The 69,615-nt window shown below is 51.1% G+C and overlaps 2 protein-coding genes and 1 long non-coding RNA gene across 3 annotated transcripts in view; all 3 read left to right on the top strand.

The window, feature by feature from the left end:
• Positions 1–6,394: 6,394 nt before the first annotated feature.
• On the top strand, positions 6,395–13,691 carry LOC150062549 (uncharacterized). The gene is made up of 4 exons (XR_016535884.1): positions 6,395–6,501; positions 12,684–12,932; positions 13,232–13,329; positions 13,504–13,691. It is a non-coding gene; the product is annotated as an uncharacterized LOC150062549 (long non-coding RNA).
• Positions 13,692–28,545: 14,854 nt separating this feature from the next.
• Positions 28,546–46,271, top strand: Gpr157 (G protein-coupled receptor 157). Its single transcript, XM_090335894.1, has 4 exons — positions 28,546–28,928; positions 40,151–40,364; positions 42,192–42,389; positions 42,788–46,271. The coding sequence occupies exons 1-4, from the start codon at positions 28,546–28,548 to the stop codon at positions 42,989–42,991; spliced, it is 999 nt and encodes a 332-aa protein (XP_090192020.1). The 3' UTR covers positions 42,992–46,271.
• Positions 46,272–52,675: 6,404 nt separating this feature from the next.
• The window catches only part of LOC150062551 (solute carrier family 2, facilitated glucose transporter member 5-like), an 18,077-nt gene continuing 1,137 nt past the window's right edge, over positions 52,676–69,615 (top strand). The window contains exons 1-10 of the mRNA XM_090333926.1: positions 52,676–52,941; positions 60,223–60,321; positions 60,922–61,082; positions 62,203–62,327; positions 63,311–63,463; positions 67,238–67,363; positions 67,438–67,625; positions 67,753–67,863; positions 68,478–68,579; positions 69,403–69,478. Coding sequence (XP_090190052.1) covers positions 52,828–52,941; positions 60,223–60,321; positions 60,922–61,082; positions 62,203–62,327; positions 63,311–63,463; positions 67,238–67,363; positions 67,438–67,625; positions 67,753–67,863; positions 68,478–68,579; positions 69,403–69,478 — 1,255 coding nt within the window. The 5' untranslated portion in view covers positions 52,676–52,827. The remainder of the gene's footprint in view (positions 52,942–60,222; positions 60,322–60,921; positions 61,083–62,202; positions 62,328–63,310; positions 63,464–67,237; positions 67,364–67,437; positions 67,626–67,752; positions 67,864–68,477; positions 68,580–69,402; positions 69,479–69,615) is intronic.

The raw sequence follows: 69,615 nt of genomic DNA on the forward strand, positions 1-69,615 counted from the left end.
GATGTATTTTAAGAACTAACTGTTGTTTAAGAGCAAGCTTTGGGGGGCAGTGCCATACAGATAATTGACTTGCCTGGTGTGGCTCATTTTGTTTCCAGTCACGATTTCTCAGGGCCAGTTAAGACTTCCCTTTGGATACAAGGACCTGCCTTCCCATCTCTGTCTCTAGCTGGGTGAATTTGCAAATGTAACTTAACCTTCCTGGTTTGGGCTCCTCACATGCATATTTGGGCTATATGTTAGGAGCTACTTTATAGAGTTAGGGTATAAAATGACTAGCTGACGGTTGGGGATACTGTGTCAGGTATTAGATAGGTAGCTCAGTGATAAATCTTCGTTGATGTTTATCTGTGAAATCCAAATCATCTTTTACATTGTTAAGAATCCATCGAGGTGTGGGGAGATTTTTTTTACTTATTTGATTCTCCTCTTCCTCTTTTTCCTCCTCCTTGGAATTGGAGATTGACCAATCTTGAGCTAAGTCCCCTCTATTTGATTTTTTTTTTTAATTTTTGTTTGGCTTGAACTCAGAGCCAGGGAGCTGTCCCTGGGCTCTTTTGCTCAAAGTTAGCACTCTGCCACTTGAGCCATAGCTCCACTTCTGGTTTTCTGGTGGTTAATTGGAGATAAGAATCTTACAGGGATTTTTTTCCTTCCTGAGCTGCTTCAAACCATGATCCTCTGATCTCCGCCTCCTGAGTAGCAAGGACCACCAGCTCCTCTACTTGATTTTTACATTGCAAATATTCTTGTCTTCCTCTTCCTAAATATTGGTACTTTCATACACACACACACACACACACACACACACACACACACACACACACACACACAAAGAGTATAAATATTTAGAGTGAAATGCTTATGGGTTGATACAAAAGAAACAGAAGGATTTGTTCTTTTGTCTTACAAAGTATGATATTTATACCCCCAATCCAAGGATCTTTTCTTCTTTCTTTTGATGGACTCTCACTATGTAGGCCAGGCTGGTCTGCAACTCATGATCCTCCTGCCTCAGTCTTCTGAGTGCTGGGATTATAGGCATGAACAACCATACCTAGTCCCCAGGGACCTGTTTTAATTGATCATGCCACCATCAGAATGTACACTTCTGTCCTTGGCTGTGGGTCACCATAGGCATGATAAACAACTGATGCCTGTCTGGGAGGGAGGGAGGGAGAGAGGGAGGGAGATTCTTCACTGAGCCTCTGCAGTCCTTGGAAGAGCAGTAGAGTTTGAGAGACAGGGCTGGAAGGCAGGTCCTTGAGTGGATCAGTGGGAACATGGCAGAGGATAGGGAAGGTCCACAGGAGGTGAAAACTGGCTGACAGTGGTTGTGGGGTTGGGGGTGGGATGGGTGCTGTCCATATCAGGGCAGATGTTACTTGTCCTGTTGAGTAGAAATCATTCCTGGGTTATGATTCTCTGAGGTGGTTCCCTCCTCTCAAGCCATATTAATGACCATGGTGAAGACACAGGTCGCCGCCACCCCTTTGATATTTTAAAGTCAAAGTAAAGGGGTGAAGCAAATTCAAAATCCTGGGTGATGGAATCCACTACAGAGGGGTACAGACAGGCCAATTTGCTCCTTTCCCAGGATCCCGATGAGCAGGTGGAGAAGTACCTACCCCAAAATGCAGAGAAAATAGAAATCCCATGGGGCAGGGAGCATAGCCTAGGGTTAGAGTGCTTGTCTAGCTTGCATGAAGCCCTGGGTTCAAGTCCTTGGTACCACATACACAGAAAAAGCCAGAAAAGGTGCTGACGAACGCAGTGTCTCCTGCCTTGGGTACCCCCTCCTGCCTGGGCAGAGCCCACCCAGAAGAGAGAGCCTCACAGGTCTGGAGGACATGTGGGATGGGCTATTAGGGGGAGAAAGTGGAGTTCAAGTAAGATGGCTGACCAGGCAGCCTGTGTTTGCTTGCCCCTTCCCTTGACTGCTGGTTACTGGCCCTTTGCTCTCTCTGCCTCGTGCTGCCAGCTGCCCTGAGCATGTCTGTGCCCTCAAAAGCAGTCTACACTGGGCCTCAGTAGCTCACGCCTGAAAGACCTCGCTACTCAGAAGCTGAGATGGGAGGATTGCAGTTCGAAGCCATCCCAGGAAGAAAAGTCTGTGAGGCTCCAGTTAATCACCAAAAGCCAGGCGTGGTCGTCTGGCTCAAGTGGTAGAGCACCAGCCTAGCCTTGAACAAAAGCATGAAATAGTGCCCAGGCCCTGACTCCAAGCCCCACTGCCATCCCAGCCATAAAAGCAAACACATCTGCGGCCTCTGGAATTCTCCCTCCTTCCCTCCAGACTCGCATCTTCTCTGTGATGCTTAGGAAATGCATTGCTCATATACCCTGCTAATTATGCTCGATTATGTGGATTATTTCCACTTAAGCATAATTATTTCCATTTTAGCCTAATGATTGCACTAACACATCTACTTCTCCTTAACTGTGTGTCACATTAACTTGGTTACCAGTTGTATTTAAGGCAGTGAGAAAATAGGAAGGAGAAATATGGTTTCCTTTCTTCCTTCTTCTTCCTCCTTCTTCTTTTCCTCCTCCTCCTCCTCCTCCTCCTTCTTCTTTTGTACCAGTCCTGGAGCTTGAACTCAGGGCCTAGATGCTGTCCCTGAGCTTCTTTTCTCCAAGCTAGGTTGGCTTCATTCAGTTTCTTACCTTGGACATTGTCATTCCCATCCAGCCCTCTCCAGGTTTCTAGGAGAGTCCCAGGAAGAGGTTTCTTGCTCCCCAATACCTCTCAGTACGTATATGTTGAGGTTTCTGTGTTCTAGTTACCAAAACCAGGTAAATGGGCATCAGTAGCTCAGGCTTGTCATCCTAGCTACTCCGGAGGCGTGATCTGAGGATCAGGGTTCAAAGCTAGCCAGGGCAAGAAAAGTCTATGAGACTCTTCATCTCTAATTAACCAGCAAAAAGTTGAAGTGAAGATGTGGCTCAAGTGATAAGCACTGGCCTTGAGTGAAAAAGCTGAGGGATGGTACCCAGGCCCTGAGTTCAAGTCCCAGTATAGGCATGCATACACACAAGCATGCACGCACACTCCCTGCCTCCCCCCCCCCCCCGCCCACCACACAGAATCAGAAAGGAGGAAAATCTGTTGCTGATCTCATGGGCTTTCCAATCCAGCCAGGCTGAAGTAGGTACAGATGTAATGTACACATAATAAGCATTTGTTGAGCTCCTACAGTATACAAGGTAGTGTGCAAAAAGAACTTTTCAAACACTACCTTATTTAACCCAAGAACGACACTCTGGTTGTCCCTGTTTTCACCTTTAAGGATACCAAGGTTTAGACAGGTGATGTCACTGGGCACAGGCCCTGGCTGGACTTCGTGCAGCGTGACTCAGGCTGTGGTCCTCATTGCTGCTTCCACCGGTGGTGACAGCTCTGTGAGAGACTGAAATGAGCTACAGTGATTCTGAGGAACACAGAGCCAGTGATTGTAGAGGTTCTTATTTGGCTGTCAGACCCTATGGTTCTGGGAATACACACGCCACTGTGTATATATGATGTCCGTGGATGGGGAGCGTGGACTTGGCTCTTCTGGATTCTGCCCAAGGCTGAATGGAGGGCTTAGTCCAGGTGGAAGTCTGGTGCGGTGACCTAGCTAGGGAGGGAAGGCCCTCCCCCAGGCTCCATCACTGATTGGTGGGGTTCCGGAGAACTCAGGGTCCTGGCCTCCTCTTTGATGTGGGTCGGAGCTATGCTGAAAGCCCCCACAGCCCTTTTCCTGGGGATCCCTTTTTCAGTACTGCCCTGGCAGGACAGTTCATTTCTTTAAAGCCAGCCGGAATGCATGTTTTTCTCTCAAGTGTGGAAGTTGGATCTAAAATGTAAACACATATGAAACCATACCAGGTGATATCAGTATGTACTCAGAAAACTTGCTAAAGGATGTGCAGGGGGAGAGAATTCCGTGATGTAACTCTTCTGAACAATTGACAGTTTAACAAAATGAATACAAGGAAGCTGAGTGAAACATGGGATTTGTGGGGAGGTGGAGGAGTAGGTCAACAGGAGAGGTGACAGATAAATGGAGAAGGAAGAGCATGCAAATACAGTGATTATAGACAATGTGCATCAATGTTCATTATGTGAACTGTGAATGTGGGGGTAGGGATGGGATGGGAAAGATGGGGGAGAACAATGGAAAGGGTAACACCCATCAAGATGCATTATAGGGGCTTGGAGTGTGGCCTAGTGGTAGAATGCTTGCCTAGCATACATGAAGCCCTGGGTTTGAATCCTTAGTACCAAATACACAGAAAAAGCTGAAAGTAGTCCTGTAGCTCAAGTGGTAGAGCGCTAGCCTTGAGCAAAAGAAGCTCGGGGACAGGGCCTAGGCCCTGAGTTCAAGCCCCAGGATGGGCAAAAAAAAAGTTGCATTGTACTCATGACCTGACTTATGGAATTGAAACTCCTGTATACAACTACTTAAATATATATGTATATAATTAAGCGTATAATAATTAAATTATATATCTAATATAAATAAATTATTTAAATAATAAAAAAACATTGGGCCAGGAGCATGGCCTAGTGGTAGAGTGCTTGCCTAGCATGCATGAAGTCCTGTGTTCAATTCCTTAGTACCACATACATAGAAAAAGCTAGAAGTGGTGCTGTGGCTCAAGTAGAAGAGCAGTAGCCTTGAGAAAGCCCAAAGACAATGCCCAGATCCTGAGTTCAAGCCCCAGGACTGGCAAAAAGAAAGATTAAAAAGGGGCCGGGAGTTTGGCCTAGTGGTTAAAGTGCTTGCCTAGCATGCATGAAGACCCGGGTTCAATTCCTCGGCACCACATACATAGAAAAAAGCCGGAAGTGGTGCTGAGGCTCAAGTGGTAGAGCTCTAGCCTTGAGAAAGTTCAAGGACAGTGCTCAGGCCCCGAGCTCAAGCCCAGGACTGGCAAAAAAAAAAAAAGATTAAAAAAATGCATGTGTATATGTGTGTGTGTGTATACACATTTCTTAACATATATATATATATGCGCATGTATGCTGGGAGAAGACCTCTAGCATTAAGTCTGCTGGTAGGGTGGGGAGTTTGGTTATTGTGTTTTGTTTGAACCAGGCCCTCATCATGTAGCCCAGGCTTGCCTCACACTCATGATCCTTCTGTCTCAACCTCCCTGAGTTCTAGACTCACCAGTGTGTGCCTCTACCCAGCAAGGGGAGTCCTATAGTCTGTGACATTGGAAGGTGACATCCTGCCTTCTGTGCCATATCCTGTGGGCTAGCAGTGAATGACAAGTCTCGCCTTGCTGAAGGAGGGGACACACAAAGCCCAGCGCTCCAGGCACCTGGGAGGTGAGGGTCGTCTCTCACCTGTTCTCACTCCATTTGTGGTTATCTGTCCTTGTCCTTCTGGCTTTTTGTCATGTCCACATGCCCTCCAGAGGCATTTGTGACATTTTTCCTGCTCCCTCCGTTCCTGCCATGGTCTAGGAGTTAATAGAGCCATGGACAGGATGATGGTTAAGTGTCCTGGGGATTTTACAAATGAGAAGCAGTGCCAGGGGCCCTGGTGGCAGGACTGGCAGCAGGGAGGTGAGCCCTGGCCCCGGGCACTTGGTTCTGCGTGTCTATGTGTTCCTGATGCATTCATGCAGACAGTAGGAGGCCAGGTGTGCTGAGATGGTTTTTCCCCTTGTATATCAGGACCATGCCGGGAGCTGACACGGTCATGGTCGTGTCATCCTGCAGGGGACAGTCCCTACTGCACCCTGGGCACACTTACAGGGAAGAAGGCAGATGCCCCATCTCTTCTCTAAACTTCATTCCTGGTTGTGGGGAAACACCCTCGAGGTGGCTGGAGGGACAAGTGGGCAAAGTGTATGTGAGTGCAGAAGGAAGGACAGGGCAGACACTCGGGGTAAGCCCAGAAGTGGGTAGGGCCACTAGATAGTGAAGCAGCTGCTGCCATACCTTACTTTGCTGGGAAAATTGGGGGAGCAGAATGTTATCTCCCATGGATACCTCTAGAGGGGCCCCTCAAAATGCCAGGTAGGAAGATTTATGGGAAATCTTTGTTCTATCTGTCTGTCTCTATTTTTGTGCTGGTAATGGGGGCTTTTCTGCTCAAGACTGGTTTTCTTCCACTTGAGCCACAGCTCCATTTTCAGCTTTTGGCTGGTGAATTACAGATAAGAGTATCACAGACTTTCCTGCCCAGGCTGGCTTTGAACCTTGATCCTCAGATCTCGGCCTTTTGCATAGCTAAGATTACAGGCATGAACCACCAGTGCCTACCTCCTGAGTCTTTTGGATAGCTGAAGATTTATCCCTTCCTGTACCAAACTTTTGAATTGTGCCGTGTTTGGTTGGATATCTTTTTAGATGGTAACTGGTGCTTTCTTTGTGTCTTGACACAGAAGGGAACAATTTCACATCTTCCTGGGAGCCCTGTCACCTGAACGAGAGTTTTGAGCAACAGTGAAAAGGCCTGGCCTCAGACCATAGGGCTTGTCAAGCCATAGAAGAGGAGATTGGTAAGTAATTCCATTGTTTGTATTGATCTCTGTCTCTGCCTAGTCTTGAATATGAATCAAATTTTAGCAAGCCTCTGAGTTGCTGCTTCTGAATCACCACAGGACTAGAGCGCTATCCATAGTTAGGTTAGCACTGTGTGTAAATGGGAATTCAAGGCTGACTTATCCCCACCCCAATATCAGAATAAGGGGGTGCCCTTCAGAAGGCAGAATTGCTTTGAGAACTCACTTCCATTTTAGTGTTAGCTATAGTATTTCCTCCATACAGAATTTCAGCTGTCAGTGTCAGCTGTGGGACTAAAGGGAGTTTGTCCAGGAATTGTATTAGTGTAAACAGAATTGGAAGATTTTAACAGAACATGAAGCCAGGGAAGTGGGGAGGGGTGACAGCACATTCTATGGGAGGGCAAGAATGGGCGAATTCATTGTTCTTGTTGTTTTGGTGGTGGTGGTCGTCATGTAGTGTGTGCCAGTAGTAGAGCTTGAACTCAGGGCCTAAGCACTATCTCTTAGCATTTTCACTCAAGACTCGCACCCTACTATTTGAACCACAACAGCATTTCTAGCTTTTGGGTAACTGGAAATAAGAATCTCACGGAATATCCTGTCCAAACTGGCTTTGAATTTTGATCCTCAGATCTCATCCTCCAGAGTGGCCTGAACCATGACACTTGGTGAGGAGTTGGCATTGGGGCTCTTTCAGACCCTGGCTTTTTCCCTCAGTCCCATTTCAGTTGCTTGGTGAGTTTGTGACTCCAGGAGTTTGTTTGATCAAATGACTGCAAATTTGGCTTGAAACTTGGCTTGAAACACCAAAACTTTATTCCCTCATGGTTCTGAAGGCCAAAAATACGAAATCCAGCAGAGCTACCATCCCTTTTGATGTGCTAGGGAAATGTCCTATCTTTTTCTAGCCTGTAACAAGTCTGCCCACTTCCCTGGGCTCGTGGCCATGTCACTCCAGCCTCAGCTACACATCTGTGTGTATCTCTCAGATCTTTCTGCCTCTGTGTATAATAAGGACATGAGTCACTGATCATAGAGCCTCAGATGATCCAAGATAGCCTGAAAATCTTAACTTCATGGTCTTTTCAAAGATTCCCTGCTGGAGACTGAAGAATTGAGATGGGGAAGTGGCACTGTGGCTGAAAGTGGTAGAGTGCTAGCCTTGAGCTGAATAGCTTAGGGAGAGCACCCAGGCTCAGAGTTAAAGCCCCATGATTCACAGGCACAAAAGAACTAAGGTGGAAAACCAGCTTTTTCCTGCCTGGCCACAATATGGGCTGCAGCTAAAGGGTTCAGACCAGAGTTGGTTGCCCTGAGGCCATTGTTGAAACTGCTGTGGCTATTGGGCCTTTCCCTCCCTGAGGACCCAGCTCTCTGCCCCGCCCCCCATTATGCTGGGTCAGAGGTTCGCTGCAAACAAAGGTGAGAGAGGGAGCCATGTCTGCTCCCAGCACTGAAGTCAGGTGGCATGGACGCCCCACATTGGCTCGGTCTGTAAAGTGCCTGTCTCCTTGAAGGTGTGGTTACTTTGGAGTGTGGCCTTGCCAGCCCCAAGCAATCAACTTACAGACAAAGCTGGGGGAGTTGAGGTCACTGCTGACTTCCACATTAGATGAGCTCAGAGGCTCAGAAGACGCTGTCCCAGGAGTGGATTCCCATCTCAGAGGCGGGAGGCAGGAGTCCAGGCAGCAGAATCAAAGCCAGGGATGAGGCCTGAGGCAGTGGCAATGGTGCGAATGGTAGTTGGTACCAGAGGTAAAAGTGGGTGCAATGCTGTCTTCAAGAAGGGAGCGCCACTGGGTGGCAGGGAGGTGCTGGGGCCAGGACAGGCGAGCTGTGACTCCCCAGCTCACCACCAACTCCAGGTGAGTTGGGGTTCTGAGGGGTCCTGTCCAATACCAGCAGCCTGTGGATATGCAGCCTGTGGGTGTGCTTGGAAAGCCATTTCTCTTTCCATCCTGGTGCTTGGGCTCTTACCTGCCGGCCTGTTTGTTCAAGGTCTCCCTTGATTTGCCCAAGTTCCAAAGGAGGCTCTGTTCCTCTGCCACCAACCAGGGTTTTCCTGACACATCCTGGAGGGGAGAGATAGTAGGGCAGGCCACCTGCTTGGGGGGCACAGCAGGAGATATGGGGGTACAGAACATAGTCTCGTTTTTCTCATTTTCTGAGGTTAGCCCAAAATGGCCAGATCTCTGTCCTGCCTTATTCCCCTCCTGTGCATTGGCCTTTTCAAAGTCTCATCAGAGGCCAGTTCTCTGTGGTTTGGTGACCACAGGCTCAACCCTGGAGAGGAGTTTCCTGAGCAGGTGAACTCCCACCACAACACTGGGGTTCCCGTTTTGTGTTCTTTTTCTTTTTCTAGAATTATGAAGTACGGCATAATACTGGGAAAAGTCAAGACTTGAGTTGTAGATGAAGTTGAAGGCCTGGGCCCACTGGGCAGTGGTGACTCACACCAGTAACTGCTCCTAACTGCTCAGGAGGCTGACATCTGAAGAGCAAAGATTCAGACCAGGCCAGGCTCGGTGGCTCATACCTGTAATCCTAGCTACTCAGGAGGCTGAGATCTGAGGATTACAGTTCAAAGCCAGCCTGGGCACTAAAGTCCTTGAGACTCTTATCTCCAGTTAACCACTAGAAAACCAGAAGTGGCACTGTGGTTCAAAGGGTAGGGCGGTAGCCTTGAGCTGAAGAGCTCAGGGACAACACCCAGGGCCAGAGTTCAAGCCCCACGACCAACCCCCCTCCCCCCCAAAAAAATTCAAGCCAGCGTGGCAGGACAGTCTATGAGACACTTACCTCTAGTTAAGCACCAAAAAGCCTGAAATGAAGCTATGGCTCAAGTGGTAAAGTGCTAGCTTTGAGGGGGGTGGGGGTGAGGGGGAAGCTCAGAGACTGATCCTAGGCCCTGAGTTCAAGCCCCAGGACTGGCACAAAATAAAAGGACTTTCCGTTTTCTGTCCCTTACTCCCCTAAGTCCCTAAAGATAGCTGCCATGTATCTGTCCTGGTTGTTTTCCTCACCCTCCCATCTCTTGAGGCCTTTTCTGCCAATTACCCATGGCCCCTGTGGTAGCCAGAAAAGTCTCTGGGGGTCTGAGGGCTTCTGTACACGTCACATTTCTGCAGGGCTTGCTTGTCTCAGGGATCGAGGTCCCCCTCCCAAGGCAGGGACCTTACTTGTCCCAAGCCTCTCACAGGAACAGGCAGCTCTGTGCTCTGCCCTCTTCCATACCTTGATCCTTCTGATCCTGGGAGGGGCCTGATGGCAGTCTCAGTCAACTGTTGGCCTTCTTGATTGCACTGTCTGCCCTGCCAGGGACCCAGCTCCCCACCCCTGCCCTCCATGGTGGCCTGGTTCCACTGGTCTGGCAGCCTCCCAGGACCAGGAATGCAAAAAGTTGTTCTTAGGGGTGAGGCTTCTACTTAGGAGAGACAAAGAATGTGAGAGCTCATTGTCACCTGAAAAGCCCCTTTGGGCCTTGACCTCTGAGATCCCAGGTTGTGTGTTAAGATTGTTATAGAGACTGCAGCACCAGGAGCTCAGGCCTGACATCTTAACTTTGAGCGAGAAAGTGAACAGTGCCCAGGCCCTCTGTTCAAGCCCCAGGACGTTCACAAAATCAAAAGAAGTTTGTGACCGGGCACTAGTGGTTCGTGCCTGTAATCATAGCTAGTCAGGAGGCTGAGATTTGAGGACTGCAGTTCAGAACCAGCCCAGGCAGGGGAAGTCTGTGAGACTCTTAGCTCCAGTTAACTACACACACACACACACACACACACACACACACACACACACACACACACACACACACACACACACACTGAAAGTAGAACTGTGACTCAAGTTGATAGAGCACTAGCCTTGAGCAAATAATCCAAGAGGCAGCCCTAGACCCTAAGCTCAAGCTCCAGGACTCATACAGAAAGAAAAAGAAAGAAAGAAAGAAAGAAAGAAAGAAAGAAAGAAAGAAAGAAAGAAAGAAAGAAAGAAAGGAAGGAAGGCAGGCAGGCAGGCAGGCAGGCAGGCAGGCAGGCAGGCTGGGAGTTTGGCCTAGTGGTTAAAGTGCTTGCCTAGCATGCAGGAAGACCCGGGTTCGATTCCTTGGTACCACTTATATAGAAAAAAGCCGGAAGTGGTGCTGAGGCTCAAGTGGTAGAGCTCTAGCCTTGAGAAAGTCCAAGGACAGTGCTCAGGCCCTGAGCTCAAGCCCAGGACTGGCAAAAAGAAAGAAAGAAAGAAAGAAAGAAAGAAAGAAAGAAAGAAAGAAAGAAAGAAAGAAAGAAAGAAAGTTCGTTTGTTACCAGTCTCGATGTCATCACTGTTACCCCAATGCTCTGCTTTCCAGTGTGATCTTCAGAGCTGGAGAGCTGGGTAAGCTCTGAGGCTCCAGGTCACTTGGCTAGGGACAAGAGAGGTCTGGGTCCGCCTGGTCACCTTCTCTGGCTGAGGTTAGGATCCCAGAGGCCCCTTGAGAGTCCCCAAAGCCTAGCTATTGGGAGGAGCTGTCACCACAGTGTCCTTCTGGGCTACCATGACATCAGTGAATTCAGATGGCCAGTTCCCCAGGACTAGCCACAGACAGAGGTTGTTCTCAGGGTGTGGAGAAACTTCTGGATCACAAAGCTTAGTGACCTTTAGGCCTCATCCCCAGCCACACCTAGCATATCTCTAGGCACTGGCAAAGGCCAGGAGGACAAAACTGTCCTTCTGTGATGAGGGAGGGAGGGGGCACCTCTCTCTCCAGCCCTGCTGGCTGTGGGTGGGTGGGGAGGGGTAGTCTCTTTTGTTCCTTTCCCAAAAGGCTGACCTCATGGGTTCATTGGGGCTTTGGTTGACTCACCCAACTGTAACCGCAAGCAGCCTTCCTACTTTGGGGGATCCCAGATGACTTGTCATGGGACTTGGTATGTAAATTCAGTAGATTTCACTTTTGCTAAATGGGAGCCAGAACTTCTCCACTTTCATGGCATGGCTTGGTGAGCCCTCCCTGAAGGTGTTTGAAAACACCAAGAGTTTTCTTTTTGGCTGGTTTAGGCCTTGGCCCAGAGTTAGGGGATGATCTCAGAGATGGAGTGGTCTGATGGTGATGGGGGGATTTTCTTAAGGTCTCTGACCTGGGGACTCGTGTGCGAGGCAAGCAGAGGCCTGGCTATGCTGGAGCGGAGGGGTAGGTCTCCAGATGGAAAGCTTAGGGACAGCGCCCAGGCAAAGTTAAAGCCTCAAGACCCACCACACAGACACACACACACACACACACACACACACACACACACACACACACACACACACAAAAGTGGGTTCTACTTTTCCTAAGGGGAGGCCTTAAGGGTGTAGTACTCACATTGCACCCTCAAGCCCTCAGCGTGCCCACACTTCTCTTCTTAGGCCCTCTTTTCCATTCTGCAGTCGCTCCCAGTGGCTCTGCTGCTTGCGCCTGCGCAGAGCAGTGGTTGGGACTCCAGAGCTGGCTAGGCCCCGGCAGGACCGTGCCCATGACCTTCCACCCAGACAGGGCTGTGCTCCCTGCTCAGCACTGACGTCTGCTGCGGGCATGCGAGGCACTGGGTAAAGGGAAGAGAAGTGTAATCTGCCTGCTCAGGGTTCTTGGTCCTGTGTAGCAAGAAAATAAACCAGTGCACGGTGGTGCTGGCAGGCCTGCTTCCTCAGCCTCGCTGTGCCTGATGGATGCACTGAGCCGTCTTCCTCTCACCGCAATGGCACCCAGGTGCTTGGACTGGAGGGCAGGAAGAAGAGGGACGAGTGGCTCTGTGTATGTTCAGACTGGGGGTGTGTGACAAAAAGTATTTGCTGAATGGGCTGCTCCCCCTGGGTCGTGTGTGTGTGTGTGTGTGTGTGTGTGTGTGTGTGTGTGTGTGTGTGTGTGTGTGTGTGTGTGCATGTGCTTGCAGTGTGTGCATCCAGGTACTGGGTGGGGCTTGAACTCAGGGCACTGTCCCCTGGCTTTTTCTTTCAAGGCTAGCTGTCTACTGCTTGAGCCACAGTCCCATTTCCAGCTTTTTGTTAGTTTATTGGAGATAAGAGCCTCATGGACTTTCCTGCCCAGCCTGATTTCAGATTTTGATCCTCAGGTCTTGGGCTTCTGAGTAGCTAGGATGACAGATGTGAGCCACCAGTACCCAGCTACAGCTCTTCTTGTCTTTACCTGTCCATAGCCTTGAAGAATTTTGAGTCTTCTGCGTGGCAAGAGAGGGAAGGAGGAGACATCCAGAGAGAAAGAGCTGCAGGGATTCAGCCTGGCCATCACTGCACAGCCTGGGCTCCTGGCCCCACCCAGCTTCACTGCCCAAGGGCGCAGTCGCTTTAGGCGTTTCCTCTCTCCCTTCCCTTCTTCCTCACCCTTTGTTCTTTCTGTCCAGCTACTTTAGGTTCAGAACACCATGACTCAGAAGAGGGGGAGACAGGTGAGTGCACACCTTTGCTGGCGGGGAGCCCAGCTTCTAACAGCTATGCCAGGCCCAAGAAGGCAGGAAGCAGAGCAGGTCATACAGGTGGGGCCAGCCCGCCCAGATGCCAGCCCACAGGCTACCAGCCTATCTCTCTGCTGGGCCTCAGTTTCCTGGCACTTCCAAGGACATTCACAGCATGAGAGAAAATAAATGCTTTTAGGATTCTGTAGGAGAGGGAGGACCATGAATTGGCTTGGAGACAAATTTGTTGTTTGTGCGGCTTTGGCCTTAAAAAAGGTATTTCTGGCTTCCAGGTTCTTTCTGAGAGGCATCTTTCTCTAGGAGCCGTGCTGCTTCCTGGCAGCTTGGGGATTGCCGATAGTGAGCCTTACCTGAGAGGACTCAAGGAGGGGTGAGTGGAGATGGAGGGCGGGGGCCACTTCAGCTCAGCATCAGGACCTTGCTCCCCCATTGCTATTCAGAGAAGCATGTTACTGCCACTTACTGGGGTGCTTTGCAACTGTGTGAAATATGGACATAATCTCTTGTTAAGGCTCACTTAATAGCCTTGCACCTGTAATCCCAGCTGTTCAAGAGTCCAAGATCTGAGGACACAGTGTGAAGCCCAGGCAGAAAACTCCATATGACTCATCTCCAATTAACCATCAAAAAAGAAAAGAAAAGTACAAGCATGGCTCAAATGGTAGAGCTCCAGTCTTGAGCTCTACCACTTTTTTTAAGCTAAGGGACAGCACCCAGGCCCTGAGTTTGAGGTGAGTACAGTGGCTCATGTCTGTAATCCTAGCTACTCAGGAGGCTGAGATCTGAGGATCGTGGTTCAAAGCCAGCCTGGGCACTAAAGTCCAGGAGACTCTTATCTCCAGTTAAAACCAGAACTGTGGAACTGGAAGAAAACCGGAAGTGGTGCTGAGTCTCGAGCTTCCTGACTGCTCAGCTTCCTGAGTAGCAAGGTAGCCAGGTTTACAGGCTTGAACCACCAGCGCCCAGGGTTTCTTTTTTTTTTTTTTCCTAAATGGTGTTTTACTATGTTGCCCAGGTTGAGCTTAAACTTACAGAGCTTGGATTGAAGGCATGTGCTAGCATACCTGGCTTATAATGTTGGGGTGTGTGTGTGTGTGTGTTTTGGGTAATTATTCTGGCCATAACACTCAGGACTTAAAGGTAGGTGTTCTATATCTCCAAGATAATCTGTTTTTGTTTTTTTTTTTTTTTTTTGCCCCCTTCTCTCTCTCTTTCTGGCCCCGCTCGCTCCGGCCCTGCTCGCTCCGGCCCCTCTCACTCCGGCCTCGCTGGCTCTGGCTCGGCTCGCTCCCGCACGCTCCGGCCCCGCTCCCGCACGCTCCGGCCCCGCTCGCTCCGGCCACCACTCGGTGGGCTCCGCTTGCTTGCTTTCGCTCTCTGTCGCTTGTTGCAGTCTCGTCTCTGCCACTTTCCGGCTTGGTTGTGTATGTGGGATACCGAGGAATCGAACCCGGGTCTTTGTGCATGCTAGGCAAGCACTTTAACCGCTAGGCCAAACTCCCGGGCCCAAGATAATCTGTTTTAAGGAAGGAAAATGTTTAAAACAGACTGGAAAACTTTATTTGAAACTGAAAAGAAAGCCATGAAAGTAAGGAAACTCCCCATTCAGGGCTGGGCCTTAAGGAGGAACTCCTACTTATCAAATTGATTACATTAAAGGACACAGCACATAGGCTCCTTCAGGTACAAGTGAAAAAAAATCTCCCCCTTTTTTTGGAGTCGTGGGACCATTGTGGGCCTGGGCTCTGTCCCTGAGCTCTTTAGCTCCCAGCTCCTGCCCTACTCTTGAGCCACAGCCCCACTTCCCATTTTCTAATGATTAATTGGAGATAAGAGTCTCAAGGTCTTTAATGCCTGGGTGGCTTTGAACTGCAATCCTTAGAACTCAGCCTCCTGAGTAGCTAGGATTACAGGCCTGAGCCACCATGCCTGGCTGTCACCAAACCCCCCCCCCCTTTTTTTTTTTAAATTACCTTTAAGTAGTTGTACAAAGGTGTCTCAATTCAACAAATCCGGTTGTGAGTTCAATGCATCTTGGTCAATGTTTCCCTTTCCATCATTCTCCCCTGTCGTTCCCAACCCCATCCTCATTTCTGTTCTTGGTGCTAGGGGAGAATCCAGGGTCTTAAGAACACTAGGTGAGCATCCTACCTCAGAACTCCGATACACAACCCCTAAATGTTCGTTTAATTTATGCCAGGTCTAGGACTTGAACTCAGGGCCTGAGTACTGTCCTTGTGCTTTCTCAAGGCTAGAGCTCCACTTGAGCCACAGCTCTACTTCTGGCTTTTTCTATGTATGTGGCACTGAAGAATTGAACCTGGCTCTTTGTGCTTACTAGGCAAACATTCTACCACTAGGCCACACTCCTGTCCCTAAATGTTAATTTTATAAGAATCAGTCCAGGAAGTAGACCTATGGCTCAGGTGATAAAACACCATCTTTTGGCAAAAAAGCCAAGCAAGAACACAAAGCTCTGAGTTGAAACCCCACTACTGGCACAAACAAAATGAAACAAAACAACCCAGAGGTGGGACAGTTTCCCCACTGGCTTCGCCCAAGGCTGTGACAGACGTGAGACATGAGGGTCCTGCGGTCCTGCTTGGCCCCCTGGGATTTCCCCATGTCCCCTCCAAGGTCATTTCCCACGAGCTCCTACCCAGAATGACCCAAACCAGTCCATGGCTGTGAGGTCCACACCAGAATAACAACAACAAGTTTAAATTGATTCAGAGTATGTGTGTGTGCACTCGTGTGTGTGCACACGTGTGCATGTGATTTCTTTTGGTACTAGAGCTCGAACCCCAGATCTGTGGGCCCTAAGCATGGGCTTCCCCGCTCCCCAGCCCTGCATGGCCCCTCATTAAATGGAATGCTTAAGGCAGAGACAGTTTTAGGCTGTCATGGCATCTGCTCCTAACTTTTCACCACTGGGGCAGCGAATACCCCAACCAGCATTTGCTGGTGGTTTTCAGACATTGAGCTTTTATTTTCTCCTTTTCAGGAATCTAGAGTTGGCAGCTGAACACCAGGAAGAAAACATGGTGCCCGAGGCTGAGTGAGGAGCCACAGCTCCTCTTAGTGCCAGGACTACACCAAGCCCCATGGCTGGGCCGCTTTCCTTGGTGCCTGGCAGAACTCTGGCAAAAGGCTTTTGAACGCTGCTGGCCGCAGGGTGGGTCCATCCGACTTGTAAATGATCCGCCTTTTCCCTAACATTTCCTTTCCTGGAAGAAATGCTGACCTCTCCCAGCTGGTAGCAGGCCAACCCTGAGTCCTGCTGCCCACCTTGGCGTGCGTTCCTCCCCCACCTTCTTCCCCATCCACAGAGGCAGCTGTGGACACACGAGAGGCCATCTGTGAGTGTTTCTTTGGCAGTGTCTTAGCTGGTTGTTGTGAGTACCAATGGAGGAAGCAATCAGCAAGTATACTGCTCTAGAAGTGCTGCACGTTGACCGGCCCAGAGGAAACGGACTGAGGTGGTGGTGGTGGTGATGGGTGTGTGGACACGCCATGTCCTGGGAAGCTGCTGTACCAGGCTGTGCTGTTGGGTGAGGGCAGTAGGGAGGGAGCTGGGGAGCTGGGGTGTGAGCTGCTTCCATGGACAGAATAGCACCAGCCTCCACCAAATTCAGAGCCTGATGGTGAGCCCTTGAAATCTGTGATTACCACCCAGGCACTGTGGCTCACGCCTGCGTCCTGGCTGCTCAGGAGACTGAGATCTGAGGATCTCAGTTCAAAGCCAGTTCGGGCTAGTGGCCAAGCACCAGCTTTAAATAAAAAAAGAGACAGCACACAGATTTTGAGTTCAAACCCCAGGATCAACAACCCACCCCCCAGGTGACATTAGGTCACTGGAAGGTTTCGCAGATGCATCTGCCTGGGACATCTCAGGCAGCTTGTTGTTGATTGCTCTTCTCTTTCCTCTTCCTCCTCCTCCTCCCCTTCTCCCCTCTTCAATACAGGGAATTAAAACTCAGGGCCTGGTGCTTGCTAGGAGGCACTCAGCCACTTGAGCCACACCCCCAGCCCTTTTTTTATTTGTTTTGGTGATTCTAGAGACTAAACCCAAGACCTCATGCTCTACTGCTTCAGCCCCAGCCTGTGACCTGACTGTGGAGGGCAGTGAGCCATTGGTGGCCTGCTTTGCTGCAGCTCCTGCCCACCCAGCCCACTCGGGCCATTCAGTGAAAGTCAGGGCCCCATGGAGAGGCCTTCTGGGGTTGGAGTCCAACCACATTCCCTCCAGGACAGACGGTCTTGATGTTGGAGGGGAAACACACACACACACACACACACACACACACACACACACACACACACACACACACACACACGAGATATACCCTGTGGGAGTTGTTCTTTTTCCTGAAATAGCCAGGCACAGAGAGGGCCGGCCTCAGAGGGTGTTTTGTAACAATGTGCATCGGACTGGCCGTGCCCTGTGCCCACGACTCCCTGGGCTCCCGGGGCTGGGAGCACAGCGTGGGCTGCCATGGGGCTCATGAAATGCCTGGAATGCAGCAGCAGTGATGGAACATGGGATCGCCTCAGAGTTCAGCCTACATCTTCCTCAGTTTCCTTCTAAGAATGTCCTTGCCCCAGGAACAGTTAATGCTGGACTGGCACATTAGAGGAGCCTCACGCTCAGCTTAAATCACCCCAAGTGCCTTCCATCCCCATCTAGCTCGCTTCTGCTTCCATCAGGGAGAAGTCACCTGTAGACACGTCTGGATGCCCAGTCAGGAATCCGAGCCAGCAGCTTCAGATAAAACCTATGTCCTTGGGGTGATTCAATTCACTTCTGCAATCTTTTGAGCAGCTGGGATATGTCCCGGCGCTTTGTGTCTGACAGAAGGAAATGTACTTGGGATATATTTAGCTCTTTATCTTTCTAAAGGTTCTAGGAGAGAGGAGAACAAGAATGGACTGGGGCAGAGAACAGCTGATTGATGCATATATACGCACATGCGCTCACACGTGCATATGCATATGTGCACACATGCACACATGCACACGCACACACGTGCATAGGCATACCAACAAGCACACGTTGCATTCTGCAAACCTGGGACGTTCAGGGGGAACAAGCTATATTACCACCTCGGGTCAGTATATTTCCTCTGGGAGGCACATGGGTAGTTTTCTCACTGGAAGTTTGGAGACAGACTGACTGTGTGGTTGAGGTCTGGGGCTGTAACTCAGGGATAGAGAGAGGGGTGGCTTGGAATTTAGCAGACGCTTAGCAGAATCCCTGGGTCTCATCCCAAGCACAAACAACAGAACTTCTTGATGAGACTTAATGTTAGAGGCCGGTGGAATCAGATGCCAGTCTCAAGTTTGAGGATAAGCATTTGACCTTGGCTTGGAGAATGAGGTTTAAAAATAGATGTGATTTTAAATATACCTATGCATGTATATTTAATATGCCTTGTGGTTTGTGCCAAGATTAATTTCACCGTTTTTTTTTTTGGTGTTGTATAGTTAGTTGTGCATGATGTTACCAATGGGAGAAAAGAGGCCAGGTTCTGGGGACAGAGCTTCAACACTAGAGCACTGGCTGTTGGCTCACAGCTGTAATCCTAGCTACTTAGGAGGCTGAGATCTGAGAATGGAGGTTTGAAGCCAGCCTGGGCAGGAAAGTCTATAACAGTCTTATCTCCAGTTAACTACCAAAAAGCTAGAAATGGAGTTGTGGTTCAATTGGTAGAGCACTAGCTTTGAGACAAAGGCTGAGGGTCAGTGCTCAGGCCCTACTTCAGGCCCCAAGTCTGCTCCCCCAAACACATACATACCATGTAGCATAGGAGTGGAAAGGGGCCTGATCCTATAATGGATCTTTCTGGACACTTCATTATCAAATAGCTAAAAGACACATTTCCAGTCTCAGCCACAGCTGCCAGATTCGGGGCCTCAGGAAGAGGCTGTGGGCGGTTGCTCAAGAGCCAGAGGCTGGCGAGACTTTGTTCATCCTTGCTTTCTGATGCCACCAGAAGAGACTCTGCAGAAAGCTCTCCCTTCCCGAGGGCCTGAGCAAGAGGAAGCAAGGGAGCAACAGGATTCTGGTCAACGGGTCAGACTCAGATGTGGGAACTGCCCTTGGGCTTGAGAGTAAGGAGTGGCCGCCAGCCCTGGGCAAAGTCCCTTAATGTAGGTGTCTCAGCAGGGCCAGGGTCTTCTATCTACTGGGGAGGCTCACATCTGAGGATTGCAGTTCAAAGCCAGCCCTGGCACTAAAGAACGTGGGACTCTTATCTCCAATTAATCACTAGAAAGCTGCGAGTGGGGCTGTGGCTCAAGAGTAGAGCAGTAGCCTTAAGCTGAAGGCTCAGGGACAATGCCCAGGCCCCGAGTTCAAGCCCCGTCACTGCCAAAATGAAAAACACACACACAAGTAGCCAGTGCTGCCAACTGCATTTCCAGCAACTCAGGAGACTGAGATACCAAAACCAGCATTAAAACAAACCAAAACTGAAGGAAGGAAGGGGTGAAAAAATCTCCCAACAGATTCCTTGTCCAGCCTCTGGAAGGAGGAAGTTGGGAGTAAGTCTGAAACCTGTGGATGTGGTGCCTATACTTGATGTGGGGACAGCGCCTCCTGGTGGCAGTAAGACACACTACCAGCACTGGTGGTGACCTGGAATCTGGGTGTGACGCTGCAGGATCTCAGACTGACTAAAGCCAGGAGGCCAACCCCGCTGGTAGATCGGCTCTTGGTTGTGCTGGTCTGGGAAACCTGCTGATCTCAGGATCAAAGTGTAAAGTCCTTGGGATTGCAAAACTAGCCAAGTAAAGAACATAAAGGCATTTCTGACCAACCTCATGGGAAGCAGTTCTGTTGAAAGAATGACTTGCCTACACAAGTAAGTCATACCTGTAATCCTGGCTTCTCAACTGGGTGAGATCAGAGAATCACAGTTCACAGTTCGAAGCCAGCCCGGGCAGGAAAGTCTGTGAAACTCTTATCCCCAATAATAACGAACGTACAGGGTAAAGTAAATTTGGGAGAGAGTAGTACATGTGCCTTTTGTTAGCATGCTAAAATCCACTGGCAGTGGGTCTCCCTATGACTGATTTTACAGTAGTGTTGATCATGATCAAGAAGTATTGTATTCGAGAATGATCATGTTAAGGCTGGGAGGGTGGAGTGCTTGCCTTCTGAGCACAAAGCTGTGGGTTTGATTCCTGGGTGTATTGAAAAAGCTGGAAGTGGTGCTGTGGCTCAAGTGATAGAATGGTCATATTATTAAAGAGAACCCTTGTACAACTAATGATGTTAATTCAAAAAGAATTAAAAAGTTGCTAAGTGCTTGTGGCCCGCACACCTGTTACCACCCTACCCAAGAGGCTGAGATCTGAAGGTCATAAGCCCGCCCCAGCAGGAACGTTCATGAGACCTACGCCAGTTCACCAAAAAAACTATAAGTAGAGTTGTGGCTCAAGTGGTGGAGCCCAAACTTGAGCAAAGAAAAAGCTCAGGAACAGCACCTAAGCTGCCAAAGCCCCAGGACCAGGAAAAAAAAAAAAGTAATATTGAGAATTCACTATCTTGAGATCTTCAATAAAACCCTTACTAAAACTTTAGCCTTGTGAGTCTTTGCTTCTTCTGTAACATCCTGCAATGCTTTTCATGAGTGGATCTGAAGGACCTGATTTTATGGAAATGGGGAAGCTAAGGGACCCCTCCTTTTCCTCTTTGCCCACTGCCATCCATCCTCTGGTGAGGAAGTTGCTCAGCCTGGACCAGCCGTTCAGTCATCTCACACTGTAAGAGGACTGCTGTTGACAAAACCTCAAAAACAAAAAGATTCATTGCTTATCTTTCTCGTAGGCATTTCTGACCAACCTCGTGGGAAGCAGTTCTGTAGAAAGAATAACTTGCCTGCACAAGTAGCTCACATCTTTAATCCTGGATATTCAACAGGGTGAGACTGAGGATCACAGTTCAAAGCCAGCCCAGGCAGAAAAGTGTGTGAGACGCTTATCCCAGGGTGGGCTAGAAGTGGGACTGTGCTCAAGTGGTTGAGCCCTAGCCTTGAGCACACAAGCTCGGGGACAGTGTCCAGGCCCCTTGACTGGTACACAACAAAAAATAAATTTGCTGTTTTACACAGGGAAATGAAAACCACGAAATAAACGGAAAAAGCAGAGAACCACCCCTCCCACCATATCTCATTTGAATGTGAAGTTACAAGATTGAAGAATAGGAGGAGGAGGCGGCCAGGAGTTTGGCCTAATGGTAGAGTGTTTCCCTAGCATACACAGTGAGCCAGGTTTGATGTCTCAGTACCACATCTATAGGAAAAGCAGAAGTGGTGCTGTGGCTCAAGTGGTAGAGCTCTAGCCTCGAGGAAAGCCCAAGGATAGTGCCCAGACCCTGAGGGCAGTCCCTAGGACTGGCAAAAAAAAAAAAAAAAGAATATGAGGGGGGACTATATAAATCTTCCTGCTCCTTCAAAATGGAACAAATATAGAAATGCTTCCTGAGTGAGTAGAACAGAAAAAATGAAGAGTGTCAGACAGAAAGGCCTGAAGGTGGCCTTACCAACTCTAAAACCATGGTGCAAAGACCCGAGTAGTTCACTAGGCTAACATGCCTGCACCCAGCTCAGAAAGTGTAAGAACTACAGATAAGAACTGCCATTTTGACTTGTTCTGTTCCCACCATGGAGCTTGAACTCAGGGCTGGGGCACTGTTCTCAAGGCTAGCATTCTACCACTTTCAGTCACAGCTCCACTTCTAGGTGTGTGAGTGTGTGTGTGTGTGTGTATGACTTACTGGAGATAAGAGTCTCCAATAGACCTTCTTGCCTGGGAGGGCTTTGCACCACAATCCTCAGAGCTCAGCCTCCTGAGTAGCTAGGATTACAGGTGCGAGCCACTGACAGCCAGCCATCTTGAGTTTTTTTGTTTTGTTTGTTTGTTTGTGGGTCATGGGGCTTGAAGTGGGCCTGGGCCCTATCCCTGAGCTCTTCAGCTCAAGGCTACCACCCTACCATTGAGCCAAACCCCACTTCCCATTTTCTAGAGGTTAATTGGGGATAAGAGTCTCAGGTCCTTTTTGTCCCCGGGCTGGCTTTGAACCTTGATCCTCAGATCTCAGCCTCCTGAGCAGTAGGATTACTGGTGTGAGACACCATGCCCGATGCCATCTTGAGTTTTTTTCCACATATTTTTATTGTAATTTAATGTAATTACATTATATTCACCAGATAGAGGGTACATTACTTCACATACATTGATACCCTTTCTCATGTCTTGGTCCCCATTTCCCACCCACCACCCCCTCCATCTTGAGTTTTTAACTCCGATTTCTTGCATAGAGAGGAGGAAATGTTTCTCTTTTCCATGTCTTCCTATTTTAACCCTGTTTGCTTGGATAAAGAAAAATACAAGGCATAATCTATGAACAAAACAAAATACATTCTGGCCATAGAAAGGCAGGAAATTCTGACATGTGCTTCAAGAGGAATGAATCTTGGGAGAACATACATATATATCATACACATACACACACACACACGCATGCTAAGTAGAAAAAGTCAGAAGAACAAATCCTGTTTAATAGAATCATCCAGAAGAGGCCAGTCCACAGGCTGGGAAGTAAATGAGTGGCTATGGGACTGAGGTGGGTTATTGCTTAAAGGGTTCCCCATTTCTGTTGGGAGTGATGAAAAGGTTTTGGAAATAGACCATGGGAGGTTGTACACTATTGCAGATGCTCTGTCCAAAGTGCTCTGACATTGTAGATTCAGGAATACTTACAAAAGGCTGGAGTGATAGCATGCATTTAACACACGGAAGACCCTGGGTTCACTTCCCAGGACCAAGTGGCTCAGGGATCACCTTCAACCCTAGCTTATTTCTTGGTGGCTATACGGAAGATGGGGGTAGGGTGAGGGGCCTTTTGGGTCCTGGTTCCTCTTCGTGGAACCTGGTATGCGTTGGGGGGAGCAAGCTGTGTCACACTCACCTTCAAATGGGGAAGTGAGCAGGGGGCCCCACCAGATTCCCCCCAGTGCACAAGGAAAGTCCCTCTGCTCTAGTTTATAAAACCTCATCCAGCTGGTTTAACCTCCTCTGGCTCCAGTCGCCAGAGAGGAGAGGAGAGCCCTGAGCTGGGTGAGGAGACAATGTGATCATGGAGCAGGACATGAGCTCAGATGGTGGAAATGTTGCTTCAAGCTTGAATCTTAGCAATCTGAAGTTCTGTGGTGGCATGACTGGCCCCTCCTTCCCTAGTAGTGGGAAGCACAGAAGTTCTTGACAGGTTTTCTTTCAACACAAAGAAAACCAAGCCGTCTCCTCATCCAAAGAACCTGTAAAGCACTGCTAACTCATGCCTGTAATCCCAACTACTCAGGAGGCTGAAGGCTGAGGATTCCAGTTCAAAGCCAACGTGGGTGGGAAAGTCCATGAGACTCTCATCTCCAATTAACCAGCAAAAGGCTGTAAGTGGAAGTATTGCTCAAATGGCAGCATGCCAGCCTAGAGTGTAAAAGCTAAGGGACCCATTCCAGCCCCAGTAATGGCTTGACAAACAAACAAAACAACAGTTAACCACTTTCCAGGAGCAAAACACTTTCATCTCAGCGGAGGAGAAAAGGGCAGGCTGGCTTGATCTGCCAGCAAAGCAGCTGGCTAGACCTTCCCTACATCCCTTCAATCCCCTCCCCATCCCCTGGCATGCTGCAGCTTCAGTGAGCACTGACCCCGGTGAGGGAAAGCTCATCAAGGCTGCTGCCATGCCATGTGCCAAGGCTCCGGGCTGGTTGCAAAACTCAAGTTGTAAAACTAGTTGCTGATAGCCTTAGTCCAAAGCTGAGAGGCTTCCATGACAACGTTGTAAGCCAGGCCTGTTTGTGGTCTGAAGTCCCCTCAAATGGAGGTCAGAGGACTTCTACGCAATCCAAAGTGACCCAGAAAGAAAGCATCTGCTCTCGTTTTCTGTGGAGCAAGTCTTGCTCTGTGTTTGTTGATGTTGCTGAGATTAGCTTTTAGTTATTTTTCCTCCCTGATTATAAAGGAGCATGCACTCATTCCAATTACTTATATTAGCTATTGCTTAGAAACATCCCAAATGTCCAGAAGCAAAAGAATGGATAAGTACCTGATGTAGATATTTGAATATTATATAGCATGAAAAGGAATTAACTACAGTGATTTGTAATCACGTGTAATAAACCATGCCTACAACCCTAGCTATTCAGGAGGTTATAATCCAAAAGATTATGGTTTAAAGATGGCCCACACAGAAAAGCTTACTAGACTCCATCTCTAAAATAGCTAGCAAAAAGCCAGACTGGGGGCATGGTTCAAATAATAGAGTACCAGCTGCTCAAACAAAGTTGAACAAGTATGAGTTCAAACTCTGGTACTCCCAAAAAAGAAGTTAAAGAAAAAGCAAGGAAGCTGGATATGAGCTACATGTGTCTGTAATATTGTACTTGGGAAGCTGAAGCAGGAGGATCTCAAGTTCGAGACTGCATAGTAGCAAGACCTCATGATAGCCATTATCAACAGCAAAGGATTTGTATGCCTGGATACAAACAACAACAAAACCTATTGCAATTGTTTTAAGAAGGGAGGAAAACTGGTGCCAATGGCTCATACCTAATCCTAGCTATCCAGAAGGCTGAGATCTGAGGATTGAGATTCAAAAGTAGTCCCGGCAGAAAAAGACTGAAACTATTTTTTTATTGTTGTTGTTGTTGGTCATGGGGCTTGGGGCCTTGGCACTGTCCCTGAGCTCTTTGCTCAAAGCTAGCCTCTACCGCTTGGAGCCACAGTGCCACTTCTGGTTTTCTGGTAGTTAAAGAGTCTCATAAACTTTCCTTCCCGAGCTGGATTTGAACCTGGATCCTCAGATCTTGGTAGCTACAATCATAGGTGTGAGCCACCAGTGCCCAGATAATGATTTTTAAAAGTTAGAGACACAAAAATCATCTTTGCCCTCTGGGAATCAAATATAAAATCAAACCTAACATATATCAAATTCAAAGAAACATCACTGGAAAAAGTCAGAGAAAGGCTGGTTCAAATGGTAGAGCCCAAGCCAAGTGAAAAAGCAAACTGACTTGAGTACCTGAGCTCAGTACCACCAAAAAAGGAAGAAGGGGAGGAGGAAGAGGAGGAGAAACAGAACAATAACAATAACTAAACAAATGCAAAGTTATCACAGGTCATGGGGAAAGAATATTATTAAGATAGCATTATTCTCCAAATTCATCTACAGATTCAAATTCTCAAGTGACTTTTCTGCAGGAAGGGGCCCCCAAATAGTCAAAACAATACTGAAAAAGAAATATTTTTCTTTCTGACTCACTTTCTGGTTTCAAAACTTACTGCGAGATTATAGTGAAGTCTAGGGCTCAGCTTGGTGGCCCAGCCCTTGCTCATTATGTATGAAATGCTGGGTTCCATGCCTGTACTGGGAGAAAAAGTAAAATGGAAACAAACAAACAAACATGAATGCAAGTCTTCATGCGCTTGAATTAGGTAATGATTTCTTAGATATAATACCAAGAGGCTCAAGCAAGGCTTCCCCCCCCCCTTAATCAAAAAAAAAAGAAAATTAAAAAAGGAGAATTTCATTTGGTTATCTGAAATTGGATAGGGAAGGGGGGGGGAAACAAGATGAGGGGTGGGGGAGGGGGGAAGGGAAATGGGGACCAAGACGAGTGAAAGGGTATCAATGTATGGGAATTAATGCACCATTTATCTGGCAAATATCATGTAACCCTTCTATTAATTACAATAAAAAATATATTAAAAAAAAAACAAAAAAAAGAGGAGAATTTGGATATCCTAAAGTAAAAATACATGGACTTTATCCTTCATTTTTCTTTTTGGTGCTGGGGAACAAATCCAGGGCCTTGCACATACTTGTTATGTTTTCTACCATGGAGCTACACTAAAGACCTTTTTGTTGTTGTTGCTGTTGTTTTAATTTTATTTTGCTGGTCCTGGAACTTGAATTCTGGGCCGGGGCCCAGAACCTCTTTTTACCCAAGGCTAGTGCTCTACCACTTGGACCACAGCTTCATTTCCAGCTTTTTTGGTACTTTAGTGGAGATAAGCTTCTCATAGACTTTTTTACCCTGGCTGGCTTTGAACTACAATCCTCAGATCTCAACCTCTTGAGTAGGATTAGAGGTAGGAGCCACTGGCACCCAACCCAGAAGACTCATCTCCAATTAATCATCAAGAAGCCAAAAGTGGAATTGTGGCTTAAGTGGCAGAACACCAGTTTTGAATGGGAAACAGTACCCAGACCCTGAGTTCAAGTCCCTATACCAGTACAAAAAACAACAAACTTAGGGCTGAGAGTTTGGCCTAGTGGTAGAGTGCTTGCCTAGCATGCATGAAGACCCGGGTTCAATTCCTCGGTACCACATACATAGAAAAAAGCCAGAGTGGTGCTGAGGCTCAAGTGGTAGAGCTCTAACCTTGAGAAAATCCAAGGACAGTGCTCAGGCCCTAAGCTCAAGCCCAAGACTGGCAAAAGAAAAAAAAAAAAAGAAAACCAACATCCAAAAGGATGATATTATCCATAAAGAATATACTCATTTATGTACAAAATGTAGTTTATTGTCCATAAGAATCTTATGGACTTTTCTGCCCGGGCTGGCTTTGAACTACAATCCTCAGATCAAAGCCTCCTGAGTAGCTAGGATTACAGGCGTGAGCCACCAGTACCTGGCTCTGCAGACCTACTTTTGACCTTTGAATTCACCATCAGGTAACTGAAAAGACCACGGATAGAGTAGTAGAAAATATTTACAAAGCATGTTTTTGCTAGGCACCATTGACTCACATCTGTAATCTTAGCTACTTAAGAAGCTGGGATCTGAGGATTGCTGTTCCAAGCCAGGCCAGGCAGGAAAGTCCATGAGATTCTTTTTTTTTTTTTTTTGCCAGTCCTGGGCTTGAGCTCAGGGCCTGAGCACTGTCCCTGGACTTTCTCAAGGCTAGAGCTCTACCACTTGAGCCTCAGCACCACTTCTGGCTTTTTTCTATGTATGTGGTACCGAGGAATCGAACCCGGGTCTTCGTGCATGCTAGGCAAGCACTCTACCACTAGGCCAAACTCCCGGCCCCATCCATGAGACTCTTATCTCCAATGAACCACCAAAAAGCTGGAAATGGAGCGGTGGTTCAAGTGGTAGTGTGCTAACCTTGAGCAGGAAAGCTAAAGAACAGTTTCCAGGCTCTTGAGACTGTTGTGTACACACACATACATACGTACACAAATATCTGGTAAGGGCTTATATCCAGAATATACAAAGAACTGTTGATTACCAGGTAACATTAAAAAAAAGATCAATTTGAAAACAGAGAATGAAATACACATTTCTCCAGAACAGTCAGGTAGATTTTCATCAAGTAAAGAGAGCGGGTGGAGGATGGTAGATGGGATGAGGCTGATGGGGATACATTGTATTTATGGGTGGAAATGTCACAATGAAACCGTCCTACAACTTATGTTTCCTAATTTTTAAAAAAGTTGCATTAGAATGATACAACAGTTTGCTATCTACAGGCATTGCACCCAAAGCACCAGTACCCCTTAGGCTTTATCTTGCTTATTGTTATGGCTCTATCTCTCACAGCTAGAACAACGCCTCCCCACGGTAGACATTCCTGAAACATGCATTGAATGAACAAAGTCATCTTCAACTAGTAGTGTCTTAAAACATAAAAGGACCCCCCACCCACACCCGTGGACGTTCACCGTAAGCCAAGCTGGAAGCATTCCTCCTCCCGGTCACTGAGCTGGCGTCGGGTACCCCGGGGTTGTTTGTGTCACCAGGGGAAAGAATGTCTGTCCCCAGCGCACCTCCCCCCACCGGCTCCAGCCTGGCAGAGCACAGGATGTCCTGGCCATCTGGCAGGGCAGGGGTGTCCCTGGTGGGGGCTGGGCTCCGGCGGCACCTGGAGGTCCGTGGGGAAGGAGGGGGCGGGGCCGAGGGCCGGCAGTGGAGGGCGGGGCGTAGAGGGCGGGCCACGGGGACGCCGAGGCGGCAGAGCGAGGGGGCGGGGCCGAGGTCAGGAGCCGGCGGGGAGGGGCGGAGCCTGGACCTGGAGGCCCGGCCGAGGCCCGGAGCAGAGAGGGAGGAGGGGCGGGGCCTACACGAGGGGGCGGGGCCGAGGTCCGGAGCCGGCGGGGAGGGGCGGAGCCTGGACCTGGAGGCCCGGCCGAGGCCCGGAGCAGAGCAGGAGGAGGGGCGGGGCCTACACGAGGGGGCGGGGCCGAGGTCCCTAGCGGAATGGAGGGAGGGCGGAGCCCAGACGTGGAGGCGGGGCCGAGCTGGGAGGGGCGGCGCCTTGGGCGGGGCAGAGACCCCAGGCGTTGCTCCAGGGCGGGGCACCGAGACTACCCGGGCGGGGCGAGGCGGGCCCGGGAGGCTTGGCGGCGGGGCGGCTGGCCCGATGGGCGGAGGGGCCAGGACGCGGGCGGGGCCGGCTCCGGGAGGGGAGCCGCGGGCGCCTGGGTGCTCAGACGGCTGCGGCGGCGGCTCCCGCTGCCGCGCCTCTTCGCGGCACCCTCGCGCCCGGCCCCTCGGGGCTCCGGGCCCGGCCGGCCATGCGCCCCCCCGCGCCGCCCACCGTCCTGCTGCCGTCGGAGCGCGCCGTGGTGCTGCTGTCGTGCGCGCTGTCGGCGCTGGGCTCCGCGCTGCTGGTGGCCACGCACGCGCTGTGGCCGGACCTGCGCAGCCGCGCGCGGCGCCTGCTGCTCTTCCTGTCGCTGGCGGACCTGCTCTCGGCCGCCTCCTACTTCTACGGGGCGCTGCGGGACTTCGCGGGCTCCTCGTGGGACTGCGTGCTGCAGGGCGCGCTCTCCTCCTTCGCCAACACCAGCTCCTTCTTCTGGACCGTGGCGATCGCCCTCTACCTCTACCTCACCATCGTGCGGGCCGTGCGCGGGCCGGGCGCCGACCGCCTGCTCTGGGCCTTCCACGGCGTCAGGTGGGTCGAGGCGCCCTTCCCACCCCAGCCCCCGCCGCCCCCGGGCCCGCCTCCGCCCGGCCTCGCCTGCCGCCCGGCCTCGCCTGCCGCCCTCTGGCGGCTGCGCCCCCCCCCCCGGCGGCCGGGTCTTAGTGGGGCGTCCAGGGGGAGGGAGTCCTGGGCCCACGGAAGGATGCAGGGCTTGCCCCAGAGGCCCGACTGCACGGGAGGGGGGAGGTGGAGCGGGCAGAGCCAGGCCCGGGTGGCTTAGAACCCCGGGCACCCCCCTAACCGTCTCTGATGCCCGCGGGGAGAAGCGGGCTGCCCTGGGCTGCAGAGCGCAGTCCAGTGCTGTATTGGCTGTAAAATGGGGCAGACGACGACGGTCTCTTTCGATTTGTCCATTTCTTCTGCACTTGGTGCATGCGGTATTTGTGACTTTCTGTGTGTGGTTCTGGAGCTCTAAGAGCGAGGCCAGTGGCACAGGGCTGGTCTGGGAGCGCGGCCACCAGCTGCCTGGAGTTCCCGAGAATCGGGAAACCCGAGGCTCCCCTGCTCTGGGTCAAGCAACTTCACCCTTTCCGGGACCAAGGCCAGCCCCACCCCTGCCAGTGCAGCCTGAGGTTCTCATGGTGTCCTGTGCTGAACGCACAGCAGGAACCCTAGGCTGCCCCCCACATCCAAGCCCCGAGACTGCCCTAATTATAGGTCCTTGCGTGTTTTCCAGGGCAGACTGGGGTCACCTGGTGTCACTCGCTGAGGCCCCGCGGGGAAGTCACTTGACCTCCTGCTCTCCTAGCTGTTGGAGCAAGGGACGCTGCTCAAGGAGGGATCTTTGCCCCATGTCACCCAAACTTGTGGCCGGGATGTGCAGGGGCCCCTTGAGAGAGCCGCTGGCATTGGCGTGGGTGCAAGGGCAGCTGGAGCACCAGAGTTCATGGCTACTTAACAAGGAACCACGACTGAGTATTTCTTTGCAAGAACTCTGCTCTTTCTCCCTCAGCCCCCATTCCACCCCATTTCTGTGTGTGTGTGTGTGTGTGTGTGTGTGTGTGTGTGAGTGAGTGTGTGTGTGTGAGAGAGAGAGAGAGAGAGAGAGAGAGAGAGAGAGAGAGAGAGAGAGAGAGAGAGAGAGAGAGAGAGAGAACAAGTACTCAAGTACTGGAGCTGGAACTCAGGACATGAATACTGTCAAGTAGATCCTTTTGCCGAAGACTGGTCCTCTGCCATTTGAGCCACAGCTCCACTTCCAGCTCTTTTTTTTTTTGGTTAATTGGTGATAAGTCTTAGGGTCTTTTCTGCCATGGCTTTGAACCATGATCCTCATATCTCAGCCTCCCAAGCAGCTAGGATCGCAGGTGTGAGCCACGGGCAGAATACACTATTTTATGTGTGTATGTGTGTAAATTGGCGCTGAGGTTTGAACTCAGGGCCTGGGTGCTGTCCCTGAGCTATTTTCCCCCCCTCATAATCAGCACTCTACTGCTTTGAGTCCAGCACCACTTCTGGTTTTTGGTGGTTAATTAGAGTCTCACAGACTTCATTGCTGGGCTGGGTTTGAATCATGATCCTCAAGACCTCAGCCTCCTGAGTAGCTGGGATTACAGGTGTGAGCCAAAGGTCCTGGCTTACTGTCTACTTTTAGAGTGATAAACAGAACGTCGTGTGGGTCCTATAGCAGACCTATTTCCCAACAAACCTGAGAGGGGGCCTTCCAGGCGCTAGGCTGCCTTCTAGGGAAGGCAACTTTACAGGAATTGGTAAAACCTGTCTTACAGGTTCATTTATTGACTCAGATCCTCCCAGCTCCCCATGCACCTTGCTGGAGAATTATTAGCTGTTGTTAAAGCTGCTGAAGAGGTAGGAATCCTATTTGGGCATAGGCTAGCTGACCATCTGGTGTCTGACCATTTTGGAATGCTTAAAAATCAATCCTCTTCAAAAGTACTTTTTATTTTATTTATTTTTTCTTTTTTTGCCGGTCTTGGGCTTGAGCTCAGGGCCTGAGCACTGTCCTTGGGCTTTCCTCAAGGCTAGTGTTCTACCCTGAGCCACCACACCACTTCGGGCTTTTTCTATGTATGTGGTACCAAGGAATCGAACCCGGGTCTTCGTGCATGCTAGGCAAGCACTTTAACCACTAGGCCAAACTCCCAGCCCGTCCACGGTACTCTTATCTTCAATTAACAACCAAAAAGCCAGAAGAGAGGGTGTGGCTCAATCGGTCAAGTGCTAAAAAGCTAAGGGAGAATGCGTAGGCTCAACATTTAAGCCCTAGTAAACATAGTACACACACACACACACACACACACACACACACACACACACACACACACACACACACTCACTCACACTCCCATACTCCCACAGCACCTCTGTGGCGCCCTCACAGCCCCTGAAGCAGAAACTGGGTTCTCTTCTGGGAGGGCAGCGGAGTCCTCACCCCCAGCCCAGTGGGCTTCCCTCGGAGCTGGGCCTGGCTCTGCTGTTTTGTTCCTTCGCTCATGGATCACACAGTGACCCAAGGAGCCGAGCAGGTGCTCCTCCTCCTTTCCCAGCAGAGGAGAGGCTCCCGGCCACAGGCTTGTGATAGAACCTATTTCCGGCCCACGCCACAGGCTGTCTTCTTTTTTTTCTTTTGTCGTTTGTGAAGCTTGAACTCAGAGCCTGGGCGTTGTTCCTGAGCTCTTTTGCTCAAGGTTAGCGCTCTACCACTTGAGCCACAGCACCACTTTCGGCTTTTTCTGAGTAGTTTATTGGAGATAAGACTTTCCTTCCCCAAGCTGACTTTGAACCGCGATCCTCAGATCTCAGCCTTCTGAGTAGCATGAGCCACCAGTGCTTGGCATTTAAATTTTGCTTTTAATTGTTACTATAAAGAGGGGTTGCAGTTATATAAGTTAGGCAAAGAGCATGTTTCTTTTTGGATGATGTCAGCCCTTCCCTCACTCTGGCTGTCTCCTCTTGAGTCTATCTTTGCTCTTTAACTAGATCACTTTTTATTTTTTTATTATTTTTTTATTTTATTTTATTTTTTTTGCCAGTCCTGGGCTTGGGCTCAGGGCTTGAGCACAGTCCTTGGACTTTCTCAAGGCTAGCACTCTACCACTTGAGCCTCAGCACCACTTCCGGCTTTTTTCTATGTATGTGGTACCGAGGAATCGAACCCGGGTCTTCATGCATGCTAGGCAAGCACTCTACCACGAGGCCAGACTCCCGGCCCACTAGATCACTTTTTAAAATTAATCATTTCCATACAACTTGGTGTGCAGAGTTCTTACCTGGAATGCACAAGGCCCTACCTTCAATTCTCAGAAGCAATGTACAATAATAACAAGAAGAAGAATAAAGCCAGGCATGGAGATTCACACCTGTAATCCCAGCACTGGGGAGACTGAGTGAGAGAAATCTAGATCAAGGACAACCCGGGACTATCTAGTAAGTCCCAGGGCAGACTGATTAACATAGTGAGACCCTATTTTTAAAAAATAATCACTGGGACAGGAATGTGTCCTAGTGTTGAAGCCCTGGGTTCGATTCCTCGATACCACATACACACAAAAAAAGCAGAAATGGTGTTGTGGCTCAAGTGGTAGAGTAATAGTCTTGAGAACACCTAAGAGCCAGGCCCGGTGGCTCACGCCAGTAATCCTAGCTACACGGAAGGCTGCGATCTGAAGATCTCAGTTCAAAGCCATCCCAGGCACTAAAGACCATGAGACTCTTATCTCCAACTAACCACTAGAAAACAAAGTGGCCCGTGGCTCAAGGGGTAGGGTAGTAGCCTTGAGTTGAAGAGCTCAGGGACAACTCTCAGGCCCAGGAGTAGGGTGGTAGCCTTCAGCTGAAGAGTTCAGGGACAGCTCCAGGCCCAGAGTTCAAGCCCCAGGACTGGCCAAAAAAAAAAAGTCACAATTCCAACACTAATGTTAGCTTTTTAGCTTTCCAGATTGCCCAGATATTGGCATTTTATAGTGGTAGCTGTATCTGGTCCAGTTATTTACTTTTCCGGAGGGAACATCATTCCCTTCATCCCTCAGTATTTCAGCACACACTGCTCCTTATCACTACGAGCAGTGCTGGAGAATGCTGTCACCTGATTGATTGATGGACGGAGCTGAGCTCTCGTCTGTGATCCAGGCCTCATCCTGAGAAAGGAGAGCAAAGGAAATCCAGCCTAAGTGTGGACCTGCTTTTCCTCTCTTTCTTCGCCTTCAGTCTGTCCATCTTCCTTCTTTTACAACACTGATGTTTTGAAGAGTACAGGCTTGCTATTTTGCTGACTGTCTCTCAATCTGGATTGTCTGATGACTCTCAGTAAGTGATTTCTCCTTGTGTAGTTCTGGCTGGCTGATCTCAGAAGCACATTTTCATTGACAATGATGATAGGTTGGTGTTGTACTGTTGAGTCACACCTCCAGCCCTCTTTTTGCACTTTTTTTTTCTTGCCCTGCTTCCCATCCTCCCTTGACTTTTCTGCTCAAGGCTGGCACTCTACCACTTGATTTTTGGCTGCTTAATTGGAGATTAGAGGTTTATGGATTGTCCTACCTGAAGCCAGAAGTAGAACAGTGACTCAATAGTAAAACAGCAGGATTGAATGGAAAAAGCTGACAGACAGGCCCCGAGTCCAAGCTTTAGTACCAGCATGGCAGGAGGGGCGGGGGAGGTGAGTTTGGTTCTCCTTTTCCTCCTGAGGTAAGGAGCAGTCTCCAGACGCCAGCCCCCTGGCATGAGCCATGGTAAACTTGGGTCTATCTCTTGTGCAGTCTGTGATAGTCTGTTATTGTTATAGCTGCAGACCTTGCACTGAGACATTGCCTGAACAGATAGCATTGATAGATGGGCACAAGGTCCTCTTAGATCGTACCCCTTACCACCAGCATGCCCAGAGAGACAAGAATTGTTCCCCCAAAGGCTTTCCAAGCTTACATCCTATATGCAGAGCCTATGGCAGAGCCTGTGTGTGCAGGGGGAGGCACAGGGCAGGGGTCAGGCCCGGGTGCCAGGGGCCGTGAGGACCTTGTCCTAGGCTTGCCGAGCTGCTGACGGTGGTCAGGTGTGAGGAGCATTTGTCAGGACCCCCCTTCCAGCCTAAGCTGCACACCGACCTTGGGGTGGCCCAGCCCTGAGGCTGACTTCCTGAGCTTCTCCATCCTGATCCATCCCAGGACTTTTCTAAGTGGATGCATTGTTGCATGACCGATTTGTTCTCAGAGAAGATTTTGTAAACATGTACCCTTAAACTGGGAACTTCTGTGTGACCCCCAGGGGGTCAAGGGATCCCCCCTTCCTTGTCTTCCCTGCCGGTGCCAGCCTCCAAATGCTGTAGGAAGGCCGACTTTGGAGTGAAGGAAAAGTGAGGAGAGGGGGAGGGCGGCTGACCATGTGGCCAGAGCCTTGAGCCCCCTTTCAGAGTAAGCTCTTTGCGGGGTGAAGGGGGGATTCAAGTGTCCTTTCAAAGCAGTTAGCTTGCTGCACCCCGGTGGCTCACACCTGCCATTCTGGCTACTGTGGAGGCTGAGATCTGAGGATCGTGATTCGGAACCAACCTGGGCAGAAAAGTCTACAGGGCTCTTAACTTCAGTTAACCAACAAAAAAGCCAGAAGTGAAGGGGTGGCTCAAGTGATAAGAGTGCCAACCTTGTGTGAGAAAGCCAAGCAAGAGGTGACAGGCCCCAAGTTCAAGCCCCAATACCAGCCCAAAAGACAAAGCAAAACAAACATCACCAGTGGCGGTTGCTCTGCAGAATGCGTGGGCTGGGCTCAGAACTTCCCAAGTTGGGCAGATCTGAAGTCCCCCCCGCTCTGGTGGGGAAGTGAGAGCCCTGGGCTCTAGGGTTCTGGGAACAGCCACCATCTGGGATCACCAGATCAGTGCCAGGGAATTCAAAATTTGGGGCTACGGATGGTTTGCCCACCGCTGGGGATATATACATATATATATATGTGTATATATATGTATATATATGTATATACATATGTATGTACACATATATATATGTATATGTATATATCTGCTGGTCCTAGGGCTTGAACTCAGGACCTGGGTGCTGTCCTGAGCTTCTGCTGTCATTCAAAGCTAGTGCTCTACCACTTGAGCCACAGGCTACTACTTCAGCTTTTTTGGTAGTTTAGTGGAGATAAGAATTTCATCGACTCCTCCTCGGCTGGCTTCAAGCCTCAGATGTAAGATCTCACTAGGATTACAGGTGTAAGCCACCTGCTTCCAGCATTTCCTATATTTTTTCAGGTAGCATAAGTTACTTGTACAAATGGGCTTTCACTGTAACATTTCCACACAAGTATACAATATATCTCTATTACCTTAATTCTCATTATTCTCCCTCTTCTTCTTTTTTCTTTTTTTATTGTAATTAGTAAAAGGGTTACATGATATTTGCCAGATAGAAGGTGCATTAATTCACATTCATTGATACCCTTTCACATGTCTTGGTACCCGTTTCCCCCACCCCCCCACCCTCTTCTTCTTTTTCTTTCTTTCTTTTTTTTTTTTTTTTTGGTGAGTCGTGGGGCTTGAACTCTGGGCCTGGGCACTGTCCCTGACCTCTTCAGCTCAATGCTGCCATCCTACCCTGGAGCCACAGCGCTACTTGCAGTTTTCTGGTGGTTCATTGGAGTAAGAGTCTCACGGACTTTTGTGCCCAGGCCGGCTTTCAACTGCAGTCCTCAGATCTCAGCCTCCTGAGTAGCTAGGATTACAGGTGGGAGCCACCAGCGTCCCGCTCTCCCCCTTCTTGTTGAATATAACGATTGTTATTATTAAGCTGTTGTACAGCTGGGTTATTGCCTCATTAGTCAGATGATGAGTACATTTCTTTCTGGGCAATGGCACCCCTTCCTTAGTTTTCCCCCAGTTTCCGTTTCCCGTCCCAGTGCACAGGTCACAAGCTTCATTTTCCACATTGTGTCTGCATTTGTTCACTCCAGGCTAATCTTGCATGGTACTTCCTGTTCCATTTCCTGGAGGAGACTTCAGACTGAAAAGATCTGGCTCCCACCTGTAATCCTAGCTACTCAGGAGGCTGAGATCTGAGGATCCTGTTGGAAGTCAGCTGGGGTCTATAAGACCCTCATCTCCAATTAACCAGCCAGAAGTAGAGATGTGGCACAAGTAGTAGAGCACCAGCCTTGAGCATAAAATCTAAGGGACAGCACAAGGCCCTGAGTTCAAATCCCAGTACCATCACAAGAAATAAGATAAATAAAACGATGTGAGCTTGAGGCAGAGGTGAGCTCTGTGTACCCTCCCCAGCTTCCCCGGGTCCCAGTGCAGACTGTGTCCCAAGTCTGTGTCCCTGCTTGCAGGGAGCCAGTGTTTCACAGACCAGTTGAAACTGGCCTTCCCAGCTGGAAGGCTGCGTGGTATGTAAATGAGTGGGCGTGGCTCCATGCAAGAAGACTTTTATTTATTTACTTATTTAGGTAACAGGGATTGTGCTGGTTCTTGACGAGCCACTCCTTGAGCGTACAGTAAAACTTTGCTTCAAAGCTGAGTGAGGGAAGAGTAATGTACCCATTACCTGTCTTACGTAACTGTAGCTGCTCTGTAAATCACCTTTATAAGACAATTTAAAGAATTAAATTTAAAAAGAACAAGCCATGCCCGGTGCAGTGGCTCATGCCTGTAATCCTAGCTACTTAGGAGGCTGAGATCTGAGGATCAAGGTTCAAAGCCAGCCCAGGCACAAAAGGACCTGAGACTCTTATCTCCAATTAACCTCTAGAAAATAGGAAGTGGGGCTTGGCACCAGGGTAAGTCAGTAGCCTGGAGCTGAAGAGCTCTGGGACAGCACCCAGGCCCAGGAGTGCGGTGGTAGTCTTGAGCTGAAGAGCTCAGGGACCGTGCCCAGGCCCAGTTCAAGCCCCATGACCCACAAGAAAAAGAAAAAAAGGAACAAGTCAGACTTTGGGCCGCATTTGGCCTGAAGGCCAAGCTTGCTGGTCTCCCCAGTCTAGTTTAAAAAGGTGGATCAGGGCTTGCACTAGGGAGGCGGAGGCAGGAGGCATCAGGGTTCAAGGCTCCCCTGGCTACTTAGGGAGACCTGGCCTGAGAAGAACCACAAGTAAGTCCAGGCTCTGGAGACCACAGGAATGTGTCACCCCTTAGCTTCTGCATCTGGACTAAGCAGAGATGGCCTCTCTAGCCGGCAGACAGGAAGCTGGGTGTTCTGAGGAGAGGCAGTAAGAAGGGGCATCAAGGACGGAGGAGATGGGGAATGCCTCCGATGTGGGCAGACTTCTTTACTCCGCAAAGAGGTTGCTGGGTCACTGGGCGTGAAGTTCATGCAGGTGTCTGCATTGGAAATGTTTGCCTGTGCCGCATCCACACGGGCTGATGGTTCAGCAAAACCCCCCAAAGCATCCAGACCCCGGTAGCTTACACTTGTAATCCTAGCTACTCGGCCAAGACCTGGAGGATTGCGGTTCAAACCCAGCCAAGGCAGAAAGTCCATGAAAGTCCATCTTCCTAACAAAAAACTGGACTGAAGATGGTGCCCAGGGGAGAGTACCAGCTGAGCAAGCAAGTCCTGGGTTCAAACCTGGCACCAGAAAAAAATATCATACCAAAAGCATTCTGGGAAAATCAGTTGGAAGTGAACAAAAAGCAATATTGAATTATTTTATTATTATTTACAGGTTGGGTACTTCAACCTCCTTGATATTTTTGTGTTGGTGCTGAACTCAAGGCTTGGATACTATTCCTGAGCTTTATTCATTTATTTTTTGCTCAAGGCTTGCGCTTTACAACTTGAACCACATACAGCTCTGCTTCTAGTGCTTTGGTGATTGTTGGAGATAAGAGTCTCACGGACTTGCTTGCCTGTGCTAGCTTTGAACCTTGATCCTCAGATTTCAGCCCCCTGACAGCTAGGATTAACAATGTGAGCCCTCCCCCCCCCCCCGCATCACCTTGATATCAGTGAAACTTGTGACTGATTTCTGTGTGTGCACATCTGCATGATCGCACACCACCACCCCTGGTGACAAGCCAGCCCTGGGGTGCAGCTGTTCTCTCCCCCACCTGCACCCCACCAGCCCCAGATCCCACCCACCACCCACTGAACTACCTTCTCAGCTCTGGTGCCCTGTGAGCTCAGGTTTGCTCAGCCCCTGCTGCTCAGCCCCCTTCGTTTCCTCCCCCCAGTGCCTCTGCTCCCACTCATGCTCTGTTTGGTGGTTCCCACCCCAAACCCTCACGTATCTGGGATCTACAAAGATCTACAGAGGGCAGAGTGGCCTGGTAAAGCTGGTCAGGACACAGAGGAAGCCAAAGAGGCCTTGCCTGGCCACTGTGGGCAGCCAGCCTCCTTGCCTTGCCAGTGGGCCCCTGGGCTGAGACTGCAGGGAAGGGTAGCCGCCCGCAACCCTTCTCCCAACTCCTCAGAGGAGTTCATTAAGCCCTAGGGTGGTGAGGAACACACTGCACCCTTAAGATTCGAGTCTTGAGGGACAGGCATGCAGCTCATGCCTGTTCTCAGCTGCACAAGCAGAGATTGGGAGGATCCTGGTTTGAGGCCAGCATGGACAGGAAGTTTCTTGACCAGCTAGAGAAGCACAATGGCTCTGAGCTTTTCGGGAGGATTGTGTTCCAAGCTCAGCTCCCAGGCAAGAAGCTAGCTATAAAATAACCATAAGAACTGAGGGTGGGGCTGGGTGTGTGGCCTAGCGCTGCTTGCCTAACATGCAAGAAGACTCGGGTTCGAGTCCTTGGTACCACATACATAGAAAAGCCAGAAGTGGGGCTGTGGCTCAAGTGGTAGAGCTCTAGCCTAAAGAAAGCCCAAGGACAGTGCTCAGGCCCTGAGTCCAAGCCCCAGGACTGCCAAAAAAAGAAAAAGAACTGAAGGTGTGGGTAAAGTGTTAGGGTAGAGTGCCTGCCTAGTGTAAGCCTGGGGCCTTGAGTTCAAATTCCAGTACTGCCACATACACACAAAAAAAGATTGGAGTTTTAGCCCCCAGAAAATCTGACACCTCCTCCTAAACATCCTACTTACAGCTCGCATGGAGTGCTCGTGGAACACTGTGCCAGACAGGAGATTAAAGCGGTGGCCCCGTAGCCTGTACAGTTCTGAAGTCCTGTGACGTAATGCGTGTTTAAATGATAGCCTTTTTTTTTTTGATGCCAGGAGAGCTTGACATGAATACATATTAACTGCCCACATCGTAGCTTGCGTGGTTACCAAACAAGCCACATCTTGCTCGCCTGGCAACATTGCTGATGGGGCAGTGATGCTGCTGATGCCCTGCCACGCCCGTCTCCACACAGTCCCGGCGCCACAGACATGTGCACACCCGCCCAGGCCAGTGCCCCACCTGCAGACTCACTGCTTCTTTCCTCGTGACACCACGACCACGCGTGCCTGCCACAGGATCCAGTGGATCCTGGCTACTCCGCAGGCTGTGGTCCAAGGATCATAGTTAGAAGCCAGACTAGACAGAATCCAAGAGACTCCAATTAGAGTCCAAGAGACTTCAAAAAGACAGAGTGGAGGTGTCATAGAGCACTGGTCTTGAGCCAAGCAAGAGCAGAAGGCCCTGAGTTCAAGAACTACATAGGACACACACACAGACACAAGAGAACATTGGTTCAAGGGAGTCAAATAACATGCCTGTCTGGAGCAGAGACTACGCGTGTGACCTCAGAGAAGCTTCCACATGCCCCTGACACACCAAGCCTCCTTTTCAGGAGGAGTCTAGATAAGGGCCTGGGACCTGTTGCTGGGGTGGGCAGCTCCTTAGAGGGGCCTCTGCCTGAGCTGATGCTTTAAACTCTTTCTGGGGTACCCTCCTCTAGGATGGGACCTGGGGAGCGTACCCATCCAAGCCCACATTCCTCTCCTGCACCCTGGCTCCTGGAACCCCAGGCCACCCACTCCACCCCGTGGCTGGTTGGCAGCATGCATGCATGGCGTAGACACACAGCTGGCACGGGGGCTGGCACCCAGGCCCATCTCTGGGTGAAGCGGGGTATGTGGGAACTGCACCTTTCTAGTACCAGTCTCCAAGCAAACACCAGGCTCCTGGGCGGCACCAACCGTCACTTCTGGGCCTTGATCGTGTGCCCCCTGTGCGTGCGTGCGTGTGTGTGTGTGTGTGTGTGTGTGTGTGTGTGTGTGTGTGTGTCTGTGTGTGTGTGTGTGTGTGCTGCTCTTCTCCAAAGAGCAGGGCCAGTCGTTTTGCCACACTGACCTTCTGTCTCATTTCCTCGTGCCCTGTAGCTGGGGCATCCCACTGGTCATCACGGTGGCCGCAGTGGCCCTAAAGAAGATTGGCTACGATGCCTCGGACACCACCGTGGGCTGGTGTTGGATCGACCTGGAGGCCGAGGACCGCCTACTGTGGATGCTGCTGACAGGGAAGCTGTGGGAGATGCTGGCCTACGTCCTGCTGCCTCTACTGTACCTCCTGGTCAGGAAGCACATCAACAGAGCGGTGGGTTCCCACTGTGGCATGCATACTGCAGTACGGGTGGCGGGGTGGGCACACTAGCTAACTCCATGCCCACTCAGCAGCCCACCTGGCATTATTCCCTTGGTAACTGAATGAGCAGAAACTCAGGTCTACTTCTGTGGCCAGAGCCCAAATTTGGGCCATGGACCTCTGCTGCCCCCATGTGGTCAGCCTTGGTAGTTGCTTCCACTTAGGAGTTTAGGTCAAAGTTAAAGAGGTTTTTCACATTTGTTTATTATTATAAAGGTGATGTACAGTTGTGTAAATCAGGAAATGAGTCTGTCTCCTTTTGGACAATGTCACCCCCTTGAATGCTGGTTGTTTCTTCATGCAGGAACTGGAACTGAATTCAGACACTGAATACTGTTTCTCACTCAAACCTGGTGCTCTGCCACTTAAGCTGCAGCTTCACATTTGGCTTCTTGCTGGTTAACTGGCAATAAGAATCTCGTGGGCTGTGTACCAGTTGCTCACACCTCTAATACTCAGGAGATCTGAGGACTGTGGATTGAAGCCAGCCAGGGCAGCAAAGTCTGTGAGACTTTTTTTTTGCTAGTCCTGGAGCTTGAACTCAGGGCCTGGGCACTGTCCTTGGGTTTTTCAAGGCTAATGCTCTACTACTTGAACCACAGAACCACTTCTGGCTTTTTCTGTGTATATGGTACTGAGAAATCAAACCCAAAGCTTCATGCATGCCAGGCAATACTCTACCCCTGGGCCATGCTTCCAGCCTGTGAGACTCTTATCTCCATTAAACTACCAAAAAAAAAAAAAAAAAAAAAAAGCTTGAAAGTGGAACTATGGCTCAATTGGTATAGCAAAAGAAGCTCAGGAACAGTGCCCAGGCCCTGAGCGCAAGCCTCAAGACTGGCACAATAAAAGAAAAAAATAGTATCACAGCCTTTCCTGCCAGCTGGCTTCTAACCACAGTCTTCAGATCTTAGCCTTCTGAGTAGCAGGAACTACAGGTATGAGCCACCAGTACCCAGCTTGACCAGACGTTTTAGATGCCCAGCTCACACTCCACAAGTCTGACCTGTCCATTCTGGCTGCTGGTCCCTGTATGCAAACAGACATGGTGAATGGCAGAGAAAGGAGGTCTTGTTATATCGGAAGACAGTAGTTTAGGCCATCATCCGCTTCAGGAGTAGACTCACGCTGTAGATTTTATAGACGAAGAACTCGGGGTGTGGGAGAAAGGAACGCATAATGACCAAGTCATCCCTGTCAAAGCAGGGCCTGCGTCCTTGTTTGGGGAAGTCTTCTGGAGTTTTCTCCAGAAAACAAGTTGCCCGGTGAGTGGTCATTCTCTGTGGCTCCTGTGGGCTCCCCCCTTCATCACGAGGAGTGGCAGATGGCAGCTGGGAGCACAGACTACACCTAATAGGGCATGTCAAGTTTTGCTCTTGCTTTTAATTCGTGTGTGTTCCCATCAAGCCACAAAGTCCAGGTGGGGCTCGACCCAAGGACTTGTGTGCAGGTCACATGTGGGTCATGGGGGAAAGGGTTCAACGATGGAGCCTACGTTCCTGGCCCTGGCCACTGGAAGGGTGCCATTCCCTTCTCATGGTTGAGACAAGGCAGCCTGTATCCCATCCAAGAGACGCCTACCATGTCTTGGAGACACCTGAGGCAATGGCTAGGCAGGCGCAGTGGAAGCCAGGCATCTGGAAGACTGTGGCTCGTCCACGAGTGGGTGGAAGAGGCCCTGGTCGTTCTGCCCCGGCTGGCGGGAGCCCTGGGAGGCTGGGGTTGGGCCAGGCCCGTGGCTCAGGCCTGCTCTGGCTGCCCTCCCCGCACCCCCCACAGCATGAAGCACTCTCCGAGTACCGCCCCATCTGCGAGGGGCCCCAGCCGCGCCTGCACACCTCGTCCTCCGTGGTGGATAAGAAGCTCATCCTCATCCCGCTCATCTTCATCTGCCTCCGGGTCTGGAGCACTGTGCGCTTTGTCTTGACCCTCTGCGGCTCCCCCGCTGTGCAGACACCTGTGCTGGTTGTGCTACACGTATGTCTGCACCCTCTCCCCTGCCCCACTGTGCGTGCCAGGTCCCTCCCGCAGCCTAGAGGCAGGTCCCGCCTGCAGTGCTACCATGCCTCCTCCCTACCTCAGGTAGACAGGGAGCTTTGAACAGGTAACAGGGAAGTATATGCACAGTGGCTTTCCAGCAACCCAGAACACCAGTAGAGTGGTCTGATCCTGGCTCCTTCCCACCTGCAGAGTTGACGGATCCTGGGTCTGCCCCACCAGTAGGCCCCAAGCTGGGTCTGAGCCAGGCTGATTCAGTTCAGATCTACCTAGAGCACAGCTGCAAGTCATGTGGTTGGGGGACCTGGGAAAGGTTCTGGGGTCCCTATGAGTGACCACCCCAGCTCTCTATGCACACTTTTCTTTCTTCCCCACAGGGCATCGGGAATACTTTCCAAGGAGGAGCCAACTGTATCATGTTCGTCCTCTGTACCCAGGCCGTCCGCTCCCGCCTCATCTCCCTCTGCAGTTGCCACTGCTGTGCTCAGAGCCAGACCCACCCACCCAGGGCTCCCGCCTCCCCCAAGATCGGAGACCCTCAGAAACCCAGGAGGATCCCCGGAGAGCCTGCCTGCACCTGAGCGGCTGCCCCCTCTGCTTCTGCTCCCAGGATCGGGTGGTGTGCGGGGACCGGGAGCAGCCTGCCACGTCACAAGAGCCTGCTGCTGAAGCTCTGGGCCCTGGCTGGGCTCCGCTGGCCTCAGCTTCTGCTGACCCCTGGCCCGCTGGCATCACGAGCCATGCACACTGCCCTGGTGCCAGTACGAGGCCCAGGGGACCAGCCATGCAGGTGCCCGTGGCCAGTGGCCACACAGCCCTGTTTACAGTGCATGGTGTCCCCTGGATGACTGCGTCACTGGCAGCACTCCGGGGCTGCGCCTCAGCCAGTGAGCATGCGCAGGCGCCTGGTGAGCGAGGCCATCCATCCCGGCAGCTGCCTTGTACATCATCGCTGGCCTGCAGGCTTCTGAGCCCTCTCACTGGTCACAGGTCCCCTGAGGCCGTGGCATGGGGCACAGGAGCACCACGTGAGCTCCCAGAGATCTGCACCAGCCCACCATGTCTAATTGTACAGGCCAGATACCACAGTCCTGCAGTGCCAGGGCAGGGGCCAGACTCGGGGCCCTGAGGCCAGCACACTCAGGTGGATCGTGCAGGGAAGAGCAGGCGAGGCCTGGCCTGCTCCATTCTTAGGTCTCCTTTTAGGAAAGGTGGTCACAGAGTTGGTGACCAAATATTGATTCCTCCCTAAAGGAGACACTTCTAAGAGTGGCCTCAGAGCCGAGCGAGGTGGCTCACGCCTGTCATCCTAGCTACTCTGGAGGCTGAGATCTGAGGATCAAGGTTCAAAGCCAGCCCCGGCACAAAAGGACCTGAGACTCTTATCTCCAGTTAACCTCTAGAAAAATGGGAAGTGCACTTGGCTTACGGGTAGGGCAGTAGCCTTGAGCTGAAGAGCGCAGGGACAGCGCCCAGGCCCAGTTCAAGCCCCATAACCCTCCCCCCCCCAAAAAAAAGAGTGGCCTCAGGTGTGAACATGGGCCAAACCCCAGCACTAAAGGGAAAAGAAGAAAAAGCAATTACCTTTTAGCCAGGCATGGAAAGCTCATGCCTAGAATCCTAGCTAGTCAGGAGGCTGAGATCTGAGAATTGAGGTGAGTTAGCCAGCAAAAAGCTAGAACAGGAGACACGGATCAAATGGTAGAGCCTTCGTAAAAGGTGCTCAGGACAAAGCTACCTGGATCCTGTGATCATTTAGTCTTTTTTTTGTTTTGTTTTCTTTTTGTAGTGGTAGGTTTGAAATCTGAGTTTTAAACTTGCTAGGCTGAGCCAGATGCTGGTGGCTCATGCTTGTAATCCTAGCTACTCAGGAGGCTGAGATTGAGATTCAAAGCCAGCCTGGGCAGGAAAGTCCAGGGGACTCATCTCCAGTAAATCACCAGAAAACGCGAAGTGGCTCTGTGGCTGAAGTGGTAGAGCACTAGCCTTGAGCTGAAGAGCTCAGGGACAGTGCGCAGGCCCAGAGTTCAAGCCCCACAACTGACCAAAAAAGAAAGGAAAAAGCAGAAAAAACTTGCTAGGGTGACTGGTACTTACTACCTTGGGCCATGCCTCCCTCCACCTCCCCCCATTCCATTAATTTAAATTTTAAAGAAAAAGGATACAAATGAGTATATCTTTATTACAGCCCATCCTCCAGAACTTTCCTCATTCCAGAAAACCCATTTTCTGTTAAGCCACCAAAGCTAAGGAGGGGATGTAAAAATGGCGCCTTGGAAAGATCCGCTTTCCCCAGTGTCAGCTCCCATTGGATTCTGCCATACTTTGCAAAAATTAAGTTTTTTCCCGATCCTTGTAAAATGGCCTTGGATTCGGCCCAAATACATACTGGATTACTGATTCCTGTATTGCTCTCAGAAACAAAACGTCAGGCTGGAAGTTTGGCCTAGCGGTAGAGTGCTTGCCTAGCATGCATGAACATCTGGGTTCGATTCCTCAGTACCACATAATAGAAAAAAGCTGGAAGTAGTATTGTGGTTCCAGGGTAGCACTCTAGCCTTGGGAAAAGTCCAAGGACAGTGCTCAGGCCCTGAGTTCAAGCCTCACAACTGGCAAAAAAAAAAAAAAAAAAGTCCATGAAAAGGAACTAGCCATTCCAGCCCACCATGCTCACTTGCTTTCCTTTGAAAACATTTCTTCATGATTCTCAGCCTGTAAAGAGTCCTTGCTTATAAATCCTGTTTTCCAGAAATGGCCTCCATGTGGGACCCCAAGGCTAGAATCAGGATAGAAACCAGGAATGCATGCTGGCTGCAATGAAGGATTTTAGACATTAGAATAAACCATGGCTCGGGAGTCCCGGCTGCGTGGCAGACAGCTCCGAGCCTGGCTATGGTGTAGTCAGGAGTGGGGTCCAGGCTCCCATTCTACTTTAGTATTATTATCATCATTAATGCCTGTACTGGGACTTGAACTCAAGTCTAGCGCTATTACTGGCTTTTTTGCTCTGGGTTGGCATTCTCCCACTCGAGCCACACTGACTTCTGACGTTTTGCTGGTCAACTGGAATTAAGAGCAGACTTTTCTGCCCTGGCTGGTTTTGAACTTCGATCTTCAGATCTCAGCCTTCTATGTAGCTGGGATGCCTGGCTTGGGTCGCCCTTGCTGCTCACCATGTATCACAGGCCAGTGTGGTTGCTCCTGTGGTGAGGGAGGGGTCTGAACCCTGGCCACTGACGGTCAAGTTCACTGCGAAAGGGAGAATGAGAGGGATGCACACCTGCCAAGTCCAGGAGAGAGCCAGATAGGGCCTCCATGCTCCTGCTGGCGCCTGGAACTTTCTGCCTGGCTCCAGGAGTTTAGTGTGGTTAATGTTTATCTGCCTCTGTGACCTCTGCCTGTGTCCCTTACTCACTCAGGGAGACCGAAGCCTTAATGGGTGCTAGCAGCCGCCACAGTGTCCCCACAGCCCGCGGCCTTGATCACGCACTTTCTGAATATTGGTCACATGACCAGGTCCTGCCTCTCTATGCTTTGGAAATGTATTGTTTTATGTTGTTGGGTGTTTGCTGTTGTTTTAAATAAAGATCACGTGGGCCAGACCAAGGGTGTAAGTGCACCCCCCCCACCCCCGTGTCCACACCGAGACAGTCTGCACTTGCAGACTTGCACTCGTGGTGTGAGGTGGATGGACGGGAGCTGAGGTCTGGTTCTGTGAGTGGTAAAGTGGATGTTTGTTTGTGGATGCGGGGCTGGGAGTGACGTGGAGCTGTGGCTGTGGGACTACTGCACAGCCCTGCACGTGCCCTCCGCCTGGGGACAGCTCTGCCCTTCTCTGTTGGCAAATGTGGTCCCCAGAGGTAGCAACCCCATCAGCACAGCCAATTTCTGAATTGGTCCAATAAAGATCTTGGAGCTGAGCCTGGCACCGGCAGCTCACGCCTGTAATCCTGGCTACTCAGGAGACTGCGATATGAATATTGTGGTTCAAAGCCAGCCCGGGCACTGAAGTCTATAAGACTTTTATCTCCAATTAACCACCAGGAAACCAGAAGCTTTGCTGTTTCTCAAAGTGGTAGAGTGGTAGCCCTGAGCTGAAGAGCTCAGGGACAGCGTCCAGGTCCAGAGTTCAAGCCTCAAGCTAACAAAAAATAAATAAATAATCAAGGTGTTGGAAGATTGCCAGGAGAATTAAAATACAGATTTCTGGGGTCCTGTCAGCAAGGAGGGTCATGAACCAGCTCAGCACGGTGACTCACACCTGTTATCCCAGCTACGCAGGAGGCTGAGATCTGAGGACTGAGGTTCAAAGCCAGCCAGGAGACTGTTATCTCCTACTAATCATCAGAAAGCTAGAATTACAAGTGTGCACGCCACATCTACTGGCTGAGTAGATAATGTGATGAGGTGGAAGACATTGGTGTTTCCTCACTCAGGCCTACTTTATAGCAAAGCAAACAGTATGTGAGAAAAAGCCTACGACTGCCTCTTCCTGCCTGCCTGTTCCCCCAGAGCCACGGAACGGGGGGGGGGGGGGGAATACAGGCAAGCAGAGGGGGCAGGAAATGGAGGGGAGTGAAGCAAGCCCTCAGCACGGGGAGGGGTGTTCATTGGGGTTCAGTTATGGGAGGCCCGGGGTGGATGCACAGATGTGAGACTCATTTTTCTTTTTCTGTGCTGGTGTTAATGGAGCCCAGTGGACTGTAGGCAGAAGTTCTGTCACGGAGCTACAGCCCAGCTGACTGTCCATCCATCCCTTCCACGCTGCTGACCCCTGAGGCCTGGAGGCTGCTCTGCTTCTGTGGCCCTTGGGGCTGAACCTCAAGTGTGACTGCAAGGGGGACTGGAGAGAGCACCCTGGGAAAGCTGCTGGCTTCCTAATGAGTCCCAGACCCCAGGTGGGAAGTGGACGGTGGGTCATCGGCCCTTGTGCCTGGTGCCTGCGTGGCTGCACAGGTTGCGGGGAGGGAGTTCTAGTCCTTTCTGGCCTGTGGGGTTCCTGCAGCATGTGATCTAAGGATTTCACGTGACTATAGAGGAAGGTGCTGCAGGAGAGGCCTACAACATGTAGCCTGCGCTCGCTGAGTCTACAGGTCTGCCAGCATGAGAGATCAACGCTCTGCCAGGAGGCTCCGCCCAGCCCTCCCCCACCCCCAGCTGCCATCCCCATTTATAAATGGACATCCCCAGCTCTAGGACCAGCATTTGAACTCAGGCCTCTGGTTTGCTTGGCTGGTGCTCTACCACCTGAGCCACATTTCTAGTCCAGCCTGGGCTGGCTTTCAACCACCACCCTCGGATCTCAGCTCCTCCGTAGCTAGGATGACAAGTGTGAGTCAGGATGCACAGCTGCTCCGGGCCACCTTCAATCAGCCAAAGCACCTGCCTGTGACAGAGTCACATAAAATGCTTAGCACACGTTATTTTTCATTGGGAAGAGTCCCCGGGCCCCTGGCTGGCCTGGGGACACCCTTGCTATCTTGTCCATCAAGCTCTGATAGGAGAGGACACACTGTTTTCTCGGGAAGGACAAAGAGCGGCAGCGTGAGGCTGCAGGCTGCACACGGGCGAGTCGGGGTGTGGGCCCTGCCTTACTGACGTGGCTTCCTTCGTGAGAAGCGTGGACAGAAGCGTGCACAGCTGCTCCAGGAGCCTTGGCCTGGTGGCTTCTCTCCCTCCTTGTACGCATGTTGCAGACCAGGGTTCTGCAGGCCGGGTGGCATGACGGGGCAGGGCGTGGTGGGAGCAGGGGCAGGGAGCCGCCCTAGGAGCAATGGACTCTGGCGGCCTGCGTCAAGGGCAAGGAGCAGTGGATTACAGTGGCTCTACCTGGCCTCTATTCAGGGCCTCTTCTGGGGCAGGAAGTGTAATAGCCTAGCCACTTTGGGGGGAACCTGAACCCCCCAGCGATAGAGTCACCAGCACTCACTGAAGCGAGCTAGGAGTCATTTAAATAGCAGCGTAGCAATTCCTCTCCACCTTCAGCTCGAGCCTCAGCAGGGCTGAGGATTTAAAGGCAAACAGCACACGCAGGGGATGATAACGACAGGCAGGTGGTCACCGGAGGACGTCATCTTATGATGCACAGTCAGCCACCACGAGGATGAAACCAGGTGGTCAAGCAGGTTAAGCAGTTCACAAAAACAGAATTTGATGGCTAAGTTGGCCAGGTTATTACAGGAAGCTTTCCTTCCCTGACCTCCCTCCATGCAGGCTCCAAGGACATCAACCTGCCTTGGTAACCATCTCATTTTGTGTCTGTAGACCTAGTTACGCCATTTCCACCCCGGTGTATTGTAGTCATTATGCTGCTAAAAAATAAAACCAACCGTGGCCCGGTGCCAGTGGCTCGAGCCTTTAATCCCAGCTCCCACGAGGCTGAGATCTGAGGATGGAGATTCAAAACCAGCCTAGGCAGAAAAGCCTGAGAGACTCTGATCTCCAATGAATCACCAAGAAGCTGAAAGTGGTAGAGCACTAGCAAGTCTTGATCGAAGAAGCCAAAGGAGAGCATGAGGCACTGAGTTCAAACCCAGCACCCGCGGAAAAATCTGTGAGATGCTTATCTCCAATAAACGATGGAGAAAAAGCTGGAAGTGGCACTGTGGTTCAAGGAAGCACAGGGACAGTGGGCAGGTCTGGAGTTCAAACCCCAGGACCAGAAAAAGAAATCATACATGCCACTTCTCCAGGCTTTTTTGTTTTCTTTTCCTTTCCTATTGGGATGGACTTAGCACTTCACAAAGCCATGCACTCTCCCAGGCACACCCCACTATTTCAAAGGCCTTCTCAGTGTGCGCTGCCACCTGAGCTGTCCTCAGCTTTGCTCACGCTAGCCTCAAACGGGTGATCTGCTTGCTTGTCTGAAAGTTGGACACCAGACGTGCACCACCACGCTTGGTCCTCTGCAGTTATAACAAAGATCCCGCTCTACCTCTCCTGTTGCTGGGCTCACAGGCGTGAGCCGTCCTCCCCAGCTATTCTCTTTTTAAACCAATTCTTTGTAAGCCAGGTGCTGGTGGCTCATGCCTGTAATTCTAGCTACTTACCAGGCCGAGGGGGTGGGGATGAGTGAGGTGAGGTGAGGCGGGGTGGGGTGGGCTGAAGAGAGGTGGGGATGAGTGAGATGAGGTGAGGTGGGGTGGGGGGTGGGGAGGAGTGAGGGGAGGAGGGAAGGGATAGGGCCGGTGCTTTGGGGCAAATTCTCCCTTCCCTCCCACCTCAGAGAGGGAACCAACTTTGGTTTTTTTGTTTTTTGTTGTTCCAGTCCTGGGCTTGAGCTCAGGGCCTGAGCGCTGTCCTTGGACTTTCTCAAGGCTGGAGCTCCACCACTTGAGCTCTGGGCCTGAGCGCTGTCCTTGGACTTTCTCGAGGCTGGAGCTCCACCACTTGAGCTCTGGGCCTGAGCGCTGTCCTTGGACTTTCTGAAGGCTGGAGCTCCACCACTTGAGCCTCAGCACCGCTGCCGGCTTTTTTCTATGTTTGTGGTGCCGAGGAATCGAACCCCGGGTCGATTCTACCACTAGGCCACGCTCGGGCCCGGGGAACAAGCTGAAGGCACTGCCGCATCCAGGCCCGGGAAGGGCCCGGGGCCGGGGCGGGCAGGAGTGGAGCAGCCACGGGCGCGCGGGGCGCAGGGCGCGGGGCGCAGGATGGGGTGCGGCCGACCGGGGGGGGGGGGACACGGGAACCGGGCGCTGACCGTTGGGCTTCCAGGGTCGCCCTGGCAGGCGGGGTTCCCGATCCACGTAGCCGGGCTGCAGCCCGAGATCCGGGTCTCGGGGAACCCGGGGCGGCCCAGGACCCCGCAGCCCCGCCAGTCTGCCAGCGCCCTGGCGTGGAGGGGAGCGTTAGGGCCCTAGAACTGCTGGGGCTCCCCGGAAGGTAGGAAGGAAGGTAGGAAGGAAGGAAGGAAGGAAGGAAGGAAGGAAGGAAGGAAGGAAGGAAGGAAGGAAGGATCGATCAGGTATGGGCTGAGCCTCAGCTAGGGATCAGGAAGATGGACCTGCCCTCCCTCCCTCCCTCCTTCCATCCTTCCCTCCCTCCCTCCCTCCCTCCTTTTTTCCTGCCTTCCCTCCCTCCTTCCTTCCTTCCCTCCCTCCCTCCCTCCCTCCTTCTTTCCTGCCTTCCCTCCCTCCCTCCCTCCCTCCCTCCTTCCCTCCCTCCCTTCCCTCTGCTTCCCTCCCTCCCTCCTTCTTTCCTTCCTTCCCTCCCTCCCTCCTTCCCTCCCTCCCTCCTTCTTTCCTGCCTTCCCTCCCTCCCTCCTTCCCTCCCTCCCTTCCCCCTGCTTCCCTCCCTCCCTCCTTCTTTCCTTCCTTCCCTCCCTCCCTCCTTCCCTCCCTCCCTCCCTCCTTCTTTCCTGCCTTCCCCTCTCTCTTTCTATTTGGGTAAGATGGAGCGTTTGGCTCTAGCTGGACTGGACTCCCTCTCACCGGGACGACAGGCGTACATGCCACCAGGCAGGCAGTTGGTTGAGATTTGTTCCCTCCCGCCTGCACACGGGGCAGCCCCTGTGCCTCTGTGCATGGCCCCATCCCTCCTTCCCGTCCCTGCCCAGTAGGCAGCCCCCTCACATTAAAATGCATTTTCTTTGGAGGATTTTCCCTTTTTCTTGTGTGTGTAGATTATGTCGCAATGTGAGGTGGCTGTTTTTCATTTTTGTGCCAGAAATTGGGCTTGCATGCGGGGACGGAACACTGCCTCCGCTTTGGGGCTCGAGGCTGGCGCTCGACTCCTTGAACCACAGCTTGCAGCTTGTTTCAGAGGATTTTTCAGACTCTCTATAACTAGAGCCCTACAGTCCTGTCACCTCTTAGTTGTCGGGCTGTGACAAAAGGAGAGACAAAAAAAAAAAAAACCCACCCCAGCAAGACTGGTGAAGGAAAACACCCAGGTCTCCGTAGCAATGGAGGGTGATCTGTCAACACACCAGACACGTCTCGCTGTCATCTTCCTCACAGGCGTCGTGAGAAACCTCACAACTCGCATCTGCTCTGGACGTCAGGAACAGTACCCTAAACCCAGTACTCCACGCAGAAGGCTCAGTTCTCCCCCACCCAGTACCCCACACAGAGAGTTCCTCGTGGCCCCCAGCAGTGAACAAGGGGTAAAAGCCTGAATGAACTGGATTTGTGCCACCACACATCAACTGGGGAGCCTGCTCTGGAGAGATGAAAAGCCACCAGCCTGGTGGACTTTGCTCTGATTTTGGCTACTTGGCCTAGTGTTTCCCTGGCTACTGGACATGTGGGGAGCACGAGGCGGTCAGGGGCCTTGGCTGTGATTGGCCAGTCCCAGACCAGCACCTGTGACTCTATTTCCCTATTGTGGTAATGAAAGGGGTCCAAAGTCATCTCTCCCGGGATGTGTGTCTGGGAAAGTAAGGAAACTTTTTCTCCGTGAAAATGTATTGTATGTAGCGGGTGTATTGCTCAGAGGTAGAGAACCCTTAACATACATGAAGCCCTAGGTTCCATCCCAGCACACACAAGAAAGAAACTATTGAAAAAACAAAACAACAAAAAAAAGGTCTGGTTCTGGGCTCTGGGGCTCACGCCTAACTATTCAAGAGGCTGACACCTGAGGACTGTGGTTCAAAGCCAGCCAGAAAAATTGGAGAGACTGATCTCCAAGTAACCAGCAAAAAGCCAGAAGTGAGGAGTGGCTCAAGTAGTAGAGCACTAGCCTATAGCAAAAAAGAAAATAAAAGGGAGTGGGGCTGCAGTTCAAGCCCCATACCCAATTAACATGACGAGCGCTGGTGGCTCGTACTTGTAATCCTAGCTACCGAGGAGGCTGAGATCTGAGGATTGTGGTTCAAAGCCAGCCTAGGCAGAAAAGTCTGTGGGATTCTTGTTTTCAATAAGCCAGTAAAAAGCCAGAGGTAGAGCTGTGGCTCAAGTGGTAGAGTGCTAACCTTGAGCAACACAAACTTGAGGATAGCACACAGGCTCTGAGTTCAAACCCCAGGACTGGTACACACACACACACACACACACACACACACACACACACACACACACACACACCCCAAGTGTTGCGTGGTTCGTGTTTACATGGTTTGTTGAGCAAAATCTCCCCACTGGAGAGCCTTGCCTGCCTGCAGACTTCCTGCAGGGCCCCCATCTGTTGGCCCATTTCCTGGGTGGCAAGGGGCGGGGGCCGCTGGTGCTTTCTGTGTGTTCCTGGCAGACATGCGGACGCTGCGGGCATGCACATCCTCTGGAGACCGGCATGGAGGGAAGTGCTGTAGACCTTGAGATCTTGGGTGGCTGCAGGCATAGCCAGACCCAGACATTTTGTGTGAAGGCAGAAGTGAAAGGAAGGCCGGCCTTGGGTGCCCGAAAGGGTTATTCTGACCAAGACTGACTATAAAAATGCCATTGGCTGAGCGCTGGCACGTCCAAAGTGCAGCCCAATGCCTTCCTCTGCAGACAGTGCCTTTGCAACCTGGAGGAGGCCAGCAGAGGAGCAGAGTCAGCGAGGGAGTGAGGGAGCAAGGATGGAGGAGCCCAGTCTGCAGAAGAAAGGGGTAAGTGTGTGGGCCAGGCTGACACCAGAGCAGCCCTGCAGCTCAGCTGACCCTCAGCCCACCCAGCCGCTGGGGCAGCCTTCCCAGGGACTGCAAGTTTGTGTCATTCCTCTGGGAATCAGGCTATTGGAAAAGCTATGGAGCACTGGAAGAGATACCTGGGCCCCCGCCCCTCTCCTTTCCTCCCCTCCCCCCTCTCCTCCCTTTCCCTCCCCTCTCTTTTCTTTCACCTTTTTCTTAACAGTAAGAATCAGGGATAAAGAGATTACTGGAAGCAAATATGTCTCTTTGAAAAATTCTTCCCGGCAGTGGCTCACACCTGTAATCTTTGCTACTCAGGAAGCTGAGGTCTAAGGATCACAGTTCAAAGCCAGCCTGGGCACTAAAGTCTGTGAGACTCTTATCCCTAATTAACCACCAGAGAACTAGAAGTGATACTGTGACTCAAGTGGTAGAGCGATAGCTTTGAGCTGAAGAGCTTAGGGACAGAGCCCAGGCTCAGAGTTCAAGTCCTAGAATGGACAAAAAATAAAAAGAGAGACAGAGAGGGGGGTAGCGGGGCCAGGAGTTTGGTCTAGTGGTGGAGTGCTTGCCTAGCATGCACGAAGACCCAGGTTTGATTCCTCTGTACCAAATACATAGAAAAAGCCAGAAGTGGTGCTGTGGCTCAAGTAGTAGTAGAGTGCTAGCCTTGAGGAAAGGCCAAGGACAGTGTTCAGGCCCTGAGTTCAAGCCCCAGGACTTCTTCCATGCATACAATATGATTTTTATATTGTTGATTCACTTTGCTTTGTGAAGAGGCCCAAGTGTGAGTACATCCTAGGTTGGATTTAGGCCCACTCAATCTGGCTTTGACTCAGTTTCCCCAGTGCCAGGACTGTAGGTGTGATGGCCATGCCCACTGACAGACTCAGTTTGATTTGTGGTTTCAGAACATTTGCATCAGCCTCTTTACGAAGGCAAAAAAAAAATCATTCTTGTAGATACTCACCTCTATAAATTCAGTGCAACCACAGAATCCTTGATCAAAGAAAATGACAGAAATGCAGAAAGACAGCTCATATTTTTTTTTACACTTTCTAGGAATTTGAGCTTTCTTTTTTCTTTTTTTTTTTTTTGCCAGTCCTGGGTTTGAGCTCAGGACCTGAGCACTGTCCTTGGGCTTTCACAGACTAGAGCTCTACCACTTGAGCCACAGCACCACTTCTGGATTTTTTTCTATGTATGTGGTACCAAGGAATCGAACCCAGATCTTTGTGCAAGCTAGGCAAGCACTCAACCACTAGGCCAGACTCCTGGCCCAGCTCTTTTTGGTTTTTTTGTAGCACAACAGTTTTGAACTCAGCAGTGTTTCATTCTTTCTTTCTCCCCCTCCTCCCTCTCTTCCCCCTCCTCCCCCCTTCTCCTCTTCCTCCCCTTCCTCTCCCCCCCCTTTCCCCTCTCCTCTTCCTCCTCCTCCTCTTCTTCCTCCTTCTCCTCCTCCTCCTCCTTCCCATCCTCCTCCTCCTCCTCTGTCACTTGGTAATTACTAACGCAGAGTGTCATGTTTATTTTACCAGGTCTCAACTCAGAATATACTTTTTCTGCTCACAGCTGTTCCCTTTAGCTGGGGTCACACGTGCCCCACTGGTTGGCTGAGAGGAAGTCTCTCTAACTTTACCCCCAGCACTGGTCTCTGATCTTCCCTATCTCAGCCTTCTGAGTAGCTGAGATTACAGGCATGAGCCGCTGCACTATATCCTGCCAGTGGCATCTGCTCATGGGCGAGCAGGCATACTCTTGACTATTTGGGTGTGACTGTAAGGCACTCACAGAGACAACACTTGTGCTAGCGTCCCAGCTGCTTCCTGGGTGGCAGTGGGTTGGGGACATGTTTGTAATGTGGGAGGGATGCTGCCATGCCTCCTGTGGGGGCTGAACCATCACATGGGAACGAGCTTTTGAAGGGACCAGGGCGTCGCTGCGGGCTAAGGCCGACGGCCTGGCTGGGGTCAAAGAGTATTTCTCAGCTTCTCTGGCCCTTCCCCACCAGATGCCAGAAGTGCTCTCTCCAGATGTGGAGCCAACATCCTCAGCAGTCAAAGTGGATCCTCCCTACCCTCTTTGGGAGCCTCTGCTTTGTTTCCATGGAGCCTCTGTGCAGCTGTCTTGAAAGCCTGGGGCAGGGCAGGAGGCGTGGTTCATGTGGTAGAGCGTTTGCTCACATAGCAAGCTCATGGCCCTGAGTTCAAACTCTACTACTGCCCAAACTAAAAGCAACATAAAAAAGAAGAGGATTACAGGCCTGTAATCCTCGCTGCTCAGGCGGCTGAGATCTGAGGATCGCCATTCAAAGCCAGCCTGGACACTAAAGAACTTGAGACTCGTATCTCCAGTTAATCACTAGAAAACCAGAAGTGGCGCTGTGGTTCAAGGGGTAGGATGGTAGCCTTGAGCTCCAGAGCTCAGGGGCAGCACCCAGGCCTAAGAGTTCACCCCCCACAACCAACAAAAAAAAAGGGAAGTGTAGGAAGTGTTGTGCAAAGCAAGCATTAACACATCTGATAGGAAAGGAATGGAGAGAGACTTGGGTGTGGGGGGTCGTGGGTGGCTCCATGCCTGCTGATCAAAGAGAATGGCCTGGGAGCAAGGGGATGGCTCAAGTAGTGGAGCACCCTGGCCTTGAGGGGGAAAGCTAAGCAGAAGTGTGAGGCCTTGAGTTCTAGCCCCAGAGAGGGGGGAGAGGAAAGGAGGGGGAGGGAAAGAGGGAGAGGGAAGAGGGGAGGAGGAGGGAGGGGGAGGAAAAGGGAGGTGGAGAGGGGGCAATCCAGCATGGGGTACCCTAAAAAAAGATCAAGACTATGAAAGGAAATGAATCACACAGCTGCCCCCCACTTCTCTAGGAAGGAAACCCAGGCCTGGCTGGGCCTGAAGCCTTGTGACCAGCTGGACATCTGTGTCACTTTCTTTCCTGTGCCCTAAGGCAGCCCAGTGCCACAGCATTAAGGATAGAATTCAAGGGCTCCCTGCACTGGGCATTGCCCTACCACCAAGCTAACCCCAGCTCCAAACCCTTTTCTTCCCCCTCCTGGAAAGGGAGCAGGGGAGAGAAAAGGGAAGCAAGGATATTTTCAGATCAGCTCCCTTGACTGAGACTGGCATTCACATGGTACAGGATTTAGAGTAAAATTAGTCACTACATTATTTATCTTGTGTGTGTGTGTGTGTGTGTGTGTGTGTGTGTGTGTGTGTGTGTGTGTGTGTGTGTGCTGGCACTGCGGCTTGAACTCTACCACTTGCCTCAGCTTCCCTTCCAGCTTTCTGATGGTTTAGTGGAAATAGAATCTTACCGACTAAGCCAGGCACCGGCTCACATCTATAATCCTAGCTCCTCAAGAGGCTGATGTCTGAGTATCATGGTTCAAAGTCAGCCCAGCAGCAAAGTCCATGAGACTCTCATCTCCGACTAGCCACCTAAAAAGCTAGAAATGCAACGGAGCTCAAAGTGGTAGCCTTGAGCAAAAAAAGCCCAGGGTCAGTGTCCAGGCCCTGAGTTTAAGCTCTGTGACTGGCATCTAAAATTTAAAAACCACAAGCGATTCGCAGACTGTCCTGCCTGGGCTGGCTTTGAACCTTGATCCTCAGATCTCAGCTTTCCGAGTAGCTAAGATCACAGGCGTGAGCCACTGGCTCCTGACTGACCCTAGTTTTCAAAAGAAGGAAGTCCTCTCCTGCAGCTTGCTAGCCGGCTGGACCTGGAGCACATTCTGATAAGTGGCCTGGCCTGCTGCTTATCTCATTCCCCAGAGCGCATGAAATCCGTCAGCCTCGGTACAATGTGCACTGTGGTTGCCAAGGGCCGTAGGAGAAGCTAAAGGGCGAGTTGGTGATGGGTACAAAGTGTGGGTTCTATAGGATCAGCAGACTCCAAGGAGCTTGTGGGGACCCTAATCAACCCCCCAACAGCCTGTGCTGGAAACCTGCGAAGGTGGATTTCAGATGTCATCACCTCTTGTCGGTCACCACTTCACAAAGTATATGGATATGAAAACATCACTTAACAAACCTTAGAAATGGGCCAGGTGAGGTGGCTCACGCCTGTCATCCCAGCTACTCAGGAGGCTGAGATCTGTGGATCACAGCTCAAAGCCAGCCCGGGCAGGAATGTCCGTGAGACTCCTATCTCCAAATGACCACCAGAAAAGCCGGAAGTGGCACTGGGGCTCAAGCGGTAGAAGTGCTAGCCTTGAGCTGAAGAGCTCAAGGACAGTGCTCAGGCCCAGAGTTCAAGGCCCACGACCAACAAAAGAAAAGAAAAGTAATAGCTAGACACAGGCTGGGATGCAGCTCTGTGGCAAAGCACTTATCTCACAAGTGTGGTGTCCTGGGTTTGATCCCCAGTACAAAAAAAAAAAGGACAAAATACATATATAACTTATATATTAAAACAAACTGGTAGGCTGTTCTCTGAGAAGCTGGCTTGACGCTTTGTCTCTAAGATCTTTCTTAATTTTCTTTTATGCCTGTGTTAGAGCTTGAACTCAGGGCTTGGGAGCTGTTCCTTAGTATTTGGCGCAAGGCTGGCACTCTACCACTGAGCCACATCTCCACGTCTGGCATTCTGCTGGTTAACTGGAGAGAAGAGTTTCACGGACTTTCCTCTCCTGCCTGGCTTTGAGTCGTGATCCTCAGAGCTCTACCTCCAGAGTTGCTGGGATGACAGGCGTGAGCCACCCAGCGCTGTGGCTGGGTTTCCCTTCTCTTTTTCAACCTACCAGCAGAATTCCTGGGTCATTTAATGATTACCGAACTTCTCCAGTGCAGCCACACCATTTGCCTTTCCTCCACCCATGGCACAGCATGCTGGTCTCCTCCACATCCTTGCCAGTGCCAGACCTGGCTTCTTGAATCTGACCATCCCAGGGTGTGTGTGGTATGGCTTCTCCTTTCTACAAGACCCCACTGTAACAGCCAGCACCCCCTCACCCTGCCCCCCATCTGTTGTTGGCCACCCTGTGCAGGCACCTACCAATATCCTCACTTCCCTTTTGTCACTGACAGAGGGTTTTTTTTTTTCATGGGTTATGGGGCTTGGAACTGGGCCTGGGCACTGTCCCTGAGCTCTTCAGCTCAAGGTTACCATCCTACCCTTCAGCCAAGCCCCACTTCCCATTTTCTAAAAGTTAATTTGAGATAAGAGTCTCAGGTTCTTTTGTCCTGGCTGGCTGTGAACCTGGATCCTCAGATCTCAGTCTTCTGAATAGCTGGGATTACAGGTGTGAGCCACCACACCCAAGGATTTTTTTTTTAGGCATCCTTCTCTCTACCCTCCTGGAGTGCAAAGCTCAGGCAAAGAAAGCCCCATTCATCCTGTGGCTCTGACCCTGACTTGTCTGACTTTCTGAAGCCCAGCTACTTCAATCCTATTCCAAATGCAAGGTTTGGAGCTTCTTCCCTGCCCCAGGACCTATGCATGTACCTTTCCTGTGTCCAGAGCATCTTCTTCCCTCCCCTTCAGTGTCTCTCCACTAGGATTCAGCTCAAATGTCACTTCCCAGATCCCCATGCCTTTTCCTCAAGGCATTTAATTCCTTTTTGTGTTAATTACTAACCTATTGTTTCTGTCTCCCCCAGTGGACAATGATCTGCTTATAGTCACAAGCTCTGCTCACAGTGGCTGTAGTCAGGGGTCCTTGGCTGGAATCCTTCCAAGGTGACAGGGAGGGGGATCCAAGTACCCAGCAGAGCCCCAGGCTGTGGGCTGAGCCCCTGGGCACAGCCAGCTCTGTTCCTGGGTCCACTAATGGTCAAACCCCATCCCACCCCAAAGACTTGGGTCTCGGCCCGAGTCCAGCCCCAGTGGAGAAGAGGGGGCACGTGGCCCGGTGAATCAAGCAAGTGTGTGTGTGTGTGTGTGTGTGTGTGTGTGTGTGCGCGTGTGTATGCATGTGTATGTATGTATGCGTGTGTGTGTGCGTGTGTATGTGTGTGTATGCATGTGTATATGTGTGCATATGCGTGTGTGTATGTGTGTATATGCGTGTGTGTATGTGTGTATGCACGTGTGTGTATGTGTATGTGTGTGTATGCGTGTGTGTATGGTGTGTGTATGTGTGTGTATGCGTATGTGTATGTGTGTATGTGTATGCGTGTGTGTATGTGTGTGTGCGTGTGTATGTGTGTGTGCGTGTGTATGCGTGTGTGTATGCGTGTGTGCGTGTGTGTGTGTGTATGTGTATGTGTGTATGCATGTGTGTATGCGTGTGTGTATATGCGTGTGTATGCGTGTGCGTATGCGTGTGTGTATGCGTGTGTATGCGTGTGTGTATGTGTATGCGTGTGTATGTGTGTGTGTATGTGTGTATGCGTGTGTGTATGTGTGTGTGCGTGTGTGTATGCGTGTGTGTATGTGTATGCGTGTATGTATGTGTGTGTATGCGTGTATGTATGTGTATGTGTGTGTATGTGTGTGTGCGTGTATGTGTGTATGTGTATGCGTGTGTGCGTGCATGTGTGTATGCGTGTGTGTATGTGTGTGTGTGTATGCGTGTGTGTGTGTGTGTGTGTGTGTGCGTGTGTGTACTCAGGCTGTGGGCACGGAATCTGAGCTTTTCCATTCAAGGCTGGTGCTCCAGCGTGAGCCACAGTTCCGCTTCTGGCATTTTTGGTGTTTCCTTGGAGATAAGACTCACAGACTTTCCTGCCTGAGCTGGCTTTGAACCGCAGTGCTCCGATCTCAGCCTCCTGATTATCTGAGCTTACAGGCATGAGCCGCCCGAGCCCAGCTGTGAATTTCTTCTTTTTCTTAAACTTGGCCTTGAGTCGCTGCCTGCGTCACAGGAGTCCCTGTGAAAGAGTCCCCACAGACCTAGAGTTAAACATTCCCACCTTAGCTTCTGCCTGTTAGTACAAAAGTCCAGAGGAATTTAGCTTCAGGGTTCTGTCTTTGGACTTGGGGCAGGGAGGGGTGGGTGTGTGAGACGAGGCTTGAGCTCAGGACATGGCTCCAAGCCAGCCCTGGGTAAGAAGGTGACAGAAGCCACATGGGTGCGGCTTTCCTGATGTAAACACACAGCCAGTGCTGCTGTGAGCTGGCTGCAGTGGCGCCTGCTGCTGTCAGGAGGCTGAGGGAGGGAAAGCTCACCTGAGAAGGATCCTGCAATGCCAGTGGAACAAGTCCTTTCTCTCCTGGAAGTGAGGAGGGGAGGCTGGGGAGGCTCACGGTGTCCCAGACCACAGAGGCCTAGTCGGAGACCCAGGCCCTCTAGGCGGCCGCTGACCCTCGCCCCATTTCTCCGGCAGAGGCTCACGCTTGTGCTGGCCATCGCCACGCTGATATCAGCCTTTGGCTCCTCCTTCCAGTATGGGTACAACGTGTCTGCTGTGAACTCGCCATCAGAGGTACGTCGTTGTGCAGAGCAGTTCACTGTGCAGAGCAGGGCTCTGCTCCTGAATGAACAGAAGGGGGCTTGGGAGCCTCTAGAGAGGACCCCCACAAAGGCCCTGGATGGAGGGGCATGTGGAGGCGCCCTCCCATACCGCCAGGCCACAGAGCTAGGCAGACCCATCCCAGCCTCCACCCATCACAGTATGCAGACACAGGCTCTACTGGGCCTCCTCGGACCAGGCTAAGCCAGGGCACAAGCGCACCCCACCACTGTACTCCTAGCTACTCAGGAGGCTGAGATCACATGATCCTGGTTCAAAACCAGCCAGGGCAGAAAAGTCTCTTCATCTCCTAGGAACCACCAAAAAGCCGAAAGAGGAGACATGGCTCAAGTGGTAGACCACTAGCCTTGAGCAAAAGAGTTCAAGCCCCAGGGTGGCTGGCCTTCCTTCCCCATGGGTCCGAGACCAATTTGCTGGTCCAAAACCTATCCTGCCCACTCCCTACTCGAGGACTGTGAGCCTGGCACGAGCCACGGGGCACTGACAACTTGCACTGCGCTTTCTGCAAGAGCAGATGAGCTGATTCTTGTGTGTGTGCTCTCTGCACCCCAGATCATGAAGCAGTTTTACAACAACACCTTCAATGAGAGGACGGGGGAGTTCATGGATGAATACTCCTTGACCCTCCTGTGGTCAGTCACCGTGTCCATGTTCCCCTTTGGGGGCTTCGTCGGGTCCCTTTTGGTCGGCCCTCTGGTGAACAAATTCGGCAGGTAAGGGTCGGGAGTTGGGTTTTTCTCTCAGTGCTCGGACTTCACCACAGGGCCTGCAGCTTGCTTGGCTTGTCTGGGCAGCAGCTGCTCCACTACTTCTTTGAGGTTAGCGTTTCTCTAACTTTTCTGTCCAAGCTGGCTTTGAACTATGATCCTCTGGATTGAAGCCTCTTCAGCGGCAAGAATGACAGGCATGGCCACCAATGCCCAGTGGAAAGGGAACTTGTTGGTTTTTTTCCTGCCAGTCCCGGGCTTGAGCTCAGGGCCTGAGCACTGTCCTTGGGCTTTCTCAAGGTTAGAGCTCCACCACTTGAGCCTCAGCACCTCTTCCAGCTTTTTCTATGTATGTGGTACTGAGGAATCAAACCCTGGTCTTCATGCATGCTGGGCAAGCACTCTACCACTGAGCCAAACTCTGTGCCCAAGGGGAACTTTTAATTTCCTGAAATTCACAGACTGTAGCATCAGTTCTGAAGTATCGTCTAAACCTAAAATCTTTATTATAAGACGAGGTTAATAATCACTATAGTTTTTGTTGTTTTTTTTTCCATTGTGGTTATAGAAAAAAACAGAGCAGATCTTGTCATATGGTAGCTCACACCTGCAATTCTAGCTACTCAGAAGACTGAGACCCTCAGATCTCCGTGCAAAGCCAGACTGGACAAGAGAGTCTGTGAGACTCCTGTCTCCACTTAAGTATCAAGAAGCCAGAAATACCCAGGCACTGGTGGCTCAGGCCTGTCACCTTAGCTACTCGGGAGGCTGAGATCTGAGGAGCACAGTTCAAAGCCAGCCCAGGCAGGAAAGTCTGTGAGACGCTTATCTCCAATAACCTGAGTACACAACAGCTGGAAGTGACGCTGTGGTTCAAGTGGCAGAATGCTAGTCTTGAGCACAGTGAAGCTCAGAAACAGCACTGAGGCCTTGAGTTCAAGCCCCAGGGATGAGTGGTGGGGGGAATAAAATGCAAAAAGCCAGAAATGGGGGTAAGGCTCAAGTGGTAGAGACCAAGAGTGTAAGGCTGAGGCACAAAAATATCAAATGGAATCAGTCAATCATCAACCCATGATGAAGGGAAGAATCATTAATCCACACTAACCACCACTTTTTTCCTCTGCAGAAAAGGAGCCTTGCTGTTCAACAACATATTTTCCGTGGTGCCTGCGCTGCTGATGGGCTGCAGTGAAGTGGCCCGGTCGTACGAGCTCATCATCGTCTCCAGGCTTCTTGTGGGAATATGTGCAGGTGCGCCCCGGGCTGTCTGTCCTTCTGCCATTTGGAACATCAAGGGTTCTAAACCAGCTGGGGCTCTGAAGTTTAGAGACCCAAACAGACCCTAAGTAGGTTCTTTAAAATGTTCTGTTTTCGTCCGGGCGTGGTAGCCGAAATGCTAGCTACCCAGGAGGCTGAGATCTGAGGGTTGAGGTTCAAAGCCAGCTGGGGCACTAAAGTCCACGAGACTCTTATCTCAGGTTAATCACAAGAAAACAGGAAGTAGCCCTGTGACTCAAGGGTAGGGTGGTAGCCTTGAGCTGAAGAGCTCAGAAACAGCGCCCAAACCCAGAGTTCAAGGCCCACAACTGACTCAGGGCCATGAATCTGGCCTAGCAAAAAAGTGATTGCCTAGCATGCATGAAGCCCTGGGTTTGATTCCTCAATACCATATACGCAGAAAAAGCCAGAAGTGGTGCTATGGCTCCAGTGGTATAGCTCTAGCCTTAAACAAAAGAAAGAAGCTTAAAGACAGTGCTTAAGACTGAGTTCAAGCCCTAGGACTGGCAAAAAAAAAAAAAAGGTTCTGGAGGCCCATATAATCCTTTGGGGAAGACTATCCTGAAATATTTCCTTTCTTTCTATAATTCGGGTGTGTGTGCATGTGCCAGTACTGAGACTTGAACTTGGGATCTTGCACCCTTGCTTAGCTCTCCCCCTCAAGCCACAACTCCACTTCCAGCTTTTTTGTGGTGACTTGGGGATAAGAATCTCACCAATTTCCCTACCCAGGCTGGCTTTGAATCAGGATCCTCAGATCTCAGCCTTCTGAGTAGTTAAGATGATAGGCGTGAGCCAGTGCCTGGCCTGGCTTCTTTTTCCTGAAAGTTTGAAGGACTGAAAATAAAAGACCTGTATGGTAGGGGGAGTGCTTTCTCTGCTTCTCTCCAGAGGAAATTCTCCATGCCAGGATGCTGTTCCCTAATTGTGCTTTAATTTCAACCCTCCTCCCCCAGGTGTGTCTTCCAATGTGGTCCCTATGTACTTAGGAGAGCTGGCCCCTAAAAACTTAAGGGGGGCTCTTGGGGTGGTGCCCCAGCTCTTCATCACCATCGGCATCCTTGTGGCTCAGCTGGTTGGTCTTCGGAGTGCTCTAGCAAATGAGACGGGTGAGTCCGAGCCTTCCCTCTCCTCCCCTCCCTTCCACAGGACAGGACACTTCCTTGGGCGGCTTGCTTCTATCTGTGGGGCAGCTGCCTTGTCTCAGCGCTGCTAAAGAGCAAGCTTGTGTGACAGAGTCCCTTAGGAAATGGAGAGATGGCTGCTGAAGGGGAAAGGCCTGTGCCATGCTGTCCACAGAGTCCTGCACATAGCTATGACAGCCACCAGCGTGCAGGGGACTGGGCTTGGGGCTTCCTGGAGCACTGTCCCAGGCACTGCTGCATCACCTGTCCAAGGCTGAGTGACCATCTCATTTCACACACCAGAAAGGAAGTTACCAGGCTCATGCCTGGAATCCTAGCTACTCGGGAGGCTGCAATCTAAGGACCAGGATTCGAAGCCAGCCCCAGCAAGAAAGTCTGTGAGACTCTTATTCCAATTAACCACCTAAAAGGTGGAAGTGGAGTTATGGGTGGAGTGGTAGAGTGCCAGCTTTGTGTGACAAAGCCAGGGGACAGAGCCCAGGCCCTGAGTTCAAGCCCCACTGCTGGCATGCACGAGCACACACACACACACACACACACACACAGAAGTCATTGGTTGTCAGAAGCTTACAGCCTTAAGTTAGGTGCAATGAATCCATCCATGATGGAGAGCTGCCACTCCAGCCTGTCTCCTCTTTGCCCTCTACCTACACAGTGATATGAGTCACAGCAAATGGAAAACGAGAAATCAAACACCTATGTGATCATCTACCAGGTCCAGAAAGAGTCCCCTCAGCCCTTCCCGGGCCCCTTAATCATGCCCTTTTCACCTGAGGTGAAAGCCACCAGCCACAGTCCTCTGCCCCTCCCCCCGTTATTTATTATTCTTTTTTGGCACTGTCTTTGAGTTGGTTTTGCTCAAGGCTGACACTCTACCCTCTGAGCCACCGCTCTGCTGACTTTTCTGGTGGTTCACTGGAGGTAAGAGTCGCAGACTTTCCTGCTTGGGCTGGCTTTGAATCAGGATCCTCGGATCTCAGCCCCCAGAGTAGCTAAGATGACATAGGAACAACCAGTGCTTGGCTATAGTCACCTTTTCCAGCCTCACTGCCTTGGTGATGACAATGTTAATGTCCCCTGTGCCTGAACTTGGTTTAAGGATGTCACTTTGAATAGCTTGTTACATTCTGCCTACGACACAGCTGGCTTCATTGTCATTGCTGGGTGACATTCCATTTTGTGAATACACCACAGCCGATGCGTCCTTCTTCTGTATCAGTTCTGCAGCTTGAGCTCGGGGCCTGGGCGCTGTCTCTGAGCTCTTTTGCTCGAGTCTAGCACTCTACCACTTTGAGCCACGGCTCCATTTCCAGTTTTCTGGTGGTTAATTGGAAATAAGAGTCTCACGTTGGGGCTGGGAGTGTAGCCTAGTGGTAGAATGCTCCTCTAACAGGCATGAGGCCCTGGGTTTGATTCTTCAGTACCAGATACACAGAAAAAAGCTGGAAGTGGTGTTGTGGCTCAAGTGGCAGAGCACTAACCTTGAGAAAGCCCAAGGATAGTGCCCAGATCCAAAGCCCCAGGACTGGGTAGGCTGGCTTTGAACCTCAATCCTCAGCTTCCTGAGAGGCTAGAATTACAGGCATGAGCCACCGGCCTACAACCAGGTTTTGTTTGTATAGTCAGAGCTTCTCTGGCCACTCAGGTGTCCTGGAAGTCCAGATGCAAGCTTCCGAGCATAAGAGGGGTGGATGAGCAAGCCAGTGGAGAGAGTATTCCCTGGGCCCCTGGGCTGGGAGGACACTGCATGCCCGTACAATAACATGGAGACTTCCCAATCGTCCATGTTGCCACCAGCACTTGGAGTTGCTGGACTTTTCCGTTTTGTCCACCTGTAGCAGCACTCTGGTCCTTCACCCCTCAGTGTCTGCTGAGAAAAGGTCATCTCAGCCGGGCACCAGGGCTCACGCCTGCCATTCTAGCTACTCAGAGGTTCAGATCTGAGGCCGGTTCAAGGCTAACTAAGGTCTCCAAGATATTCTTTGTTGTTGTTTTTCTGTGGATCACAGGGCTTGAACTTGGCCTGGGCGCTGTCTCTGAGCTCTTCAGCTCAAGGATACCTCCTTATCCTCCAGCCAAGCCCTACTTCCCGTTGACTAGAGGATACTTGGAGATAAGCATCTCAGGCCCTTTTGTGTCTGGGCTGGCTTTGAACCTTGATCTTCAGATCTCAGCCTCCTGAGTAACTAGGATGACATACGTGAGCCACCGTGCCTGGCTCCAAGATATCCTTTTTTTCTTTTTCTTTTTTCTCATATTTTTTATTTTTTATTATAATTAATATAAGGGTTACATTATATTCACCAGATAGGAGGTGCATTACTTCACATACATTGATACACTTTCTCATGTCTTGGTCCCCATTTCCCTCCCCCCCAATTTCAAATAACCAAATACACATATATACAATATATCAGAAAACCAGGTGAGGGCTGGGAGTTTGGCCTAGTGGTAGAGTGCTTGCCTAGCCTGCACGAAGACCCGGGTTCAATTTCTCAGTACCACATACATAGAAAAAAGCCAGAAGTGGTGCTGAGGCTCAAGTGGTAGAGCTCTAGCCTTGAGAAAGCCCAGGGACAGTGCTCAGACCCTGAGCCCAAGCCCAGGACTGGCAAAAAAAAAAAAAAAAAGAAAACCAGGTGAACTATTGTAATATGAGATAACCAAGGGACAGCAAAAGAGATGAGAGATAACATAGTACATTAAAAATAACAATCACTCATTGTATTGCTTTTGTTTCTATATCCTGGAGGTCCTTTCATTTAGTGTCATTCTATATGGCCTTAAGTATCTAGGTTTATTCAATTGTAAATCTCTGCTAGGAGAGCCCAAGGTTTCTACTGATTATGACAAATGAGGGAAACCATTGAGCCTATGTTCTTTTGAGTCCGGCTTACTTCACTTAATATGATTTTTTTCTAAGTCTTTCCATTTCCTTACAAATGGAGCAATGTCATTCTTTCTGACAGCAGCATAGAATTCCATTGTGTATAAATACCACATCTTGTTGATCTACTCATCAACCGAGGGGCATCTGGGTTGGTTCCATATCTTTGCTATGGTAAACAGTGCTGCAATGAACATCGTTGTGCTAGTGGGTTTAGTATGTCCTTGTTTCTGGATGATTGGGTAAATGCCAAGTAGTGGAATTGCTGGGTCATGGGGGAGTTCTATGTTTAGTCTTTTGAGGAACTGCCATACTGCTTTCCATAGTGGTTGAACGAGTTTGCACTCCCACCAACAGTGTAGTAGTGATCCCTCCTGGCCACATCCTCTCCAGCATCTGTTATTATTTGTTTTCCTGATCCTGGCCATTCTAACAGGAGTGAGGTGGAATCTTAGAGTTGTTTTGATTCGCATTTCTTTTATGGCCAGAGATGTCGAGCATTTCTTCATGTGTCTGTAGGCCATTCTTGTTTCTTCTTCAGAGAAGACTCTCTTTAAGTCTTTGGCCCATCTTTTAATGGGATGGTTGTTTCTTTGATGACTCCAAGATATTCTTATCTTCAACTGACCACCAAAAGCCAGAAATGGAGCTGTGGCTCAAGTGGTAGAGTACCAGACTTAAGCACAAAAGCTCAGGGACAGCATCTAGTCCCTGAGTTCAAGCCCTAGGACCAGCACATACATACTGCATCTCTCAGTGCCTGCAGCAGGTAGAGTGCCTTGGAGGGCTGGGGTAGACTCCCAGGCTGGCCAGGTCAGGAGGCCCCCGTGACAGCAGCGCCTTGCTTGCAGGCTGGCCCATCCTGCTGGCGCTAACTGGGATCCCAGCGGTGCTGCAGCTCCTTATCCTGCCCTTCTTCCCGGAGAGCCCCCGCTACCTGCTCATCCAGAAGAAGGACAGCGACGCTGCCAGGAAGGGTAAGTTCTGCCCAGGGGCGTGCTCCCCCCCACCCTGCCTGCAGCAGCTGGGGCTAATGCTCCCTTCCTGCCAGCCCTGCAGAAGCTGCGTGGCTGGGACGACGTGGACACAGAGATGTTGGAGATCCAGCAGGAGGACGAGGCGGAGAAGGCCGAGGGCTTCATCTCCGTGTGGAAGCTGTTCCTCCTGCGCCCCCTGCGCTGGCAGCTCATCTCCATCATTGTTCTCATGGGCGGCCAGCAGCTGTCCGGAGTGAACGCGGTGCGGGGACGGCCCATGGGCCTGGGGACAGAAGGCCTGGCCTGGGTGTCAATGCCCACCAGTCTGGGGGCCCGGCCTGTCTTGGAGGCCCCCACCCCCCAAGCCCTGCATCTGCCTTGCCCTCCAGATCTACTACTATGCAGACCAGATCTACCTGAGCGCCGGCGTGGCCAGCAATGACGTGCAGTATGTGACGGCCGGCACGGGGGCGGTCAACGTGGTCATGACCATTGTCACAGTGAGTGACAGGCGCCCAGGCAGGAGGGATGGCGCGACAGTGGGAAGAGCCCCACTGAGGAGGGCGGGCTATGCCCTGAGCAGCTGAAAAGATGACCAGCCTCAACGGGGAGAAGGCCTGGCCCGCAATAGAAGCCCACCCCGCTCTGGGAGCTCCCGCCCAGGAGGGGTGCTGGTGCTGCCTCTTAGGTCCAGGGCCACCAAACATGATGGAAATGGTGGGTCCCTTCCTTGGTGGGGCACCTGTGGTCCTGTGTGTGCCCACTGTTCATGGCTCCTTACCAGGCTGGTACCCTAGTGGGGCCCAGCCACCCCGTGGGACACCGGCCTCTGTGCCCAATCTCAGGTTCACCCCCAGATCCGGCCTTCTACTGTCACAGAGGGCCCAAGATTAAAACACACACCAGATTTAAGAGTCCCAGCCAAGAGCAAGGCCACTGGGGCCCAGAGACTACAGCCAGGCCTCCCACAGTCCACTCAGGAGCACATGCTATGGGCACAAACAAGCAACCGCAAGCAAACCTGTCAGCACACAGCCCCTGAGGGGGAAGGAGAGCTTTCCCATGGGGCCCCTGGCCCCTGAGCCACCCGGTCCTCCACATCCTTCTCTACCAGGTGTTTGTTGTGGAGCTCTGGGGACGGCGGCTCCTGCTCCTCCTGGGCTTCTCCATCTGCCTCTCAGCCTGCGTGGTGATAACCATCGCGCTGGCGCTGCAGGTAAGGAAGATGTCGGGTCCTTGGTCCCCGGTCCCCCTCTACTAGTAGGGGGATGGGGAAAAACACACCCCAACCAGGCCAAGCCGCGAGAGGAAGGGGCCCAATGCCCTCCCTCACCCAGCCTTCTTACCCCAGAGAACGAACAGAGCCGCCATGCAGCTTCATCAAGGCAGGAAGAGCTCTCTCTCTCTCTCTCTTTGTTCCCTAAATCCCTCCTCCTTATATTGGGTGAGGGAACCTATCAGTATATAAGATGGACAGGACAAAGAGATCCACGTGTTTTATCCCTACTACAAGCCTCAGCAGAAAGTTATTAGACATGGTGTTACTTGGCCCCCAACAGAAGAGACCCATGCCAAGCCCACCAGAGAGGAAGAGGCATCAGAATGAAATGGTTGGCCTGGGAGGGGGCTCACACCTGTAATCCTAGCTACTCAGGAGGCTGAGATCTGAGGATCAAGGTTCAAAGCCAGCGTGGGCATAAAAGAACCTGAGACTCTTAGGGCGGTAGCCTTGAGCTGAAGAGTTCAGGGACAACACCAAAGTGCAGGGGTAGAGCAGTAGCCTTGAGCTCCAGAGTTCAGGGCCAGGGCCAGGCTGAGTTCAACCCCCATAAGCCACACACAAAAATAAAGAAAAGAAAAGGAAATATTTTTAGCAAACCCCACTCACCCACCACCTGTACTGACTTCCCTGAATTCACTGAGGTGGCTTCTGAGACAGCCAGGTGCCCTCCCCTGCCCCTCGGGGTCCAGACCCCTCAGCTGCCCATCCTAGCTGGCCTTTGCTTTGCCAGGTGCTAACTCCCTGTCTCTGCCCGCAGGACCAGGTCTCCTGGATGCCGTACATCAGTATCACCTGCGTTATCGTCTATGTCATCGGCCACGCCGTCGGGCCTAGTATGTGTCCCCAGTCCTCTCTCATGGCCTCAGTGTCCTGGAAACTTATAGTATAAGCTTCTTCGAGAGGATCCAGGCAGGGCAGATGCAGCTCCATTGTGGCCTCACCCCTCCCCCTGTCATCCAGGTCAGGGACA

This window comes from Megascapheus bottae, chromosome 6, assembly GCF_031878675.1.
Source record: "Megascapheus bottae isolate mThoBot1 chromosome 6, mThoBot2.hap1, whole genome shotgun sequence".
Classification (NCBI taxonomy): Eukaryota; Metazoa; Chordata; class Mammalia; order Rodentia; family Geomyidae; genus Megascapheus; species Megascapheus bottae.

Bases quoted from the DNA above. Each gene is read 5' to 3' on its own strand.
- Gpr157 (XM_090335894.1), top strand. From the start codon at position 28,546: ATGCGCCCCCCCGCGCCGCCCACCGTCCTGCTGCCGTCGGAGCGCGCC. The intron at 28,929-40,150 runs GTGGGTCGAGGC...CGTGCCCTGTAG, and splicing joins TGGGCCTTCCACGGCGTCAG to CTGGGGCATCCCACTGGTCA. The intron at 42,390-42,787 runs GTATGTCTGCAC...TCTTCCCCACAG, and splicing joins CTGTGCTGGTTGTGCTACAC to GGCATCGGGAATACTTTCCA.